Source organism: Bombus vancouverensis, chromosome 4 (assembly GCF_051014615.1).
Source record: "Bombus vancouverensis nearcticus chromosome 4, iyBomVanc1_principal, whole genome shotgun sequence".
NCBI lineage: Eukaryota > Metazoa > Arthropoda > Insecta > Hymenoptera > Apidae > Bombus > Bombus vancouverensis.
Genome location: NC_134914.1, coordinates 16,352,767 through 16,424,855, shown reverse-complemented (window position 1 = coordinate 16,424,855; position 72,089 = coordinate 16,352,767). Strand labels below are relative to the sequence as shown.

At 37.0% G+C, this 72,089-nt stretch overlaps 4 protein-coding genes across 14 annotated transcripts in view; 2 read left to right on the top strand and 2 right to left on the bottom strand.

Annotated features, from left to right (window-relative positions):
• Positions 1 to 15,355: 15,355 nt before the first annotated feature.
• On the top strand, positions 15,356 to 17,229 carry LOC117166658 (uncharacterized). Its single transcript, XM_033350825.2, has 4 exons — positions 15,356 to 15,596; positions 15,670 to 15,881; positions 16,116 to 16,219; positions 16,317 to 17,229. The coding sequence occupies exons 1-4, from the start codon at positions 15,401 to 15,403 to the stop codon at positions 16,495 to 16,497; spliced, it is 693 nt and encodes a 230-aa protein (XP_033206716.2). The 5' UTR covers positions 15,356 to 15,400; the 3' UTR covers positions 16,498 to 17,229.
• Positions 17,230 to 17,371: 142 nt separating this feature from the next.
• Positions 17,372 to 51,369, bottom strand: kkv (hyaluronan synthase-like protein kkv). Of its 8 annotated transcripts, none has more exons than XM_076617636.1 (21): positions 50,770 to 51,260; positions 37,875 to 37,988; positions 37,175 to 37,419; positions 34,550 to 34,843; positions 33,944 to 34,153; positions 33,273 to 33,617; positions 32,390 to 32,781; positions 30,632 to 30,899; positions 30,264 to 30,526; positions 29,522 to 29,732; positions 29,211 to 29,458; positions 28,862 to 29,054; positions 28,543 to 28,697; positions 27,744 to 28,049; positions 25,605 to 25,852; positions 24,738 to 25,050; positions 23,747 to 23,923; positions 19,767 to 19,934; positions 19,246 to 19,474; positions 18,330 to 18,690; positions 17,372 to 18,255 (listed from the first exon to the last, which is right to left on the bottom strand). In XM_076617636.1, the coding sequence occupies exons 2-20, from the start codon at positions 37,985 to 37,987 to the stop codon at positions 18,371 to 18,373; spliced, it is 4,698 nt and encodes a 1,565-aa protein (XP_076473751.1). In that variant the 5' UTR covers position 37,988; positions 50,770 to 51,260; the 3' UTR covers positions 17,372 to 18,255; positions 18,330 to 18,370. The 8 variants fall into 8 exon arrangements, with proteins under 8 accessions (XP_076473751.1, XP_076473749.1, XP_033206757.2 ...); XM_076617634.1 differs by having other exon boundaries at positions 17,372 to 18,690; positions 50,770 to 50,900; positions 50,978 to 51,259; XM_033350866.2 differs by lacking the exons at positions 23,747 to 23,923; positions 27,744 to 28,049 and adding exons at positions 22,956 to 23,132; positions 26,853 to 27,158 and having other exon boundaries at positions 17,372 to 18,690; positions 50,770 to 51,280.
• A 2,617-nt stretch (positions 51,370 to 53,986) lies between these two features.
• LOC117166502 (sterol O-acyltransferase 1) lies at positions 53,987 to 63,381 on the top strand. Of its 3 annotated transcripts, XM_076617644.1 has the most exons (11): positions 53,987 to 54,054; positions 54,324 to 54,446; positions 56,812 to 57,076; positions 57,274 to 57,347; positions 57,860 to 57,987; positions 59,061 to 59,231; positions 59,745 to 59,893; positions 59,974 to 60,113; positions 60,446 to 60,609; positions 61,262 to 61,535; positions 61,948 to 63,381. In XM_076617644.1, the coding sequence occupies exons 3-11, from the start codon at positions 57,004 to 57,006 to the stop codon at positions 62,365 to 62,367; spliced, it is 1,593 nt and encodes a 530-aa protein (XP_076473759.1). In that variant the 5' UTR covers positions 53,987 to 54,054; positions 54,324 to 54,446; positions 56,812 to 57,003; the 3' UTR covers positions 62,368 to 63,381. The 3 variants fall into 3 exon arrangements, with proteins under 3 accessions (XP_076473759.1, XP_076473758.1, XP_076473757.1); XM_076617643.1 differs by lacking the exons at positions 53,987 to 54,054; positions 54,324 to 54,446 and adding an exon at positions 56,172 to 56,336; XM_076617642.1 differs by lacking the exons at positions 53,987 to 54,054; positions 54,324 to 54,446 and adding an exon at positions 56,394 to 56,679.
• Positions 63,382 to 64,456: 1,075 nt separating this feature from the next.
• Positions 64,457 to 72,089, bottom strand: part of MED1 (Mediator complex subunit 1) — a 10,203-nt gene continuing 2,570 nt past the window's right edge. Inside the window, exons 8-9 of one of the 2 annotated variants that reach the window (XM_033350492.2) lie at positions 68,315 to 72,089; positions 64,457 to 68,155 (exon numbers count right to left, since the gene is read on the bottom strand). The exon at positions 68,315 to 72,089 is cut by the window's right edge and continues 419 nt beyond it. In XM_033350492.2, the coding sequence (XP_033206383.2) occupies positions 68,105 to 68,155; positions 68,315 to 72,089 (3,826 nt within the window). In that variant the 3' untranslated portion in view covers positions 64,457 to 68,104. The other variant, XM_076617641.1, reaches the window with a different exon arrangement.

The window sequence follows — 72,089 nt, the reverse complement described above, 5'->3', positions numbered from 1 at the left end:
GTAACATTTGTGACTCGGATTGTAGGCGAGGTAATTTCAACTTCAAGGGCAAATGTCGTCTCTGTTGTCTCTGTAGTGGCAGGAATTGGAATCGCTTCAGTTGTTGTCGGCACCGGTGTTTCAGTGGTAGTGGGCAGGGCTTCTGTGGTGACATTTGTGACTTCAACTGTAGGCGAGGAAATTTCAACTTCAGCAGTAAATGTTGTTTCAGTTGTCTCGGTAGTAATAGGGATTCGAGTCGTTTCAGTTGTTGTCACCACAGGTGTTTCAGTGGTAGTGGGCACGGCCTCTGTGGTGACATTTGTGACTTTTATTGTAGGCGACGTGATTTCAACTTCAACAACAAGTGTTGTTTCCGTTGTCTCGGTAGTAATAGAAATTGGAGTCGTTTCAGTTGTTGTCACCACAGGTGTTTCAGTGGTAGTGGGCACGGACTCTGTGGTAACATTTGTGACTCGGATTGTAGGCGAAGTAATTTCAACTTCAAGGGCAAATGTCGTCTCTGTTGTCTCTGTAGTGGCAGGAATTGGAATCGCTTCAGTTGTTGTCGGCACCGGTGTTTCAGTGGTAGTGGGCAGGGCTTCTGTGGTGACATTTGTGACTTCAACTGTAGGCGAGGAAATTTCAACTTCAGCAGACAATGTTGTTTCAGTTGTCTCGGTAGTAATAGGAATTCGAGTCGTTTCAGTTGTTGTCACCACAGTTGTTTCAGTGGTTGTGGGCACGGACTCTGTGGTAACATTTGTGACTCGGATTGTAGGCGAGGTAATTTCAACTTCAAGGGCAAATGTCGTCTCTGTTGTCTCTGTAGTGGCAGGAATTGGAATCGCTTCAGTTGTTGTCGGAACCGGTGTTTCAGTGGTAGTGGGCAGGGCTTCTGAGGTGACATTTGTGACTTCAACTGTAGGCGAGGAAATTTCAACTTCAGCAGACAATGTTGTTTCAATTGTCTCGGTAGTAATAGGAATTCGAGTCGTTTCAGTTGTGGTCACCATAGTTGTTTCAGTGGTAGTGGGCACGGACTCTGTGGTAACATTTGTGACTCGGATTGTAGGCGAGGTAATTTCAACTTCAAGGGCAAATGTCGTCTCTGTTGTCTCTGTAGTGGCAGGAATTGGAATCGCTTCAGTTGTTGTCGGAACCGGTGTTTCAGTGGTAGTGGGCAGGGCTTCTGAGGTGACATTTGTGACTTCAACTGTAGGCGAGGAAATTTCAACTTCAGCAGACAATGTTGTTTCAATTGTCTCGGTAGTAATAGGAATTCGAGTCGTTTCAGTTGTGGTCACCATAGTTGTTTCAGTGGTAGTGGGCACGGACTCTGTGGTAACATTTGTGACTCGGATTGTAGGCGAGGTAATTTCAACTTCAAGGGCAAATGTCGTCTCTGTTGTCTCTGTAGTGGCAGGAATTGGAATCGCTTCAGTTGTTGTCGGAACCGGTGTTTCAGTGGTAGTGGGCAGGGCTTCTGAGGTGACATTTGTGACTTCAACTATAGGCGAGGATATTTCAACTTCAGCAGACAATGTTGTTTCAATTGTCTCGGTAGTAATAGGAATTCGAGTCGTTTCAGTTGTGGTCACCATAGTTGTTTCAGTGGTAGTGGGCACGGACTCTGTGGTAACATTTGTGACTCGGATTGTAGGCGAGGTAATTTCAACTTCAAGGGCAAATGTCGTCTCTGTTGTCTCTGTAGTGGCAGGAATTGGAATCGCTTCAGTTGTTGTCGGCACCGGTGTTTCAGTGGTAGTGGGCAGGGCTTCTGAGGTGACATTTGTGACTTCAACTGTAGGCGAGGAAATTTCAACTTCAGCAGACAATGTTGTTTCAATTGTCTCGGTAGTAATAGGAATTCGAGTCGTTTCAGTTGTGGTCACCATAGTTGTTTCAGTGGTAGTGGGCACGGACTCTGTGGTAACATTTGTGACTCGGATTGTAGGCGAGGTAATTTCAACTTCAAGGGCAAATGTCGTCTCTGTTGTCTCTGTAGTGGCAGGAATTGGAATCGCTTCAGTTGTTGTCGGCACCGGTGTTTCAGTGGTAGTGGGCAGGGCTTCTGTGGTGACATTTGTGACTTTTATTGTAGGCGACGTGATTTCAACTTCAACAACAAGTGTTGTTTCCGTTGTCTCGGTAGTAATAGAAATTGGAGTCGTTTCAGTTGTTGTCACCACAGGTGTTTCAGTGGTAGTGGGCACAAACTCTGTGGTAACATTTGTGACTCGGACTGTAGGCGAAGTAATTTCAACTTGAACAAGAAATGTTGTTTCAGTTGTCTTTGTAGTTACAGTAATTGGAGTCATTTCTGTTATTGTTATCGATGGTGTTTCAGTAGAGATGAATGGTGTTTTCGTAGTAATTTTGGTAACTTCAATCGTAGGAAACGTAAATTGTATCGTAATAGACGGGGTGGTTTCCGTTATTATCTTTGTTACGGTTGGTACAGTTGTTGCTGTTACAGGAATTTCAACTGTGATAGTTTCAGCTGTGATATATTGTGTTTCCGTGGTAATATTTGTTACTTGGGTAGTAGGCAAAGTAATTGTAGTAACAGTTGATGGAGGAACGGTTATTACAGTTGTTACAACGACAGGCGTTGTCTCTACAGTTACAATAGTAGATTTCGTTGTAGTACTTTCCGTAGTAATGTATGGGGTTGTAATATTTGTAATTTTAGTAATTGGTGTTGTAATTTCAACTAAAGCATGGTATGTCGTTTCAGTTTCAGTAGTGGACGATCTTGTAATCATTTTTAGTGTTGTGATAGGTATAGTTGTTGTTTCTATTGATGTCGTGGTTACATAAATTGCGGTGATACTTTCAGTCGCTGTTGGAACTATTTCTGTAGCAATACCCTTAGTTGTAATTGGTAAAATTTCTGTAGGTGTACTCTTCGTAGTAACTGGTAAAAGTACCCTGGTAGTGGTCTCAACCGCAGTAGTAGTATTCTCGGTGATAGAGCTCTCAGTAGTGAGCCGTACACTTTCCGTAATAATAACTGTACTTTCAGTAGGAGTAATTTTAGTTGTAGGTAATTTCGTAGTTGTAACCTTTAATATCGTGGTAAGTTCTGAAGTTATCATAGTTGTTTCAGTTGTACTTGCTGTCGTAAATGCTGTTGTAATTGTTGTAATTGGTGCAGTTGTGATTTTATACCACGACAGAGAAGATGATGTTATAATTAGTAACTTCGTGGTCTCTTCGTACTCGTACCATTCCGGTTTTGCAGTTTCCTTCTCTTCTTCTTTTTCTTCTTCTTCTTTATATTCCTCTTCATATTCTAATTCATGATAAGTTTCGAACATACTAACAAGTTCAGTTACTGGCAATGTCTCTTCAGATGGTGTTGTAAGTACAAATGTCTCCATTGGCGTAGCCTACATAGATAGTTTAAAATCGTTACATAAACTAACTTTAGTACTTAGAGAACACACACAAAAAGTTTCATTACAAAAATATAAATACGATTGCCCGTCTAATGAGATCACATCGGATATTGGATGTCTTAGAAATAAAATAAAATTCATTTCCAACTTACTATTTCAGTTGTAGTGAATAATGTTATAACTTCTGATGCGGTCGGCAATGAAGGAAGTGTAAATATTGTGGTAGAAGAAAACACATAAATCTCGGAAGTCTCGGGATAAGGCTCTGTGGTAAATTCTAACAAAGTTTCCGCAGTTAGTGGTATTTCCATAACGGATGAAACACTTTCAGTAGAAAACTCTGCAGTTATTGGTATTTTTCGTTCAGTTATTGACGTCAATAATATTGGGACCGCTGAAATTAAGATCTCACTAATAAATTCCGCAGTTGCAGAAACTGAAAATTCATTTAGAATTTCAGAAGCACTCCTTTCGAAAGTCGTACAAACTTAAAAGATTTAATTACTAACATACCAGTAACTATTACAGTAGTAGATGCTCCGGGAACGAGTGTTGTAGTAACAGCAGTTTCTTCTACAGTTGTTTCGACAGTTATAGGAGGCGACGGTGCGGCTATGGCCGTGACGGCAATGGTAGTTGTTTCAGGCGTGGCTATTATAGAAACAGTAGTTTCCTTCACAGTTGATTCCACAGTTGTTGGAGGCGATGTTGTGACTGCTGTCGTGAGGGGTGTGGTAGTTGTCTCTATCCAGGGTGTTGTAGTAACCACAGTTTCCTCTATGGTTGTTTCCACAGTTGTAGGAGGCGACGGTGTGGCTATTGTCGTGACGGCAGTGGCAGTTGTTTCAGGCGTGGCTATTGTAGAAACAGTAGTTTCCTCCACAGTTGATTCCACAGTTGTAGGAGGCGATGTTGTGACTGCAGTCGTGAGGGGTGTGATAGTTGTCTCTATCCAGGGTGTTGTAGTAACCACAGTTTCCTCTATAGTTGTTTCCACAGTTGTAGGAGGCGACGGTGTGGCTATTATCGTGACGGCAGTGGTAGTTGTTTCAGGCGCGGCTATTGTAGAAACAGTAGCTTCCTCCACAGTTGATTCCACAGTTGTAGGAGGCGATGTTGTGACTGCAGTCGTGAGGGGTGTGGTAGTTGTCTCTATCCAGGGTGTTGTAGTAACCACAGTTTCCTCTATGGTTGTTTCCACAGTTGTAGGAGGCGACGGTGTGGCTATTGTTGTGACGGCAGTGGCAGTCGTTTCTGGCGTGGCTATTGTAGAAACAGTAGTTTCCTCCACAGTTGATTCCACAGTTGTAGGAGGCGATGTTGTGACTGCAGTCGTGAGGGGTCTGGTAGTTGTCTCTATCCAGGGTGTTGTAGTAACCACAGTTTCCTCTATGGTTGTTTCCACAGTTGTAGGTGGCGACGGTGTGGCTATGGCCGTGACGGCAATTGTAGTTGTTTCAGGCGTATCTATTGTAGAAACAGTAGTTTCCTTCACAGTTGATTCCACAGTTGTTGGAGGCCATGTTGTGACTGCAGTCGTGAGGGGTGTGGTAGTTGTCTCTATCCAGGGTGTTGTAGTAACCACAGTTTCCTCTATGGTTGTTTCCACAGTTGTAGGTGGTGACGGTGTGGCTATGGTCGTGACGGAAATGGTAATTGTTTCAGGCGTGGCTATTATAGAAACAGTAGTTTCCTCCACAGTTGATTCCACAGTTGTAGGAGGCGATGTTGTGACTGCAGTCGTGAGGAGTGTGGTAGTTATCTCTATCCCAGGTGTTGTAGTAACCACAGTTTCCTCTATGGTTGTTTCCACAGTTGTAGGAGGCGACGGTGTGGCTATTATCGTGACGGCAGTGGTAGTTGTTTCAGGCGCGGCTATTGTAGAAACAGTAGTTTCCTCCACAGTTGATTCCACAGTTGTAGGAGGCGATGTTGTGACTGCAGTCGTGGGGGGTGTGGTAGTTGTCTCTATCCAGGGTGTTGTAGTAACCACAGTTTCCTCTATGGTTGTTTCCACAGTTGTAGGAGGCGACGGTGTGGCTATTGTCGTGACGGCAGTGGCAGTTGTTTCAGGCGTGGCTATTGTAGAAACAGTAGTTTCCTCCACAGTTGATTCCACAGTTGTAGGAGGCGATGTTGTGACTGCAGTCGTGAGGGGTGTGATAGTTGTCTCTATCCAGGGTGTTGTAGTAACCACAGTTTCCTCTATAGTTGTTTCCACAGTTGTAGGAGGCGACGGTGTGGCTATTATCGTGACGGCAGTGGTTGTTGTTTCAGGCGCGGCTATTGTAGAAACAGTAGCTTCCTCCACAGTTGATTCCACAGTTGTAGGAGGCGATGTTGTGACTGCAGTCGTGAGGGGTGTGGTAGTTGTCCCTATCCAGGGTGTTGTAGTAACCACAGTTTCCTCTATGGTTGTTTCCACAGTTGTAGGAGGCGACGGTGTGGCTATTGTTGTGACGGCAGTGGCAGTCGTTTCTGGCGTGGCTATTGTAGAAACAGTAGTTTCCTCCACAGTTGATTCCACAGTTGTAGGAGGCGATGTTGTGACTGCAGTCGTGAGGGGTGTGGTAGTTGTCTCTATCCAGGGTGTTGTAGTAACCACAGTTTCCTCTATGGTTGTTTCCACAGTTGTAGGTGGCGACGGTGTGGCTATGGACGTGACGGAAATGGTAATTGTTTCAGGCGTGGCTATTATAGAAACAGTAGTTTCCTCCACAGTTGATTCCACAGTTGTAGGAGGCGATGTTGTGACTGCAGTCGTGAGGAGTGTGGTAGTTATCCCTATCCCGGGTGTTGTAGTAACCACAGTTTCCTCTATGGTTGTTTCCACAGTTGTAGGAGGCGACGGTGTGGCTATTATCGTGACGGCAGTGGTAGTTGTTTCAGGCGCGGCTATTGCAGAAACAGTAGTTTCCTCCACAGTTGATTCCACAGTTGTAGGAGGCGATGTTGTGACTGCAGTCGTGAGGGGTGTGGTAGTTGTCTCTATCCAGGGTGTTGTAGTAACCACAGTTTCCTCTATGGTTGTTTCCACAGTTGTAGGAGGCGACGGTGTGGCTATTGTCGTGACGGCAGTGGCAGTTGTTTGAGGCGTGGCTATTGTAGAAACAGTAGTTTCCTCCACAGTTGATTCCACAGTTGTAGGAGGCGATGTTGTGACTGCAGTCGTGAGGGGTGTGATAGTCGTCTCTATCCAGGGTGTTGTAGTAACCACAGTTTCCTCTATAGTTGTTTCCACAGTTGTAGGATTCGACGGTGTGGCTATTATCGTGACGGCAGTGGTAGTTGTTTCAGGCGCGGCTATTGTAGAAACAGTAGCTTCCTCCACAGTTGATTCCACAGTTGTAGGAGGCGATGTTGTGACTGCAGTCGTGAGGGGTGTGGTAGTTGTCTCTATCCAGGGTGTTGTAGTAACCACAGTTTCCTCTATGGTCGTTTCCACAGTTGTAGGAGGCGACGGTGTGGCTATTGTTGTGACGGCAGTGGCAGTCGTTTCTGGCGTGGCTATTGTAGAAACAGTAGTTTCCTCCACAGTTGATTCCACAGTTGTTGGAGGCGATGTTGTGACTGCAGTCGTGAGGGGTGTGGTAGTTGTCTCTATCCAGGGTGTTGTAGTAACCACAGTTTCCTCTATGGTTGTTTCCACAGTTGTAGGTGGCGACAGTGTGGCTATGGTCGTGACGGAAATGGTAATTGTTTCAGGCGTGGCTATTATAGAAACAGCAGTTTCCTCCACAGTTGATTCCACAGTTGTAGGAGGCGATGTTGTGACTGCAGTCCTAATGGGTGTGGTAGTTGTCTCTATCCAGGGCGTTGTAGTAACCACAGTTTCCTCTATGGTTGTTTCCACAGTTGTAGGAGGCGACGGTGTGGCTATTGTCGTGACGGCAGTGGCAGTTGTTTCAGGCGTGGCTATTGTAGAAACAGTAGTTTCCTCCACAGTTGATTCCACAGTTGTAGGAGGCCATGTTGTGACTGCAGTCGTGAGGGTTGTGGTAGTTGTCTCTATCCAGAGTGTTGTAGTAACCACAGTTTCCTGTATGGTTATTTCCACAGTTGTAGGAGGCGACGGTGTGGCTATTGTCGTGACGGCAGTGGCAGTCGTTTCAGGCGTGGCTATTGTAGAAACAGTAGTTTCCTCCACAGTTGATTCCACAGTTGTTGGAGGCGATGTTGTGACTGCAGTCGTGAGAGGTGTGGTAGTTGTCTCTATCCAGGGTGTTGTAGTAACCACAGTTTCCTCTATGGTTGTTTCCACAGTTGTAGGTGGCGACGGTGTAGCTATGGTCGTGACGGAAATGGTAGTTGTTTCAGGCGTGGGTATTATAGAAACAGTAGTTTCCTCCACAGTTGATTCCACAGTTGTAGGAGGCGATGTTGTGACTGCAGTCGTGAGAGGTGTGGTAGTTGTCTCTATCCAGGGTGTTGTAGTAACCACAGTTTCCTCTATGGTTGTTTCCACAGTTGTAGGAGGCGACGGTGTGGCTATTGTCGTGACGGCAGTGGCAGTCGTTTCAGGCGTGGCTATTGTAGAAACAGTAGTTTCCTCCACAGTTGATTCCACAGTTGTTGGAGGCGATGTTGTGACTGCAGTCGTGAGAGGTGTGGTAGTTGTCCCTATCCAGGTTGTTGTAGTAACCACAGTTTCCTCTATGGTTGTTTCCACAGTTGTAGGTGGCGACGGTGTAGCTATGGTCGTGACGGAAATGGTAGTTGTTTCAGGCGTGGCAATTGTAGAAACAGTAGTATCCTCCACAGTTGATTCCACAGTTGTAGGAGGCGATGTTGTGACTGCAGTCGTGAGCTGTGTGGAGGTTGTCCCTATCCAGGGTGTTGTAGTAACCACAGTTTCCTCTCTAGTAGTTTCCACAGTTGTAGGAGGCGACGGTGTGGCTATTGTTGTGACGGCAGTGGTAGTTGTTTCAGGCGTGGCTATTGTAGAAACAGTAGTTTCCTCCACAGTTGATTCCACAGTTGTAGGAGGCGATGTTGTGACTGCAGTCGTGAGAGGTGTGGTAGTTGTCTCTATCCAGGGTGTTGTAGTAACCACAGTTTCCTCTATGGTTGTTTCCACAGTTGTAGGAGGCGACGGTGTGGCTATTGTCGTGACGGCAGTGGCAGTCGTTTCAGGCGTGGCTATTGTAGAAACAGTAGTTTCCTCCACAGTTGATTCCACAGTTGTTGGAGGCGATGTTGTGACTGCAGTCGTGAGAGGTGTGGTAGTTGTCTCTATCCAGGGTGTTGTAGTAACCACAGTTTCCTCTATGGTTGTTTCCACAGTTGTAGGTGGCGACGGTGTAGCTATGGTCGTGACGGAAATGGTAGTTGTTTCAGGCGTGGCAATTGTAGAAACAGTAGTATCCTCCACAGTTGATTCCACAGTTGTAGGAGGCGATGTTGTGACTGCAGTCGTGAGCTGTGTGGTAGTTGTCCCTATCCAGGGTGTTGTAGTAACCACAGTTTCCTCTCTAGTAGTTTCCACAGTTGTAGGAGGCGACGGTGTGGCTATTGTTGTGACGGCAGTGGTAGTTGTTTCAGGCGTGGCTATTGTAGAAACAGTAGTTTCCTCCACAGTTGATTCCACAGTTGTAGGAGGCGATGTTGTGACTGCAGTCGTGAGAGGTGTGGTAGTTGTCTCTATCCAGGGTGTTGTAGTAACCACAGTTTCCTCTATGGTTGTTTCCACAGTTGTAGGAGGCGACGGTGTGGCTATTGTCGTGACGGCAGTGGCAGTCGTTTCAGGCGTGGCTATTGTAGAAACAGTAGTTTCCTCCACAGTTGATTCCACAGTTGTTGGAGGCGATGTTGTGACTGCAGTCGTGAGAGGTGTGGTAGTTGTCTCTATCCAGGGTGTTGTAGTAACCACAGTTTCCTCTATGGTTGTTTCCACAGTTGTAGGTGGCGACGGTGTAGCTATGGTCGTGACGGAAATGGTAGTTGTTTCAGGCGTGGCAATTGTAGAAACAGTAGTATCCTCCACAGTTGATTCCACAGTTGTAGGAGGCGATGTTGTGACTGCAGTCGTGAGCTGTGTGGTAGTTGTCCCTATCCAGGGTGTTGTAGTAACCACAGTTTCCTCTCTAGTAGTTTCCACAGTTGTAGGAGGCGACGGTGTGGCTATTGTTGTGACGGCAGTGGTAGTTGTTTCAGGCGTGGCTATTGTAGAAACAGTAGTTTCCTCCACAGTTGATTCCACAGTTGTAGGAGGCGATGTTGTGACTGCAGTCGTAATGGATGTGGCAGTTGTCTCTATCCAGGGCGTTGTAGTAACCACAGTTTCCTCTATGGTTGTTTCCACAGTTGCAGGAGGCGAAGGTGTGGCTATTGTCGTGACGGCAGTGGTAGTTGTTTCAGGCGTGGCTATTGTAGAAGCAGTAGTTTCCTCCACAGTTGATTCCACAGTTGTAGAAGGCGATCTTGTGACTGCAGTCGTAATGGATGTGGTAGTTGTCTCTATCCAGGGCGTTGTAGTAACCACAGTTTCCTCTATGGTTGTTTCCAGAGTTGTAGGAGGCGACGGTGTGGCTATTGTCGTGACGGCAGTGGCAGTTGTTTCAGGCGTGGCTATTGTAGAAACAGTAGTTTCCTCCACAGTTGATTCCACAGTTGTAGGAGGCCATGTTGTGACAGCAGTCGTGAGGGTTGTGATAGTTGTCTCTATCCAGGGTGTTGTAGTAACCACAGCTTCCTCTATGGTTGTTTCCACAGTTGTAGGAGGCGACGGTGTGGCTATTGTCGTGACGGCAGTGGCAGTTGTATCAGGCGTGGCTATTGTAGAAACAGTAGTTTCCTCCACAGTTGATTCCACAGTTGTAGGAGGCCATGTTGTGACTGCAGTCGTGAGGGTTGTGGTAGTTGTCTCTATCCAGAGTGTTGTAGTAACCACAGTTTCCTGTATGGTTATTTCCACAGTTGTAGGAGGCGACGGTGTGGCTATTGTCGTGAGGGCAGTGGTAGTTGCTTCAAGCGTGGCTATGGTAGAAACAGTAGTTCCCTCCACAGTTGATTCCACAGTTGTAGGAGGCGATGTTGTGACTGCAGTCGTGATGGGTGTGGTAGTTGTCTCTATCCAGGGTGTTGTAGTAACCACAGTTTCCTCCATGGTTGTTTTCACAGTTGTAGGTGGCGACGGTGTGGCTATTGTCGTGAGGACAGTGGTAGTTGCTTCAAGCCTGGCTATTGTAGAAACAGTAGTTCCCTCCACAGTTGATTCCACAGTTGTAGGAGGCGATGTTGTGACTGCAGTCGTGATGGGTGTGATAGTTGTCTCTATCCAGGGTGTTGTAGTAACCACAGTTTCCTCTATGGTTGTTTTCACAGTTGTAGGAGGCGACGGCGTGGCTATGGTCGTGACGGCAATGGTAGTTGTCTGAGGCGTGGCTATGGTAGAAACAGTAGTTTCCTCCACAGTTGATTCTTCAGTTGTAGGAGGCGATGTTGTGACTGCTGTTGTGAGGTGTGAGGTAGTTGTCTCTATCCCGGGTGGTGTAGTAACCACAGTTTCCTCTATGGTTGTTTCCACAGTTGTAGGTGGCGACGGTGTGGCTATTGTCGTGAGGATAGTGGTAGTTGCTTCAAGCGTGGCTATTGTAGAAACAGTAGTTTCCTCCACAGTTGATTCCACAGTTGTAGGATGCGATGTTGTGACTGCAGTCGTGAGGGGTGTGGTAGTTGTCCCTATCCAGGGTGTTGTAGTAACCACAGTTTCCAGTATGGTTGTTTCCACAGTAGTAGGCGGCGACGGTGTGGCTGTTGTCTTGACAGATGTGCTAGTTGTTTTAGGCCTGGCTATCGTAGTAATAGTAGTTTCCTCCGCAGTTGTGGGTTGTGACGGTGTGGCTGTAGTCGTGGCGGGAGTAGTAGCTGTCTCAATCCAGGGTGTTGTAATAATGACAGTTTCCTCTATTGTTGTTTTCAGAGTTGTAGAAGGCGACGGTATGGCTGTAGTCGTGACGGCAGTAGTAGTTGTTTCAGGCGTCGCTGTTGTAGAGACAGTAGTTTCCTCCACAGTTGATTCCACAGTTGTAGCAGGCGATGTTGTGACTGCAGTCGTGATGGGTGTGGTATTTGTCTCTATCCAGAGTGTTGTAGTAACCACAGTTTCCCCTATGGTTGTTTTCACAGTTGTAGGAGGCGACGGTGTGGCTATCGTCGTGACGGCAATGGTAGTTGTTTCAGGCGTGGCTATTGTAGAAACAGTAGTTTTCACCACAGTTGATTCCACAGTTGTAGGAGGCGATGTTGTGACTGCAGTCGTGATGGGAGTGGTAGCTGTCTCAATCCAGGGTGTTGTAGTAGCAACAGTTTCCTTTATAGTTGTTTCCACAGTTGTAGGAGACGACGGTGTGGCTGTAGTCGCGACCGAAGTGCTAATTGTTTGAGGCCTGGCTATTGTAGAAATAGTAGTTTCCTCCGCAGTTGTAGGTGGTGACGGTGTGGCTGTAGTCGTGGCGGGAGTGGTAGCTGTCTCAATCCAGGGTGTTGTAGTAACGACAGTTTGCTCTATTGTCGTTTTCAGAGTTGTAGGATGCTTCGGTGTATCTATAGTCGTGAGAGCAGTCGTAGTTGTTTTAGGTGTGGCTATTATAGAAACAGTAGTTCCTCCCACTTTTGTTTCCACAGTTGTAGAAGGCGGCGGTGCTGTTATAGTCGTAGCGTTAGTTGTAATTGTTACACTCCTGTGTGTTGTAGTGGCTGGAGTTTTCTCCGTTGTTGTTTCCTCAGTTCTTGTGGAGGTTGTAGTATTGGGTGTGATATTTGTCGTTTCAGGAACCGTTTGTGTGGTCCTTGCAGTCTCTCTCTCGGTTGTTTTTGCAGGTGTTGGTGGCGACTGTGTGGTTGTAATCGTAATGGGAGTTGTAGTTGTTGCAGTGCTGGTTGTTGTAGTAGCAGGTGTTCTTTCGGTAATTGTTTCGGCAGCTTTCAGACTCGACAATGTTGTTGTAACCGCAGCTGGAGTTGTAGTTGTTGCAATTCTGGATGTCGTAGTAGCAGGTATTTCCTGCGTAATTGTTTCTACAGTTGTTGGGGGGAACGTCGTGGTGGTGATGGTAGTGGGGGAGATAGTTGTCGTTTCAGGTGCCGGTTGTATAACCATTGTAATCTCTGTCTCGGTGGTTTCCGCAGTTGTTGGGGGCGACAGTGTGAGTGTAGTTGTTTCAATCCTAGGTTTTGTAATAACTGCAGTTACTTCAATAGTTGTTTTCACAGTCGGTGAAGGGGACATTGTAGTAATGGCTGTAATTGAGGAGATAATTGTTGCCGTAGGGGCCTGCGATGCAGTCGCAGTAGTTTCTGACTCTGTGGTTTCCACACTTGTTGGTAGCGACTGTGTAGTTGTAGTTGTATCGATCATAGTATTTATTTCGGGCCTGGTTGCTGTAGTAGTATCAGCAGATTCTTCCACAATCGTTTCCACAGATGTTAGTGGCAACATTGTAGACATGGTGGTAATAGGAAAGCTAGATGTTGTTTCAGGTACTGGTTTTGTAGTAATAGAAGTGTCTTTTACAGTGGCTTCCACAGTTGTGTAATCCGACATTGTAAACTTCGTGATGATGGGAAATATAGATGTTGATACCGTCGTAGTAATAGTTGTTTCTTCCGCAGTGGTTTTAGTCATTGTTGTTGGCAACGTTATGGCAGTGGTATATAGGGGAATGGTAGTTGTTATGTCGCGTAAGAGTGTCGTTGTAACAATTTGTTCTTTTGTAGTGGTTTCCACTGACGTTGGTAACGACATTTTAACAGTTACGTGAGTGATAGTTGTTGTTTCAAGTGACGATGTCATCGCAATTATAGTTTCTTCTGTAGCCTTTTTCGCAATTGTTGGTTGAAAGGTTGTGGTTGTCGTTGGTAATGGTATTGTAATATCAGTAATTTCATGCATAGTAGTTTCCACGGTTGCCGATGACGGCATTGTCGTTGGAGTAATGATAGACTTGGTAGGAGTTGTTTCAAACACTGGCGACGGCATCGTAGTCATGTTGGTAATGGGGATGTTTCCTATCGTATATGTCGTTGTACGTGTAGTTATTTGTGATTCGGACAGGCTGATTGTTTCTTTCGGCGTTATTGCCATTGTTCCAATATAATCATCATACCCGTGCCACGTAGAAGTCCCTTTAGTACTTTCTTTCTCATACGCACCATGCGTATCTATAATAGACACAGTTGTAGTTCCTATTTGATCTAACCAGCTCAAAGTTGTCTGTAACCTATCTATTTCGCTTTGGTGTTCAGTGTTATAAGTTAACTGAGATTCAATATCCGATTTGGTCGTATGTAGCAGCTGCATAATATCCGAATACGCATGGATTTCTTTTTCATAAATATCCGTTGTTTTCTCACCTATGTCTTTTCTATTCCTAACATTCCTTTTTCTCCTTTTCTTAACGAAAGCTGTAGTTTTCTTAGGGATCAAATGTAATCTCAATATTTGATATAGATTTAAATTTTGACTTGTGGTGGGTGAGCCGGATGTCGTTTCATTGATAATTCGTTGCGCCTGCGATGCTTCTACCAATCTCGGCAATAAATGCGTTTTATTCCATTGATCTTCTAACTTAAAATATTCGTCGATCGAAGAACTCTGATTCAGTTTTTTCCGCTTGCCACGAAAGAACGAGTTCAACCATCTTCTTGCCCTTTTTGTTCTTTCACGATCGTCTCTTAAATTCGATTCATGATTGACCGGAATTGATTTCAGATTCCTGACAAGCCGATGGTGTGGCTTTCTATAAGTACTTATAGGTGAAAAATCGGCGCAAAATCGGGGATGAATATAATCTGTGAAAGGATAAGGATAACTGACTTCGTGATCCTTCATAGGAACAGACTTCGATTTGTACCGTGTCTCTTCGATATTTACTAAATCTAAATCGTTCTTAGGTGATATCCGAATGAAATTTTTTTCTACTGTACTGCTATTGTTCCGTAAATTAATATTTCTCCGCCATTGTTCGAGGATCGCTGATAAATCGGTACACTCAGCATGATACGAGGTCACTCGTTCGTTATTTACTATAATATCTTCTTGCAATATTTTTACTGTTTCCGTAGCATAAAAATTAACGTTCTATAATCAACATTCTATAATTAATATTCTTAGTGACAGTAGCGATTCGATCGTGACAGTAATCTTTAACAGCGGTTGCCAATTGGTTATGATCGTGAAGTATTAAGTATTCTCGAAATTACCAAATAAAAAATTATAACGTTTTATTTTGTTAAATATTAATGGCAACGCTTTTGAATTGTTCGACGAAACTTTTTGCATGTACTTACAGTATTATCTTCCATTATAATAGCTCTATTGTTACTGTTACTGTAAACCGGATGGTTATCAATATTTCCAGTGATGTCGACAGTTGCACGTACTTTCTCTGCTGCTATTGTCATGTACATCGCAATCAACTTACAAATCACAATGAGAAATATATTTTGCATAGCGTCATATCACGCACGTTCATTGATATTCTCGCACTTTTCTAACGCATGCTTATCAATCCTGTCGCGTATCATCGTGTCAAACGAACTGTCACGCGAACGTAGTATTGTAAGTAATTTCGTCATGGTACAGTTCGATCGCGTGTGCCATCGATTATTTTCGATTCCTGAATAAATTAGTTTCGTTGCATGTATCGATACTCTTTTAAAAATAATACACAGTCCATGATACGATATGTAGTAGCGATTTTCAACGAACGATAAAAAATTGAATGGTATGTGAGATAATAGGGAATACTTTTTTATTGCTGTTTAAATTATTCTCATTCGAGTAATGAGCAATTAAGGTTAATAACAGAGAGCTTATGTAATAAAAAACAAAAGTGACATTTACCTTTAATCGTGTTTCGATGTCAATACGAATATCATCGGTTAATGACAATTATTTGTGCTACTTTTCATCGTTCAATATGTTTGAACTTTTTTAAATATTTAACCGTACCATATATTAGTATATGTACAGATGTATCAATTAATCCTTGCTTCTATTTAATGCAAGCTATGCTATGATATTGGAGTCCATTTTTTCGTGCACGAATCTAACGCTAACATGCGGTTCGTCAATTTACATCTTGATAAGACACTCTTACGCTCAGTATTCGAAATTATTAACACACGTTGCGTGTGCCTGTGCCAGTATCGCTATGATTGGTTCTCGATCATTGATCGTTCTTGTGTACAAACTTTTCTTTAAGGATTATAGTAAGTAGCTTAACAATTTCGTGTATTGTTTTACAGTCAATTAATCGAAAATCAATAAATTTGTATCTTTCAGCGTTTGATCCGTTTATGATGCAGCTGGAGGAAGAAAAGAACAAAGAACGATTCAACGTTATAGACGAGATCTTTCGAACCTTGAGCATGGCCGGCTTAATTTATTCTTTGTACTCCTGTCATGGATATTACGCGCTCGGCGCCTGTGTTGTAACCAGCTTATCAATTTTAGACTTGTTCAAACTGTACAGAATAAAGAAGAAACAGACAGAGGTAGTTTCGTAAAATATTACACGAAATTTCTTCGGCAATTTAAAGGTTCGCGTTAACTCGTCGTTTGAAAGATCCCGTGGATCCCGTCGATCCACGATGGATTATTTGAATGTGTTAATTTTTTATTTCGACAAATTTCGTTTAACTTAAAGACACTTTTTTTAAATAAAAGATTGCAGGTTATATATAAAGTATATTTCAAGATTGAACCGTGTGTTGGAATTTTAATTCCAGGAAATGGAAATGTCGCGTTTCTACGATAATTCAAGTGAAACAAAAGCAACCTACGAATCAAGGCTTAACATATTCAATTGGATAATTCTTGGTGGGAGTTTCGCGTAAGTGCAGAGGTTTCTTTAGTTGCAAATTATATTATTACACTGTTCAGTGTATATAAATAGACGATTAATTCATAGTTCTCGACATGATATTCAGGTATACGGTAGGTAATAATTACGCTGTAGTAGCAAATTATCCTCTGCTCCTGGCGAATTGGGCGCTATCTCCGGAAGGATTTTATCAAGGATGGACCATGCGACGTACCATTAACGATTACTTGATGGCAACTTACGTCATGTGCATGACGGAAGCTTTACGACAAGCTGGCACGTCATAAAAACGTTTCTCTCTCTCTCCCTCTCTGTTCCTATCTGCTTAATTTACATATACATTTATTGCAACGTATACATTTCTTGTAATTATTTAAAATGTTGCTACGTTGTATATGAAATTAATAATTCCTCTTTCTTTCTGCTTAATAATTTTTTCAAAGTTATGTAGAGACAATACGAAGCTAACCCGCGAGATTTATCCGCGAGACTGCTGTCTTGCGTCATGAATAAAATACGCTAGGCGAGCAAGCGAGGGGAAGTTTTCGACAAAGTTGTTCAGTATGCGTCCAAACCAAGTGAGATAGAATCTGTGAGCATCTTTAATCTTGCCAAAAAAACCGACAAATCGGGCTCGCCCCGAGGCGACACCAAACTCGTCCCAAATTTGTCTCGTACTATCCGTATATGCCTTTGAAATTGAGTATTTTTTTTTAAACACACAATAGTATTTTTTCAATGAAATTCAAAATAGACAATTTTTATTCATATTTTCAACATAATCGTTAATCATTGTAAAGTATTCTCTACGAACTTTGTGTATGTTTTAAATTGTTATCTGACTTGAATACAAAATTCTAACCGACTAATCGTTTCTCGTGTTTTATAAGAAATCACTGTTAAACCGTTGGAGAATAACTTTAGAAATGTATAAACGCTAACAAACTGTATAAGGTAAATCTATTTTATTATAAGAAATAAAATTTGTCATGTGGTCAATAATTTTGAATACTTTTATGATTTCATTTATCCCATAATCCATCTTCTACTTTTAAATCACCAACCAAAGATACATGTATATGTAGCATGTAATTTATTCAAGTACAGGAAAGAATGTAGAATTATGCTATGGAAGAACGATTGGATGAAATGAATTCGAAGTTGAGTGCTGATTGTTCGAATTTTATTTCGTTTATGTTTATACCAACACGATTTTTCTACAGGCTTAACGTTACACGTACGCACGCGATATGTACAAAAAGAATTGTATATCTATTAAATACAATAAGTATATTTATATAAACGGCGGTATATCACGTTTACAAGAACGAAAGAAGTGTAAGCGTTGTCGTCGTTGTGATTACTGTCACACTCGTTTGATACGACATCAGCTAACAAGGCTATTACGTTCAATTAACACCTAAACAGAGAATTATTCTCTAAAACCGTTTAATCATCGTACGGCAGTAGCTGTACTAACAAATATCGTTATTCACCGGTCAGTTCGTTTATCTTAAATATCTAAGCGCGAATAAAAAAAAGAGAAATAAAATAAAAAGAATAAAAATGAAGACAAAAAACGTTTTCTTCCTCAGGACTGTCTTTAACTCGTTCAAGTTTAACAAATATTTATATCTAATTCTATTAAAGTTCCTAACTTATTATATTTAAATTTCTAGTTTCTATTCTTATGTAATCTTTTTTTTCTTTTGTTCTTCGTTGTTCTTTATCGTTCAGAGAAGAAGGGAACTTTGTTCACTTTTTTCTTCGAATAAATAAATAAAGAGTTTAAAGACGGCCCTGTTCCATTTCACTTCATCATAAATTAGTCTACTCGAAGGCAGTCTTTTCGTACTTTTCTATTCGCTCTTACGTCATATAGAGTCAGATAATTAACAGACAATTGCTAGACGAAGCGCTTAAATGCGTGATGATATTATAATTTAAATGGGAATCGATTTTATTGCTTGTAATGTTTAGCAAAGGAGGCGTAGCCATTTCTCGTTTCTCGGGAAACGTATGTGATGGTTATCGTCGTTGATCATCTAACAAATATTTTTATATAAGGATATAAAGTAAAAAAATTCGTCAGTTTTAATATTTTCCAACAATTACGTACGTCCGTGAAGAATTTGTTCGAATTACGTTCATTCGTTTCAATTAAATATTGGTATTCGCATCTCTCCACGTGCTCTGACCTAGATTATGAAGTCTGAGGCTACTTCCGGTATTTTCGTCAGGTTCATAGGCTGAATTCGTGTGACCAGCGTGTCCTTCGAACACGTCTTTTACAGAAATCTGACTGCTTCTCGAGGGACGACCTTGTATCCCTAAAGGATTGCCCGCCACACCGTAAATGTTATTGGCTCCCAACGTTTGCATCTGCGACTTCCTCCTCATCGCCATTATGCTGTTCCTGCGCCCTTCAAATGCCTTAAAAGCCTTTGCAGATCTTCTAGTCGACATGTTCCTCGGCAGACCTAAATTGAAACATTAATCAACGAATATTCTCATCCTAAAATCGAGACATTACCAGCACAATTTCCTTAATATATTACATGGCATATTTTAAAGTTGCTGAAGAGACGGAAACATGTGGAAATATTAAGATATATATATAACATTAGATATACAAATATTAAAATATTTGTATATATAAAAGTATGTAAATAAAAGTATACGCATAATCGAAAAATATTCATGCACCTATTATAAACTGAGACATTGTTCCATTTAAGACCAGAGTTGGATACGTTTTACTCGAAATAAGAAACAAAAAAAAAAAAAAAATAAGAAAACTAAAATAATTATATTACAATTTCATTTTTCTTCATTTCTTTTTCTAATTTAAATTTGGCCTTGGACTCATAAAACGAGGTTTCAGATCACAAACGAGTATTAAGTACTTAGTTTACTATTTCATTTCTTGCATCTTTGTATCTATAAGAAGGTCGTAAAGTATTTCGCGATTTAAATTTCCAATCCATCAGTTTCTTATGATAAATGCAAAAATTTCGCACAAACATCTTACACACCATTGCCCTCTGACATACTGAAGAATCGCTGTCTAAAAGCGACATCGAGCGTATTGATTGCCTGCGTTTTTCTTCGGCTTTTTTCAAGATTTCTTATGGTTTTCCTTCTGCCGGGGCCGCTGCCACTGCCTTCCTCGTAATCACCCTCCATGCCATCTAATCTTTGTAAATCCCTGACTATTTCTACCGCGTGTTTTGATAATAACGCTTCTTCCGATAGATCCTTGGTCTGGTGAATTAAACAGAAAAGATTTAAAAACGATTATACTACGATTACAAACACAGATTGTATTAAAGGTTGTATTAAAGACTATAATTATTCTATAACTATAACAAATCGCTATTTAACTGTAACATTATGAAAATGAGAATAAAAAGAAAAGATAAAATGGAAAATTGTATAGGAGCTATTACTAATTACTAATAGAAAAGAATGACGTGAATAATGTGAACAATGAAAATCTTTGATAATAACTAATTGTAGTAAAATTTTATCACCAACAATTGTAGATAACACTCACCTTCTTGCAACAGTACCAATCTAAGCTGGTGCTGGCTAGAATATGAGCGAACGTGCCAAATCGATGGAACAGCATCGCGGTGAATTGAATAACTAATATCAATGCAAAGAAGAACACGAACACCAAACCGATAGGCTCGAGTTGTAGATACTCCTTCGTAATGTGTACCTACGAAATACGTTCATTGTTAGAGAAGACATTAATAAATTAGTCGTAATACAAGCCAAAATATAAATAAAATCGCATACAGAGAACACATAAAACGATTCACAATTGTTACAATTTTCATTAACGTGTATTTCGTTGTTACCTCATTACGAATATATGTATAGCGAACTAAAAATCATAGTGATGTATGTGAAGATTTTGGAAATTTGGATTTAATCACATATTCCTGATTTTTAAGGATATCATCCATTTAGGTTCTTAATAATTAAGTTACATTTAAATTGAGGATTTTTATGCATCTACGGGTAATTTAAATAAATAATAATGTACAGAATAGATATAATATTCAAGAATACACGAAGTATCCAAATAAGGCTATTTATAATATCATAAGTGTGTTTATAATATTGAAAGGACGAAAGAAATTTCTATTTAATTTCTATTTTTTTAACGACGTTAATTTAAACGTGCACGAACATTCACAATCTAATTATAATTTTATTCTTTGCTGCGATAAGTTTTCATGACTCGACGAAGCATAATGAGTCTTTTCTAACAATAAACACAGAACACTATTTTAATGCAAAATAGCGGAATTAACGTATAATTCTATGATTCTCAGGCCTTCATATACTTTTCAGTCACTTATACGGTAAAATACAAAATGTAATTACGACTGGCAATTCGTAATGAAATAACAATTATTAATTTCCTGAACGTACATAGCGATAGCTGTTAAGAAGCAAGTGTTAATGAAAACTCTGTCACGCTTTCCAATTTTTTAATCTTAATTTCGACGAATATTTCTATTAAATAGCGTTGAAAAATATTTATTGGAAAATTTGTGAAGGTACTAATTGGAAAATTTCTACCGTTCCATTTTTCAATCATTTTTATGTCAGCTATTCGTTCGTACGATCAGGATCACCGCGGGAAATACAGTTTAAAAATCACTTTTCGAGACACGTATGTATACACATATAAGCCACCGTTTAGTTACATTGACGGTAACTCGTTAGTGGTGCTCCTCTGCTGCCATACCTAGCAGTGCGTTATCAAAATTAGACACATAAAAAACGTGAAAATCTGCTTAACAATTTCTCCCTCGTTCGTATTCAACCAGGTGAGCGGAAAAAAATGAGACATGTTCAAAGGTGCTTTTTCGACTCTTTCGTGACCCACAAATCGTGCACGTGCTACTGTTCATTGAAAGACAGGAAAGAAAACTTCTAACTCGAGCCTTGGGAAAGTAGACAATCACGAAAGAGCCAAAAGGTGTACAGAAGCTAAGAGAACATTGAAAAAATAATTAGGAAAATTATAGGCATTTTATTTAACTGAATAAAAGATAATATTCGAATGTTACTTAAATTCAAAAATATTGTTTCTATTCAACACGTTACTTATTAGAATTCTTTTCAATTTAATTTTCCAATCTATTAATATTCTATCCAGTAATCTATTAATATTCAAAATAAAAGTAACGTGTGATTTTACATTTGTTCTCTAGACTTCGATAACGTTAATCAAGAAGTATATCGATGTTAGTCAAGGTGGAAACTTGATGGTGCGAGTGATCTGAGTGATCACGCTCGATGGCCACCATATCGTTTTACTTTTTACGGATACTAAAAGAAAGTAGACGTACACATAACGAGGAAGGATAATGGGATTTGAAATAACAAGGCATCGATGTTATTTGTGACTTAGCTAACTAGTTTCGAGTCAGTTGATTGATAGTGCCCCCAGCTTTTCCATACGCTTCGGGAGTACCTGTGCAAACATGTTAATGGTAATTCGCCACGTGCTCATGATCCACGTTATTGACAAAACACAGACATGTCCCAGCAAGTGCAACATTATCACCGGGTATACCATTTCCAGCGTGCTCCGATGCTCACTATTGAACTACGATCCCTTTCTCTGTATACTAGTTGTGTCGTTCTTTTTCATGATTTTTAGCAATTTCTTTATTCCTCTTCGAGAAAAAATGAAAATTCATTCGAAGTTTGTTTCTATGTTTCTTGAACGCAGAATTTATTCAGGCAATTCCACCGCTTGAATTTCGATTAGACTGAGTTGAATTCAGATGAAGGAAAATTGTAATTTTTAAAAAGAAACCAAATATAAGAATTTTTAGACCGGAATTGAATTTAATTATAGATACTGAATGCAAATATTTTGTTTTATTCAAATTTTTCATTAAATAAGTGTTTAATTTTAGGGCAATGAAAAATATGAAATCGATCACATGTGAATAATAAAACCAGAAATTGCTAAATATCTAAATTGACAAAAGAAGCAGTTCACGAAGTAAATACTGTATGCCTGAAATCTAAACTAGAAAAGGCAAAGGAGAAAATATTAAAAGTATCGCAACCGCAGGCTCGATTCTATTAGAACTAAATAGAAGCTCTAAACTTTCATTCTAAACGTATCTAAAATTACACTAAAAAAAAAAGAGATCTCTGAAATGAGAATGAAACAATCATTTGAAAAAACGAAGGATCCACGCTCGAATTTCAATCTGGCGATTCAATCGACCCTTACTCTTCTTCCTCTACGTGACTCCGTCCTCGCGCAAAATTGTTCGATTCTGACTCATTGCCGCTATCAAATCGACAAATAACGACGAATGTAGATTGAAGATTTTGAACATGTATCAAAGTCACACGTGTAATTAATATATTCGTGTTTTAATTCGCATAATTTTTAATATACGCGTACGTGTATACTAAAACCTACACAGATTAAAACAGGAAAATATTAATTGTATGGGTACGTGCGTATTAAAAACTACGTGGATTGGAAATAATTTAATTGTAATAATTTAAAATAGTGGCCCCTAATTTAAACGTCATTGTCAGAAAAGTGAAGACGTAGGAATAAAACGAGAAGAAAGAAAATTGAGAGAAAACAGAAAAGATATAAATACGAGCAACGGAGCACACGGATGTGTTAGTCTCCCGAGGCATCAGTGAGACAGCATCTCTGTTTTTCGTTTAGAACACTACCAGATACCTCCGAGGTCTCTTCGATGAAGGTGATATTCGTCTTGACGCCGAGTGGCCAGACAACGTGCAGCTGATCTTTGTTCAGCTGGAGCAAGAATACGATCAGAACGAACAACGCATTGAACATAAAAAACGCGAACACGCTCTTGTTCCGCAGCTCAATTAGGTCGGCGGCAATGCGAGTCTGTCGTGGACCAGGGAAGAAACAAAAGAAAAAGCACAGATTAGCAAAGATATGAAAAAAAATACGCTCCGTCCGGTCGAATCGTTGATCCATCGGCTCCTTTCGAGGGAGGATCCTCTCCGTGATCATTTAGGTCTTCAAGCAAACTCACATCCTCTAAAAAGCTTCTTAACAAGCGATAAGGAAAAATATAAAAATCGCTACTACGAGTATTTGCTGCAAAACAATTTGAATGCTTAACTTGAATCATCGTGTATAAATTTTGTATACTTCTAAATTACCTTCCTTTTTTACTTTTTCCTGTGGTTTTACGAAAATATTTTCTTCCATTATGATATTTATTATTATATATGACACTCCTTTCATTTGTGTTTTTGACTGATATATCATTAATTGCTTGAATCTAGTATTTTGGGTAAAGTATACGCTTTTAGCATTTGAAATGTTTTGCTACAACAAGCTAAACAAAGAATTAATAAGACGGCTATATGGCTCGTGGGATAGATCCTACTAATTATCTATATTATCTTTTTTTTTTTTTGTTTGCTGTTTTAGGGGAAAGGGGATATGATTTAAGAAGCAGGACAACACGACGTGGACGGAGCGGTCTTTACCTCCTGGGAGTGATCATCATAGGTGATGTTGGTCTTGATACCAAAGGGCCACTTCACGTGCAACAAATCTTTGTTTAATTGCAGCAGAAAGACGATCAGGACGAAGAGGGCGTTCATCATGAAAAACGCGAAAACGCTCTGGTCACGTAGGTCCTTTAGATCTTTGGCGATTCGTGCCTGACGTAAGTAGCATGGATCGATTATTTATATTCTTCGATTATTGACAAATTTAAACAACCGTTATTTCGTACATACAATTATTAATCGTTTACTCTTTCAGTTCTTTCCAGTAAGATTTCTTTAGATTCTTTAGATTTTATTGCAAACTATTTTTCATTTTTTTTATCTTAATCTAGCAAAGTTCCAAAATGTTTGAAAATCTTAACGTTATTATATAAGCTATGTGAAATAACAATTAAAAATACTGTAAAAATAATCGATTAAGAAATTTAAAAAAATGTTGAAACAGTTATTTTCATTCTGTTATTCGCGAAGTTATTTGATTCAAATATTTTACGGAATTTTTTAGTTTCATACTTCGCAATTTCTAAATAATATCTATCTTTTTTAATCTATTTCGAATTCGTTGAATTTTACACGAGAGATACTGAAATAAATAAAATAGAATTAATAGTTCTACAATCGAGCAACATCCTCGACGCTAGTTATACATATTCAATTAAATAGTACTAAAAACTTGACTGATAACGATATATATACACAAATGATAAAATAACAAATTTTATAAATAATCTGTAAATTCTACGCACAATAAGTACTTCGGAAACCTTATTTTTTATCCAAAACAATTACTCTAAACATAGAACAAAATTTTAGAATAAAAAGTTTTTCAAAATTACGAAAAATATAAATTTAACTCAAGTATAGAAGAAAGAAAAGATAGACAAAAATTCTTCTCAAATTTTAAGAAATTTTAAGAAATAAAAAAAGAAAAATTACGAATGACTACAGCTTGATTAAAACTTCTTACCTTTTCTGCCTTGTCTTCGTCTATAGGATACAGATACTTCTCCAGGAGATCCTTCCAAAATAGTTCCTCCTGCAGCGACAGGACATCGATTTCACCTTTTTTAAGTCCTTCGTCGCTCAACCAGTAAGGTCTGCTTAGGAAGTTGTTAGCTTCGCGATTCCCTTCCGTATTCTGACTAGTCACCGTTTCAGCTTCACTATGACAATCCTGATCCTCTGCTGGATCTTCGCCAATGGCCCCTAAATGATCGGCTGTTCGAGAACCCACGGAGGATGCACGACGTCGACTTGTCACCCCATGAGGATCCACGGCTCTGATAAATGGATTTATATTAAATTCAAGTTGAATATAATCGTCGGTATTACTTCAAAGATCTCATTATTTAGAATTAGAGAAGCTTTGCTTTGTTAAAAGATACTTCCGGTTTGAGCTCTGAAATTTTCGATGCAGAAAACACAAAAAGAAATGCATTTGCGTCTAATTCAGCATCATGCTAGTGATATTATATTTAGTTTAGTATAATAGATTATATTTAACCGGTATAACCAGATGACAAGGATTATGTAAAATAAATCATAATAAGCCATAATCATAGATCATTCGAGAGGTCTCATTTGAAATTTCATTAAAAATTCATTTCAACTCGTCGTATAAATTGAAATTGATTGTTTAGTTTTGCATGTTAATAGATATGATGGAAATTTAATTACTACTGTTATGGTTATAGCAAGGCAATCAATAAAAAATAAACGAATATTAACAGATTTGCAGAGCCTTGTGTTGAAATAATCGACCAAGTCAATAAACATTTGAATTTATAAAGCGCAGAGTAAAAGATATTTTTAGAATAATATAAAATCAAAAAACCTTTCGATAACTTCCAGGCGTTTGCTAACTTGCTCCAAAGATTCAGCAATAGCGACCAACTGCTGTTTCTCATTCGAGGTCTGTCCATGAGTGCAGAACATGCACTTGAACAATCCCGACAAAGAAATTTCTATCGATCCTTCTTCATCGTCGTTCGAGCCTACGCCACTTTGAAGAAACCCTAACAGAGATTTCTGTTTCGCTTTCCGTTTTGCTTCCTCGGCTTCCTTTTTCTCTTGTTCAAGTTCCTACCGATTCAGCGAGAAATATGTAACATATTTTAATTTTGATCATATACATAAAAGGTAAGTACATAAATGCTATTATAGTAAATACTGTTTCTAAAGAAATATATGAGACAGTAGCAAACGTATTAAAAAATTATTAATTGCGTGTTATTAATTTATTAGTTGTGATTATCGTTATATCTACAAACGTAATATCAAATACTAAAAAGCATTACACCTTGAAACAAATTTTTCAGTCGAACGTTCATTGGAAATTCAAGTACTTTTCACTCATGTTGCTTCTCACTCCTGAATTATTAATATATGAATGGAAAGATTATTGAGAGAGACAGAGAGCTTGATGTAAGTTCTGAAGAAGACAATGATTTATAGTATTATACGTCCGCGCAAATTAAAAAACATATGCTTCAAATAAATCTTTTTAAAATTAAAAATTATTTTATTTTTCTAAGTAAAGGAAAGAAGCATTCACGTCATCCATTTGAAAAATCGAAGTCGATAAAATGTTTCGAACGTTGTACAAATTAAATTGTTTCCTCGCTGTTTCTATATAACTTCTTAAATAGTTTCTCGATAGGAACTGTTCTTGCAGAATCTAATTTTGTAATCCCACCTGAGCAATACTGAGCATCCATCCAATGTAGTGCATTTACATAGTTTAGTCGAATTAAGTGGATTTACTCGCTCAGTTTACTCTATTGCCGTATATATCTACGTAAAATACATAGGTCGAATAGTGAGATTTAGCCGTAATATAGATGTCAATCATACTGACATAGTGGCGGATTTGAATTTAATAATTTAATTCTTGTGATAGGAATCACTATTATGAGCCAATAATTTTCAAATGGATTGTGCTAAAGCTTGATAAGTTAGATGACTCCAACTGCTGTTTGCTTCAAGGTGCATAATTATTAATGATACTTGATAAAATAACAGAAAAGAAGAACATGATTAAAATTAGAGTCGATTATTCAATTAAGATTGAGCTGATAGTTACCGCAGCAGTTTTCTTAGTCGCCACCTCTCTCGTACCCCATGTGATGTTGTTCAGATTACAGATCGAATAAAAAATAAGCAACACGTACATCGATGGGACGGTGATGAAGTATATGATGCTGTATAGTAAGCAATACATTTCTTCGGGGTGCAATAGTGCGGTTATTATCATCTGAGATATTACTAAAAATAGGAACATCGCGGATGGCGACATTATCCCGTCCTGAACGATGTTAATCGCAGTCCCAACGATCACGGCGATCATCACCATGCCGTACAGAGTACTTATTATCGCCGCCACGAAAACCTGGCACACCGTTGTTATTATTAGCAGTTATCGATGCTCAGGCGTGTAAACCAATTTTTGTTTGGTCTTGTATAAAATAGTGGTAATACGTTGAGGATACTGGATTAACCTTTCTGAATCTAATTCATACTAATCTTAGGCATGATAATTTTTTTACGCTATACGTTTGTACGTATACTATCTTTTTTCGTTTATTATATACTGCTACTAATAATTGATAAACGAATCTTTTTCCAACTGGCCAAGAAACATTCAGTTTTAGAAGTGTTAAATATCGAATTATTGAATTAAAATTCTCGTATCCTCAGCATAATGTCACTCTCAGTATCTGCGTCATTATAAACAAGTTAAAACGTACACATGCAGACAAAAAAAGCTTGCAGCTCGCGTGAAATTGTCCAAAAGCACTTGCCATCTTGATTTACCACCACCATATGTTTCCTACGATGGTTTTACAGAATAATGGTAAATGTACAATCCCTCAAAATTGACAAACATGATCCAACCAAATACTGTCCAGTTAGTTGAACAAGGGGAAAAAAGAAAAAAGAAAGAGTCGGGTAAAGCCAATACAAAGGAACGAACCTTTTTGGTTTTTTTCACTTGGACCTCACGAGTTCCCCACGAGACGACGTTCAAGTTTATAATCGAGTAGAGGATCAAAAGAAGGTACATCGAGGGGATTGAAAGGAGGTATATTATACCAGGAACAATACACCAAAACTCTTGAGGATGTAAACAGGCGGCTATGAAAAAGGAGCTGGATAATGATATTAAGAATATCGCGGAAGGTGAACCGATACCATCCTCCCCAAGTTGGAGGGCCGTACCTACGATCACAGCCATCATTATCATCGCATATCCTGTCGACAATATCTGCGCGCACAGAAGCTGAAAGACAACAACACGAAAAAAAAAGAATTGCAAGAACAATCAAAGCGACAAGTATTTGAAGAGCAGGTAAAAGGAACATGACAGATCACTTTATCACTGATCTCTTAATCTCACCAAGATCACCAATAAAAGATATTTACACGCGTCCTCATTTTTCAATGAAGTACTTGTTTATCCGATTCTATATATATTGTTTTCTTTTTGTAGTCTTCATGTTTAGTTTGTCTCCACCGATCGTTCGCAGTCATATGAAAGTATTACTAAATGATACGAAATTTGATATACTTGGACGTAATTAACTAGCATGCAAATGCTATAATAAATACCAAGGTGTACAAATGACATTTACAGCCATTGTACGTGATCTCATAACGAATTAAAGAGACAATTTTGGTAACGTTGAATTTTCAAATTGTTTATCATGTCCTTTTCCTGTGTTCTTCGTTTACGATAAGCACGTATAACAAGTATTAATTATAAGTGGATGTACCTGAATGCTCGCTTTACAAGTGAAACATACAAGCATGAAGAACAGAATAGGAATAATATTATAGTAGAAGCTGGTCCAATTATCGATCTTAAAGGCTGCGACGAAAGCACCGACCAACATGAGGAAAATCGTGCCTGGTCCTAAAATGGTTCCACCTGTAAGAAGGATTTAGACGATTTTTTAATTCATAATTGATAAATCTCAAAGCACGAAGAATGAAATTAATATAATGGGATTGTAGAAACTACATGAAAGTTTCAGTGCCGAGAAAGGCAATTAATTAATAGAAAAATAAAAGTAGAACGAGAGTTTGACTGACCCATGAGTAAGATTTGATAAGAGATGTAAGGAAGAGAAATGTTATCGTTGATTTTAATCGTTCGTTTTGCGTCCATCAGAAGATCCATGATATTGGCAATGGTAGATGGTACCCATCGACGCCGCTGATTGTAAAACTCGTTAAAACCTTCGGGTGCATGAGTGTAAGCATCGCTGGCTGCTGAATATTCTACCTGTAAGATTAAACGGTGAAGAATGTGAATAAGTGACATCATAAAATATTTCATCAAATATTGAATTTGAATAAAGACTTCGATCACTGTCCTCCTGTATAAATTTAGTATCTAGATCAAGTAATAATAATTTTGGAAACTTTTCTGGATACTTACCCTGTACCCACGTTGCAAAAGAAGCGTACAAAGCCATCGATCCTCTCCTTGATCGTATTGAACGTAATGTCTAGCCTCATCAGATCTCGTTGTATACTTCTTCATCACGTTATCGTCCATCAAAGCTTTTCCTCTGAACAACGAGAAGCAACCAGGGCTACAAAGTACACAGCCGATCATATGCTCGGTTGCTTTTTGCAGCCAATGTCCGATAGCGTACTCGAACATTTGATACCAAACCATAGGACCTAATATCATAAAAAAAGTTGTACATAAAACTTTATTATTGAAAGTTGTTTGACGAAGATTACCTGAACCGACTGGATGAATACGGCCACAGGCTGCGCCAAGATTTTTGTTCTTCTTCATCAAATCCACGAGCAGTTTCACAGCGGCTGGTTGAAAATCGATATCACCGTCAAGAGTTAATAAGTAAGTATTTTCTGCAATCACTTCCTTGCGATCTACGCTAATTGGCAATTCCATTAATCGATGTCCCAATAAATAATACATGTACATAACCTGGAACGCAAGTTTCGAAGTAATATTATTCAATGTTGTGAAAAATTTAAAAATATAAATGTATTTTGAACTACTACGAGTAATAAGTACGAACTACTATGGCTATGAGTATTCTGAATTACTATTGAGTACTGTGTATATTTTTAACCCTTTAAATTTGCAAATGCTGAAAAAATACTGATTCTTTTACATTTATCTCAATGCGTCAAATTGACACAAGAGTCGGATTAAGGGTTGAAAATATTAACAAATCGTAAGATGCCAGATTGCTTTGTAATTATTAAAACTATCACTCGCTTCCTACTCCTTCTCAATGCTATACGTTTCTAGAAATATTAATAGATTGTAAAATATCAGAATTACTGGAATTTCGCTCATTTTAAAAGCTATGCATATTTGATATTATTAATGGATCTTCTACTATACAATTTTTTAGTCATAAATTCTTGAAAAATATTAAATCTTTAAAGTTGTATGGGAATCTCAAAGCAAAGAGGTTCGTTTACAACTTCGTTCGACTTTAATTCCTACCTGGCTCCAACGTTTTCGGTGACGAATCTTGCTCTTGTCCTTCAAATGTGCGATCATCTTCGTTTTTCCAGGAAGAGTCCAGACTAATCGGCCACCGTAAGGCGTCGGATACTTCTTCGGTGCTCTGACGTGCATCCGTGTTTGATGAACGTCCGACGCTGCCTCATCTAGAGTGCCCACCAACAATTTTACGAATCTATTCACTTGCTGTTCGTTCTCATCGTGATCCGATAACTCGAACGCATCATCGAAAAAGATGTGAGCTGAAAGAATAAACAACGTCTCTCAACGTGCTTGAATGATCGAGATCTTGCAGACTACAATGCTAATCCACCAGACTACACCAGAAAGCGCATATGGATACCTACTTTCGAATTCATAGTAGTCCGGATCGACAACCTTCAAGTACTTTTGGGCTACACGTCTAGCACACTGATCTTCGTCCAAACGTAAGATACTTTTCAAAAATTCCATCATTTCCTCCTTGTTTTCATGCCACATAGTCGCGCAGGCGTATATTCTTGTTACGTGATCGCTGCTCTTTACAGCCGACGGAGGTGTAGTCGTGCCATCCGTCTGTTCGTATATGGTCTCATAATCTCCATCTCCCTTTTCTTTCTCTATCTCTGCCAGATCCTACCCGAAAATACAATTCTTATATTTTTATATAAACGACCGTGCCTTCGATAACAATCGAGCCTATAGAAAACTTTGTCTTGCTATGCGTGAAAAAGATATATATATATTTTTTTTAAATACAAGACTTACACTAGAAACTTTTAGCGAATTAATTTAATTCTGCACATTTCGTAACAGAAGCATCTCCTCATAATATTTCAGCGAACAACACAACACAAAATGTTGTTCAAAGCAGCATTATGATTCAAAACAACGAATAAAGTGAAATTGTCTATGTTAAGAGCGTCTGTGGAAATTTTCCTTTCTAAATAAAGTCGTACCGTGCAGCTTTATGTCGTTTGTACATGTAGCCCATAAGACAGAAAGTAAATTTCAAGACTGGAATCTTGTTTTAGCACTTAACATATTTTCAAGAAAGAGATTTGGTGAATACGAAACTATCATTATGACTAATACTGTTATTACGATTAATATTTTTATTATGTGTGAATTTATTTGAATTCTATTTTTTGTACGAATTTTATTTTTATTAAATAGATTTTCCTTATCAAATCTTTTTACGTCAATGTATCCTTCTATCTTTCTTGGTATTTTTTTAATTAAGAAACACTCGCGATAAAACTTGACAGCCGACCGATGAATAATAAGAAGACAGATCTCGTTTAGCGCGTTCTCTATTTTAAGGTGCCGAATATATCGAATATTTATGCTTCCTCTCATTTTACAATTATAAAAATTGTTAAATTGTATTTATACCAGGATACTTTTACTCCGTTGACTTCGTTCTTATTTTTAACGAGACTAAAATGAAGCATACGGTTTTAATTTTAAAAGGGTTGAACATTCTTTTAAGGATTATGACGGATAAAAAACTGTTCCAGATAAAGACAAGGTAAGGAGATAAAAGTATACTAGTTACTTAGTGGCTCTCTCTGTGAATGAAGAGACATTAAGCGTTGAGACAAGGGATTTCCGTTAAGAAATTAAACCCAATCAAGTATAGAATCTAATGGTGATGGAAACTCGCGAAAAGCACTGGAAATACTGTACACAAGATTTTTATGGTTTTCTATACACTCATTGCAAGTGCCAAAAAATCTTTTCATCCTTAATTATAAACAAGGGATTATATAAGATTTAAAATTAATTTTTTCAAAGAAAAATGCAGCTTTATAGTTAGTATTACCAGAGAAAGAATAATAGGAATAAGGAAATAATTACCGAGTTTTTCATTGAAAAAAAGTGTATAAGATAGAATGGCGGCGAGTAAAATTACGTTGGAAGTTTTAATTATGACCTTTTAATACTTTAAAGAACTCTGTTTTCTTAAATCTGCATAAAAATTTCATAATCGCCTAACTGGGAACTACATTTAGTATCTGCTCAGGGCATACCTTTGTAAAAAATTAATATAAAGCTTTGCTTAAAGAAGACAAGTAAAAATTTTGCCATGACACTAGGCTTGAAATTGTTTTATAGTAAATTACCTCGACTTTCACTTCCGGTTGGTCGTCCCTCTTTCTGTTTAGACCCATCGATTGATCGATTAACAGAGAATTGTACATAGGAACGACGAACAGTTTCTCTGTGGCGGCGAGACGCTCGCATTTCGGTGTCCAAACGTGCAATGTAATCCAAGTTTGTGACAGCAACCACAACAACCATACCCAAGCATATTGCTTTGACACGAAATCATTGATGAAATGGGTTGGAGGTGACTCGTAGAACAGATAATCCGGAATCGTTCCTTGAAATATGCAAGGATCGGTGTTCCTCAGGCCACAAGCAGCAATTAATAAAGAGATTGACACTGGAATTGTTAGATTTACCGGGAAAGCATAACTGAATCCTTGTATCAGAATTTTGCACGCGAATTTACCTGAAACAAGCGAAATACCATTCATTTTCTGTTCTCTTCTGATACTTTTTTTGCAACATGTGACTAGGGAAAAACGTAATAAATTGTATTTTTCGTTTTTCCTTTTTTCAGGCGACCAATGTTTAAAAATCCAATAAGTGGATGTGTCAATTAAATCAAATTGGCAAAATTTATATCGGACTCTTTGTCCCATTTGTAAATTAAATATGTATTTTAACCACACAATGTTGAAGAATGTTTGGGAAATATTGACTGTCATAATGTCATGTCCCATGTCATGATTTTGCTATAAAATTTTCTAATTTAAACAACTTGTCTTTAATAACAATTTTTTTTAACAACATTAAACTTTGCCTTTGCCAACGTTGCCTTTGCCAAACTGTAAGTTTTATGAAGATCCATAGTCTAGATACATACCCTAGTTTGGTATTTAAAAAATTACTTAATCTAATTGAAGGTATAAATATAATAAAGGAAATACAAATACTTACCAAATATGTATGTGAAGTAAGCACCAAATATTTGCAGCAGTAGAACGTATATAGGGGTATCTACGCTTCCTGGTACAGGCACTGTGTCGCCAATATCCAGGATATCAGCGACATCGGTGATTTTATCAGTGGCTTCAGCCCGTTGCGTCCATGCCATAATGTCATGGCTTCCGAAAGCGTCACTCAGCATCGTGAACAAATGGCCAACTGTTTCGCCTTTGACGTGGAGTATCAGCAAGGTGCTAATAAAAAATGCCACGATCTTCCAAACCGAGATGAACATATAAGTGAAGTATCTCGTCAACCGCATTTCTTTCTTCACCCTCCCCAGAGCTCGAACAAATCCTACCGAGGAAGATTACAATTATCCTGAATATCGGAATATTTTCTTTTTATTATTGTAATATATAATTTATAATAATAAAGTATAATAATATTAAAAGTAAATATATTATTTGTAGTAATATTTGGATAGAATTAAGCAGGAAGAGTTGATTCAGATCAATGACTCGATATCGATTATAAAAAAAAATCGACAGTAAAAAAGAAGCTTCTTCCGAAAATTTCAATTTCATATTGAATACCTGAATAAATTGAATAAATTCTGCTTTTCTTTTACGCCCGATAACAGTTTCTTCTTAATGGTGTCTCATCGATATCGTAATACTTACCGATCGGACTCTGTATCGAAACATAATTTTCCCACCAGCCGCACGAAACCAGGAATAAAGATGGTGGTATGAGCCATAACGAGGGTCGAGAACTATCCAGCAAAGGCCAGAGGAAGAAACTTGTTCCTTGAGCAGCGAGCGCGGCAATATCTATCAGCACCAAAACAAATCTCTTCGACTCGTCTTTGTTCTTATTGCGAGAGAGCAGTCCTTGAACAATCGAAAGAAATCTTCGTCTTAATCCAGTACAAGTTCCCTCGTTATCGATAAATCGAACTTCGTGATGTCTTCTTTTAACGAAGAACTCTCGAAACTCTAGTAGGTTAGCCTCTTAAAATCCCAAGGGCTCATAAATAATTCTTAAAGCTCCGTAATACTATCAAATCGCCCAAAAATGTTGTAAAATAAAATTTCTATGTAAAATCACGATTATTTCTAGTATTAATCCAAATACATAATTCACCTTTCTCTTGCATCTTTCAGTCAAATCGACCTCGTTCCGCTAATTACGTAACAAACATGCTGTTTTACCAGTTTCGACGTAAATAAGAGAAACGCGTTAAAAATTGAAGTTCAAAACATGTTGTGAAACATGGCGTATCTTACCTAGTAAACCAGGTACGAAGCACACGCAGTTCGTCAGCATCGCACCTTTAACCACGTCCAATTCAGGAAGTACTGCCATAAACATCAGAGCCAGACCGGTCACGTGGAATGTCTCCATGAGAAAGACAAGCAGGAAGTGAGAAGCCGGTGGTTTCTTCCACGATTTGAAAATACATATCCTAGTGCTGCGGATTAACGTGCCGAATTCTGGCACCGCGAACGCGATTATGATGCACCAGATCCACGCTATTCTCTCCTCTTCTGGTAACGTTACTGTCCATTGCCTGTCCCGGCCTGTAACAGAGAGAAAGAAATACGTCTTCTGAAATTGGATTCACGAAACAACAAATATGTTTTCAAAGCTTATCTGAAAAGAGAACAGGAAGAAGAAAGCCCACTTTTTCATATTACAGAAATTATCGGTATAACTGTTATCAGCATGCCTACAATTAGTTTTCTATCTAATAATAAGATTTAAAATAACATGAAAATCGTATCCTCTTTAGGTATTTTTTAATAAAAATGACATACTTTGACAGACATTGTTTCACAATTACATACTAATCATGCACTCGTTTCGATTCAAAAGAAAAATCGATATTCAATTTGTAAAGCAGGTTTACGCCAATGAAATATTAGCGAAAAGTGCAAAATGTCGCAACATAAAGAAGTACTTGTTATCGATAAATTAAAATTATTTTCTGTACTTTGAAGATTTAATACAAAAATATATCGAAAGCCTAGAAAAATCTGCACGTAATGATTGGGAAAGCGACAAATAACTACAAATAATGAAAATTGGAACAGTGATTAAGATTAATACAGTCCTTCTTTTTCGTTAAATATAATTTTCTAATACCGCCCAAAAATGCTTATTTGGAAAAGCAAGTTTACAGCAGAGAGCCATTCTTTATCATCGAACAGTAAACGCGTTTGATCGGGAGCCAGCCAGAAAAGTACACCTGTATTCGACAGATTTTCAAACTTGATTTTCACCAAAATAAAGCTTCGAAAAGAATAATTGTATTCTTTCTTTAATGGCTTATTTTTGCTTATATAATTACTTATAGAAAATAGTTTAGGTTCTTTCGTGTCGTTCATTCCAGAATAATTCCTCGAATACCATGCTACGACAGCGAAATTTGCGTCAAAAGAAACCATCAACCACCGTATAGAAAAGCGACCAGGCCACTGGGTTCACAAGATTTTTTTAATTAACTTTTATTATATAGAATCGAACGATTTTGTAGAAGGTAGCCTCGCGTATGTAATGCTTCAACCTGGTTTCACGTACTTTCTCTCCTTTGCTCGCACCGCGGTTATACATAGCGAAAAAATTCCGTTGTAACTATGTTGCGAGCACGATCCACTTTTTACGTTACTCCGCGACGGTTTCCATGAATGTTTTACCGTTCTGAAACTCGAGAAGTGCGATTTGGATTTTGCATCAGTGACGCGTTTTATATATTTTTTCGTATTATGTACATTTTGTGTATTTTCGTATCTTCAAATTTTGCCATAAATACGTAAAAATCTGATTACCTATTCAAACGTTGCTAATATTGAAAAATTATAATTAAAATTTCTAACGCGATTTCATCGATTCGTTATTTTACCTTACGAACCTTTTTCCAGCAAGCTTTTCGATTATCTCCCAAGTCATTCATTTTAAATTCTTCGTCGTTTTATTACACTGTCAAACGGTTAAAATAAACGTGTTACATTTTACATAAAAAGAACAAATAAGAATTAAGCTCATAAACGTCTCCAAGGTATATCCTGCAGGCACTTAATTTCACGTTGTGCCCCACTATAGTATCCTTACAGACCCACAAAGTGGATTAGCGTATAATCCTATAAAGCGGTCATTTCGCAAACGTTAATTGGCTTATCAAATATAAGAAAGGAAAATCGCGTAATAATGAACCGCAGATAACGTATTGTTATTGTACTACGAATCTGGATTACATGCATCGAACGGATTACGTGTTGCATCAAGCACCGAATTCAACATAGGCGTAATTTGTAGAAAATTCACTACACAAACGCACTATAGTTTGCAAAGCGGTCATCGAGCGTTCGATTTGCATGGAAATACGAATGAGAATTTGAACGTATGAACGGTACATTTTATAGTACTATTATTTTAATTCCATTTATTGCACGAATAAATATATAGAAATACGAAAAAAAGAGCTTCGATGCTTGCTTTGATTTTAAAACTATAATCTGTACCATTCATAGTGTAGATTTTAGTTTTATTAGTTTTGTGTTGGGTTAATGGCTTTATATATTAAATTACTTTATTGCGTTATTTTCATTGGACCGATATTACTGGACAGAGGACATGCTAGATAGTTCTGTGACCAAAGTAAAAATGAAAGTGAAATCAAGAAAATAATAAAACGACAGTGAATATCGATTTTACTAGAAAGAATATTTAAGCAATAATTTATGTCATTAGTCTAACGTAACAATGTAAAGGTTTTAAGAATAGAATAAAGTCAATCAAGATACGAATAGTATTGAATTGCCCAGAGCTACAAGAGGCGTCAAAAGTCCTAGGATTAATTAATAATATCCGATGATAGCGATGATATGTACGGGAGTTTGACTATCACTCACCTAATTTCTTGTTGCAGTAAGCGATCGTTCGATTAGCTCTTAACTGCGACGTCATAAATAGAATTGTTCCTTTGGCTACTACGCCGCTTCCTAATACTATCACAAATACTAGTAGGTAGACGATCACCTTCGTGATCTGTACCGTCATCTCGAGGCATCTTTGATTCGCCATCGAACCGGAATCGATCTTTGGCGGTGGATTCCGAAACACGTCCCATCCTTTCGTTTCCACGACAGTTCTTTGACTAGAAAACGAAACAAACAGACGTAATTAAATTATACAGCTACACTCGAGTTCTTAATTAAAACAGATGGAGCCGATACGTTAATTCTGACTGTCTTCTCAATAAAATTTTCGTACGCAGTTTCGTATTGTTATTAACATAACTAACTTTTCACCTTCAAATTTCCCATAAACGCATAAAAATTCGTGATTTAGTTATTCCAATTATACGTGACAGTTTTAAACTTTAATTAAAAAAGTCGGCTGGATTAACTTCTAAATTTCATATAAATATCCATTAAAAGAAAATTAAATCGAGGCAATAACTGCGATTTTTCTCGAAAAACGAGATGGCTCGACTGACGCAAAGAACAAAAGCAAATCTCGTTTGCTTTTTTCCCCTCTCCGTTTAAAAATAAAACGAGCGACGTTTGCGAATACCATAGCTGCTTGGTTAAGGACACATTTGCCACATACCTGTCGCCATAGTCCTGAGTCAATGGAGTACTCTCACCATCCGAAAAATCGTCAGTGTCAGCGACCGGTCCTCCGCCTCCTATCATTCCATTCTGTTGCTGACTTTTTGACATTCTGTAAAAAAACATTTCTTTTACCAAAATGTTTTTTAAAAGAAACGAAGAATGGCGATATAACTTTGCTTAAGTAGCAGCTGTAACTTTGCAAGTTAAATAATTATGATCAACGAATTTTAAGTTTTAGAATGTCGACATCTTATAAATAGATTCTCAACTATTTCGTAAATGCCAAACCACTGAAATTACAATTCAAAAATTTCAATACCACCAACTAAAAATATATTTTATTTCTTATATACAAATAACAATTCAAGATGGAAATTTAGCGGAACGTAATACACAAATTATCCATCATTGTAGAGCAAAATTATAAAACCAAAGATATACGATTTGAGGTATACGTAATTGAAAGCTATCGATTTTAATTGTCGCGTTACAAGACGCTATGAAGCAAAAACTTTGTCCTAACGAAGATATTAAATATATGATTTCATAACATGTTTTTATTTTAAAAAGAAAAGATAGATTTGAAGCATTATTTAATCTGTCATCCAGTGTTATTTGTCGTTTAGAGAAAGTAGAGATATAATTTATGATTATTCGTCTGGTCAGTTGAAGTTCTAAGCTAACGTAACTTCGGTATCTTGAACGTCTCCGCCTCTATGAATAATTTCACATGAAGCGTGAACCGCTGAATTGTTTCGAATAATAACAAGTGAACCAGGAAGCGCGAACTGTACATCAAAAATTGGTTTCTGCATGTTAGAAAGCTTAACCATTTCAGAACAAATGTTTACCGATTATATCGAACAGCTGAACAAACTGTTACATTCTACTTTTTGAACCGCATGGCTTAATATTTTGATCGTAAGAAAATATTCGGGATATTATTCATCGCACGATATTACTACTAATTAAAAAACAAGCGAATACACCGACGGCCCTATTTCCTAGATTTCGCAACGATCGTCTTGCTTCATTCTTTAGACTGTAGTAGAAACTCGGTAAAATTATCAAAGACAAAATATAACACCTTTTATAAATATATTATACGTATTGTACGAGATTACATTATATTGATAGAGTTTGAAGTAATTCTGAAAATATATATCGAAAAAAAGCTTATAAAGAAGAGGAAAGATAAAGAAAGCTAGCATGTAGAACACGCGTATTAAAGAAGAAAGTTGGTCGATGAAAAGGAACCTCGCCGCTGTAAGCACCACATAATGATTGGAAAATGGAAAAAGTAGGAATTGTCGGTGAAACGAGACGAATTGTCGCAGTATTCTGTAGTTTATCGACGTATAAATTCACCGATCAAATATCAAATATTATTGAAATAAAAATGGGCGAAGAAATAAACGGTGTGTAACAGATCAGTAGGTAACCGACTTTCTTTACTTCCCGTCATGTTTTATAAGTTTTATTCTATATACCGATTCTACTATAACTGCGTTTTTTGCGAGAAAAATCGCTCTGTATGAACTGTATGCACGAGCACGCTCGCGAAAGGGTCTCCTCGTTGAACTAATTAGTGATTCATCGAAAGCGGAATAAGAAGTTGCTGGTTTCTGCAACTATCCGCTTTATTACTTCGATGGAATGTGTATCACTCATACGTTGTCTGCTAGTTATTAAGTAGTTACGTATACCATAAAAAGACAGGCGATTGAACTCTTGCAAAGATGTACTAATTTCGATCTTCCTGGTCTTATAACGTATATTTCTATCGAAAGGACCGATTTAAAACGATGAATTTTTGGATTAAATATATGGGTCAAGGTTGGCTTTCCTTCTCGCGTTCTCTTCGATACAAGCGTTATTGGTCGCTAGTTCTAGCGTTCAATGAACGAATGAAAAGACTTTTATTAACAGAAACGAAAGTATTTTTCACAGGATTCCTAGAGATTCAGATTGACGTAAGGAAAATCTAATACAGTACGTAACAGTTAAGAGTTAACATAATATTTCTTATAACATCTTTCCTGCTGGTTAATGACAATCTCCTATATCTTCTTCAAAGTTGAAACGAAATCTCTCAACGAACGACAAAATACGATTTTATCGAACACGACCCAAGTGGGTACGATCGTCGTAGGATTATAAACGTTGGCCGATCAACAAAGATCATATTCACACTCGATTCATTGCACCAAACAGAAACACTATTCTTTCTGCATTCTGAGTTCCGCCGTCATCGAGATATCGCCTGACATATGTTACGAAACTCTCGAAGAATCATGGAAAATCGGTGGTCCTGTCACACGTCGTTTGCCAAGTGTACCTTACCTGGTACCGTTTCCTCGAGATCTAATTATCGGTTTTGCCAAAAGAGGCAACTGCTATTAAGTGGCGAAATAGGGCAGAATAAAGAAAAGAAGGTAGGTAGAACGTCGGAGGCGGAGTAGAACGAGATCTGGCTCGTGCTCCTCGCGATCGTTCGTGGCGCGTTTCAATCTCACACGGACAACGCGAAGGCGGAGGCGTATCTTTGTTCGTGGAGGTCTGGGCTTTCTGGTTCCTGGACACTGAAAGTGAAAGGGAACGAACCGTGAAAGATAACATAGCAAGGACGTCCACTGCAACTCGCCGTGTCGGTTGCTGCCCTCGAGGCACGTCACGGATTCGTTCGTTCCTCGGTTTCACCCCCTCGACGCCGCTCACCAGGCTCCACGTATCTTCTGTTCACCGACTCGACGTTCTTTTCTACCTCACCCTCCTTTGTTCCCTGGCTTGTTTCTCGCGGTTCTTGATTCAGGGATGTCGATCGATGTTCGATCAACAACTCGATCGGTTGTTATTTAAGTTCGAAGGAAAGTTACATGTGTTAAAGGAGATTCGTCTTGTTCTGATCAGACAAGGATTTGAAATTATAATGGCAATACGATATGATCGGGTTTTCAAAGTTTTTTGTAAGTTGCTACGGTGCTTTCGTCAGTCTTCGACATTACCTGAGCTGCTTTTTATGCTGGTTTTATTCTATTCTGGCTCTCGTGGAAGGTCATTTTTGTGGCTTCGACGAGGCCTCTACTCGCTATGGAATTTTGAATATTTCGTGCTCTATTCGGAATAATTAAACGATTCAGGTTTTATATTGTTCGCGATAGAGAATGAAATGTTAAAGTTCAAAAAGTGTCATTAAAAATGTGATTTCTTTCTTTTTTTTTCTTTCTTTGTTAATGCTATCATACTCTATAATTCTACAGTGGTGAGAGTAAAGTAGCCAATAACAAAGTATTAAAGAAGAAAATATTAAATACGAAATTTAATATACTTGAATCTAATTGATTAGTATATAACTGCCATCATAAATACAACCGTGTGCTAAATCTTTTTGTAGTCACTAAATTACAGTAGAACGATTGTAATCTTAGAAACATTTATCAAACATAGAAACAATAAATAATTAGTCACGCAAATTCCCTTTTGCTACTAGAAATCTCAAATTTCCTATTTAGCTAACACCGATGATCAATCATGCTTATTACTAACAACGTAATCATGTAATATATAAATAATAGGGACTCGTTGCGTCCAATCCCGAAGAATCGCTTCTAATTTATCATTTGACTAACAATCCACCGTTTAACCGATGCTCGTCTTTCTAACCGTCTTCTTCTACTTTCTTGCCTAAGTAATCTCAGCAGTAACCGCTGATCGTTGATTAATCTTCATCGCGAATGAAACAATTACGCCTCGGTTAATACTGAATTCGCGTGCTTGAATAACTGAATCGTTACACAACGAATAAAATAGAACGATTCTACGTCCTCTATAGAAAATAGAAATTACTTTACAGAAAATAGAGCTTCAGTCTGAAGATTTCCACCGAAGCTTCATCCACCAGCAGTTCAATATCGAAGGCAAGAGTTCCTCGAGTATATCAGATATTTTTCTATTACTATACTGTATACTAAAATTACATCTTTTAATAACTTGACATTCTCAAACATTCTCAAAAAAAATTCTATTTCGTAGGTATATTTAATTTTAAAAATTATTATAGAATTTTTAAATAGGAAGAATCTTCGTTCGGCAATAAAACAAGATACAGAAGATTTTCTATAACATCGATATCACGTTGTCGTTCTATCTTCTAACTGCTATAATACGTCATCGTTCGAGAAGCCTGAAAATTTGACACGGATCATCTTTGTTACGTACAGATCCCTCAATTTTGAGCGCAACAATTTTACGAGACAAAGAATCTATCAAAAATACGAAGCAAGTCGGACGTTAAAAATAAAAACTTCGAAATACCCAATCGAAGTTAACAGTTTCCTTATGTTCGCAAAATGTGTCTTCGATTCGATATCGAAGAAATCGTGTTTGAACCAACGAGATGTTGGTCTCGCGGGAAACATGAAAAAATACGATGGAATGTCTACGCGAAGCTTATCAGGCTTCGTATATAGTCTATTCTTCTTGTATTTTATTCCGATCATAAGTTATGCTCGCATGCATAAACGTCAAGCGAGCACGACCATAGAAACATCGTGAGGTTATGCACGGTTATAGCGCGTGTCTCTACTCCCTAGACTACCACTTTTCGTCGTCTTAAGGCCGTTGTCCTATGAGTCATTGTCCACCATGGAATTGTTCTCCTTCCCCTCGATGCTTTAACCCTTGTCGCGGTCCAGCCAACCTCGCTTGGCTCTCGCGACCACTTGTCCCTGCATTTAACGTGGAATTCAACAAACGTGTATACCGTATACCTACGATTACTTTTATATGCGCGAACTTTCCGTTTTCTCGACTGTTAACTTCGAATGCTATCCGGTCACGGTATTTCCTTTTTTGGATCGTACATGTGTGTGCGTTGCGTAGAAGGGAACGTTATGGAAGCGTACAAGCAGTACGGATATGATTGCGGTAGTAGTGGTAAATGGAAGTTGAGTTAATATGATCTTATCGGGTACTAGAATTACCATCAAAATTAGCGATTTGTGATTTTTGTTTAATTTATTTTACCACTTAGTTTGTCTATTTTTTAGTTTTAAGTCATATTTAGTTTTATTTCGTAGAAGTTTCACAGATTTATAAGACTGTATTGTTAGAGATTTAAATATTTTGGTACAAAATGTCTGATCAAAAAATTGTTCGTCTCCTTGTAGATATTAAGGACGAGTAAGCGTTTTTGAAGTTTAAATTTTTAATGAACACATCGAAACTTTGTAGAAATATGCAATTTGCGATCTCCCTTGGAAATGAAAAAAGTACAAAATCAAACGTACCACTTTCTACCGATTACATACCGCGTCGATGAAAAAATTCTAAATGTCGGACGCTACTATTTTCAGCGATTTCTCCAAAAACGTTCACTTAACTGTTTCGTTTTGCTGTTAACACGAACGTCCTAGTTTCCATTCTCATCCCATACCAACGTCGATATAACAACTTAATATTATACATTTTACTTCTCTGCTCTAATTCTTCTTTTGCTAGAACATCTAATAATTTCTCTAATAGTTTCTCTTTCATAATCGACTAGACGTGATCGTTTGTAAATAAAAGCTTGATTAAGTGGAAAACTTTCTTCACTGGACGTCGTACATTTTCAGTCGATTGAATCGCGCATACTAACACGAGTCACTCGATTATTCGACAGAAGGAGATAACGGTAACGCTTCCTTGTAGCCGTGACACCGATGACAGAGATTCAAATGTCGCGCTACATCTACCGATCGAATCGACTGCGTGGAACGTGGTTCCATACGCGTGACAGACTACAGGATGTTTCATAAAATTGAACAAAGCCATTTGAGTTACTGTTATAAAAAATATGGAAATATACATAATACGAATACGTATTTTTTGAATAATTTAGATTTAAATAATAAATCAATAAAAAATCTGTGAGTTAAATCCGGTGATCATGGTGGCTAACATATTAATCCTCGAGTTGCAACCGAATGACAAAAGTAAATTTCAATGGCTTATACCGAAGAAGTTATTGATTCAACAGAAATTTTATTGCTACCATAAAACACATTTCGATCACCATTCCCGTTCTAGCGATTAGACCTGATAACAATGATTCGACTACTCTTTTCGTTTAATTAATACCTGCAGAAGAAACACTATTTCCCAAAGATGTTGATAATTTCGACAAAAATTTGATAAAGCTATCGTTATATTTTAAAATAATTTATAAAATAAATATATATATATTCATTTTTAATAAATTTCCCATATGTTCCTCCATACTATTTTACAACTTCTACGCTATAATCGCGCTTCATTTTCAACTACAACTCCTATCTAGATGCCACCATATGGTGCAAGAGAAACAACATATCTTAAACAATGAACACTTAAAAACTGACCTCCATAGATTAACTTACATATAACAACAATTACATTAAAAACTAAGATTTCCTTAATAAACTGTCTCTTAATGACTATCTCTGAAACAGGATAACCCTAAAACAAATCACTCTAAAATTCATCTTGTCTAAAGATAAGCCAAAAGAACTGACACACGGATTCATTTTTCAGCAAACAAGCGGATCCCGCAATCTTGCCCCTTTCGTTTCGCAGAATGACGAAAAGGAGACGAAGGGAAACGATCGATGATTCCAATCGAGAAGGAATTTACGAAAACGGTATCGCGTGCGAATGAATCACGGGATTAAGAAAAGGGAGACACTTTCGCAGAAGAACGCGAGCCTAGGGAGAAAGGAATGACCTTGCAATGGAGGATATTTCGAATCGATTACACGGATAGTACACGTACAAAGACGCGAGCGACGATTAACCAGTTCCCCTCGCTTTGAATTCTTTGTGAATCAACAGTTTTCCCGCGTATCCGGTAACCCGCTTCCTCTTTTATATCCTAGTGTCGCCGATGGGTTACTGTGTCTCTAGGCGCAACGCGTGATTCCCACGCGACGCGTGTGATTCACTTGACTTTGTCATCTTCGATCGCTTTCTTAATGCCACACGCGAGTTCTTCGAAAGTTTGCCGCAGGAAAAACTCAACGCGGGAGAAATATTACATCGTGTCTGAGTGAATCTGCCGAGGTCGTGGCGTGTTCTTCATGGATGGTGTGGAATTTGGACGATTGGATTACGGAGAAACGTAGAAAGTATAAATACGTAGGCAAATTGGAATTTTTTTAAAGATTGTTAAGGCAACGGACCTTAAGCGAAGATTTGTTTCACTCAGTAAAAATTATAATGATTACTACGCTGTGGATATTGCACGTTTCTGATGAATGGTGGGATTTACAATCGCGGGAAAATGAAAAATGCGCCACTTAGTAGCCACTTTGATGCCCGGGAAGTAGAGAGAAAGGTGATGATTAAACTGCGGATGTTTGTGCGTAAAAATACAAATTTTTATCAACGTTAATAAGGAAATAGAGCTTGAACGAAAGTTTGTTTCGTTCGCTAAATGTTAGAACGATTATTTTAACGACGAACCACGATATATTGTATGTATAAATTATACGAGCACAACTAGAGAAATGAATCCTAAATAGGGATTTGTCTCACTGAATATTCTAAGAGTAATCGTATACCTTTCGTACCGTTAAATTCTTTCATACGTTAGGCTGAACGTAAATTGAAAGTTGCACATTGTTGTAACTTTATTGTTTCTTTGCTTTTTAACTACATATCGTTTCGTTTGTGAATTACATCAATTTCATACTAAGATAATAGAAGGGATATCCGTTTAAATAGTAGGTATATATGCATATAATTGATTAATTAAATTAATATTTGAATATTGAAATAATGATAGATTAATATATGTCGGATGGAATTCTACCATAATATTCATAATGTAATATCTCTTGGATGGGCATCATTTTCTAAACTTGTAAATCGTTATATAATTAGACAAAATTTCAACATTTTGAAAATAATAATTTAAGCATTTTACGTTCGTCTGTCTTTGACATTAACAGCGTCGCAACAATTTCGAAACTCGCTATGAGAAGATAGTCAGATGAGTGAATACTAATTCGATGCAACACCAGTAACAGCGTAATCTATTATTGGATTGCACGTCAAATACTATGTATGTACTTAGTTGTTTAATCGTGAGAAAGGATCTTCTCTTCACCTATATGTATCGTATCTATATAAATGCATTTCTTTATATGTACTATTAAAATATATTTTAAAGACAAATCGTACGGTAATGTAACGTTAAGTAAATAAAAGTGTAAGATTTGGAATTGCTTTCTTATGATCAAATAACGTGTAAAATTGTGTTATAAATTATTGTAAGATAACGGAATAAATATATTTTATCAATGCACTTTTGTACTAATACACTTGTCAATGTATATTACGATCGAATATTTGATATTTATCTAAATTGGATTTCTCTGTTCAATTACCACGGATTATTTCTACTTATTCGAGCTAGTTTATTTTCTTGGAATAACGAAAAAGAAAAATAAAATTCTTGAACGAGTGACAGAAAGATAATAATGTCCCCTGATATATGATATTGCAGTGAACGTTCTTCAAAAGATATTCAGTGAACGCAACTTTCAAAGTTACATCGTATCGATCGATATGGCGTGAATATTGAAATCTTTTTGAAAAATATTATCGATACGCACGTGTAAAAGAATCGTATTTCGTTCGAATGATTCGATGTAATTCGACATAATTTGAAGAAAATAATTACCTTGATAGCTCAGGAACTAATAAACCTCAATGACGAGAGACAATGCGATTCTAAGATATAAGTCACACTGAAATCTACTATGTATGAGTTTAACAATAATTTCTTAATCTCGATAACGTTGCATCATTATCATTTTCTTTGTCGTATTTTATCTTCCGTTGCTACGACATTCAAGGAATTGTAACGTAAACTTTGTGACAGGAATTAAAAATTAAAATATGCTGGGCTATCGATAATATTAACTAGTATTTGTACGTGTATTTATTCAATTACTTCCTGTCATTAATTTATTTCTATCATACCTGTAATATCATATCTTTTCAAATCTATTAATTACAACAGATTTTAACTAGAACGATAAAAATTGAAATAGATTCTACAATTGCACTTAATTGCAAACTGCATTATCTTTATCGTTCTTTCAATCTTTAATCCGGTCTGTTTGCGCAATTTCAGTTGCCACATGTAGTGGACATGTAAGAGATAATAAAACCGATAACGATCATCATAATGCTATTTACACATATATGGGTCAATGTCTATGTTGATCGACCTTAGAAAAGTATTAAAAGGAAAATCATTTTTATTAGAAGTAAAAATTAAACCCGTCTATCGCGAACATATCGATAGCAATCGCATGATTTTTTTCTCCTTGACGGATCCCATTTTTAATCGATGACTGTAGCAAAAAACAGTTGCGTACCGATTTACAATTTAGAAGCTTCAAAGTTCAGAACATCGTGGCTTATTGTTCCTCGATGATTCAAGAGAGATAATAGCGAATTTTATTACAAAGGGAAGATTTTCATCGGAAGATAAGACATTTTTCTAAATTCAAGGAACTGAATCATTTTTCATCACGCGGTTCAGAAATGTTATTACTTGGAATATCTAGTAAGTCTACAGGTGCTGGAATAATTTTTCTTTAACTTCTTAAAAACACGTAATGGGTGAAAATTGTACAAGGATGATATTAAAACGCTATAGTTGAGATAGTAAGAATTCAGTTTATTAAACAGATTCATTAAACAGTATCTGTTTAAATATTGTTTGGCTATAAGAGGAAAAGGTTATAGTTGACCATAGTTTCTCGCTTCAGTCAGAAATCTACGGATTGACAGACCTTACAAATGAATCGTTCAGTAGCAGTACAATGGTATATTGATAAAGTACAACCATTGAGTAATAAACAAAAAAAAAATAAAACTTTCAAGGTATGGATATAGAGATATGTCATTTCTAAATTCTACAGTATTATAGAAAGCAAATGTAATTTTTTGTAAGTAAAAAATAACTTACGGGCGGATTAAAATTAACTTGTGGCACGAATTTATGGATTAACTTGATACTTTCGTTGATTTACTTCTCATATCATTTTTTGTTGTTTCAATCTATCTTTAAAATACATATTTACAATCAAAGATTCACCTGTTCAAACGACACATTACAACTCGTTAATTGAACACTGTACAAGCGTGTAAAGAGTACTCTCAGGTTCTCGATGTAAAAATTTAGATATTACATGGATATTAAGTTGACAAAGACACCTATGACGACGATGTATCATTACAGGATATGTCATCCATTATTTGATCGACCATTTTATAGAACATCCTGAGATACAAAGAGGCGTATCAAGATAAAGTAGCCTCTCAAATTATTTAATAATTACTCGAATCTTGATTAATGTCGATTATAATATCGCCTTATCCAATATCAACGTATTATCAGACTTCGTTGATATTCATCTTATACATTTGACACTTAATCGATATGCGAATTTAGCACAGAAAATCCTACGTAACGAAACTTTGGAGACACCTTACTTTGTAAATAAATTAAAAATAAGTTGAAACGAATTGGAAACAGAAAAAAATCGGAAAGAAATTAGTAAATTAGAAACTGTTGTTTGATACAAATAATTTGCATAGAAGTATGTATTCCTATTTAAACCATTCTATCAACGGAAACTCAAAGGGAACCACTTTCTTGCCAATTATGCAACATGCAATCGAAAACATATAACATCGATCACGCAACGCACCGCGATTAAAGAGTCGAACAAGAAGCGCACCATACTTTCTAGACGATCGCTTCGATCCTCGACAAATTAGTATCTCGAAATGAGGAAAAAAAGGAGAATAATCAACGAAAGTGAGAACAGTAGGAAAGAGAGAGAGAGAGAGAGAGAAAGAGAGAGAAAGAGAGAAAGAGAGCAAGAGACGGCATCGGCAACACGTCAGACCGTCCTATAAATATCTAATTTCCACCTCACGCCCTCGTCGCTCTTTTGCAATACCGTTATACGTTAGCGTGTTGTCTTGCAAAATGATCAATGAAATCTCAATCACTAGTACTGATATGGAAATCATGCATTCTCATAATTAGACAGCGGTACCGTACGCGACGGCTGACACGAATAACTTGTTCCTTTATTTTCCTACATTTAGTAATTATTAACATTACTATTAAATTATATTTATCAATTTAGAAACTTGTACATTAAATTGTTTATTACATTGCACATTAAATTGTATAAATACATTAAATTTATAGAAATAGTACAATACAAATTGCTGCTTAGTTATAAATAGATTATGAATATTTATACAAATTAATACTTTGCTAAGTACAATCGAGAAAATGGAATTTAAACAAAGATTTTTCCCAATTACCCAATACTGTACATATAACATTCTATGTTATGTATATTTGCATATCTTATGTATTTTGTGTACTATGACACTTTTAAATTTCCCATAAGTGGTAAAAAATTCGCGTACTTAATAAAATTATAATATTTCGCAGAATATTTTTCGTTCTGTCTCGATGATCAGAAACTTTGCCGCGTTTTCTAATGCGATGACAAACGAGACGCGCGACACTTGTCACATTTATTACAATTTCGTGACAAGTGACTAGGAACTGGTATTAGGTACAATGACAAGATCGATCGTCTGCTAAAATTTAAGTCTCATTTCTCTGCTGAAATTGAAATTCGACTCGATTCGATTGAAACTCGAACTTCCGACAAGCCGCAAACTTGCAAATCAGGTGTTACATGCTAAATGGTTAGTGGAGAAACCACATATTTCCTAAGAAGGAATTTTTGTTACCCAGAAATAAACTCTCCTATCATTTTTCTATGAAATTCTAGGCTACAAAAATTTGAAAATTTTTAAGTGACATTTGCATATTTAAAGTTTAAACTCATACGTAATGAAAAATATAATTTAATCTGACAAAATTTAACGGCAGGGGTAAATATCGACAGAGGTTCGTAACAAATATTCTACGAATAATCATAACACAATAATTAACAAACAAACAGAATTACAAATCTGTTACCACGAAGCTAACGTTAAACGTTAAATACAACTGATATGATAATAAATAAATTCATAATTCATATTATGGATATTTTATAGAAAATCATCATTCTGCGTCTCTTTAGTAAAGGCAACGATTAATTAATGCCATCGAACCAGTGGATTGATGGAAGAAGCGAAAGAGTTATAAAACTATGTAAAACTATAAATAGATAGTATTATAGAAATGGAAGAAAAGATGAAAGAGAATTTAGATGTATATTCATAGATGAACCATACGTCTTCCATGAAGAGAATTTAAACAAACGAAACGTAATTTGATGTAACCCGACGAAATCGATGTAAGTCGACACTGCAGATGACAAGCATTTCCATAATTTATCCGGTTCGTCAGGGTTCATCGCCTTCTACCAACGAGCAAAAAGCGTCAAACGCATTGCCAAGTGGTTCAGTAATCCCGTGATTCCAAGTAAAACAGCTGTCATCGGTTGGCAAGACGGTCGGAAGCGATCGGATCATTCACGAAATTACGAAACCTCATGGCTTCGATGTACAATAGAAAGTCAACAGTCGCGCCAGAGAAACGTTCCCCAGAAAGAAAGAAACGGGTCACGTACTCTGGCCACGGGACCACGATTTCGAACCGATTGGAATTCGCCTGGTCCCGCGCGTTCGATGGAAGCAAAACTCAACCGCATAAGCGATACAACAAAACGAAATACGACGATAAAAATAAAAATAATGATATTCGCGCATCGAAGATCACGTTGTACCGCGCGATTCGTCTCGAGAACACGGCGATACCGCACTTTCTCCGCGTCGCATCGTCGATGAAAACACAAGCACAGAACACCACGTACCTGCTAGACGAAAGTGAAATCTCCTCTTACAGTCGAAACAGAAACCGATCAGACCGATTCGTCCAACGGGATCAGCGGAGCAAAGCCGTCAGCCGATCGTCAACGATGCTTTTGACAGGCTCTTTAACTTCCTGGCGAACAACAAAATCCCTCGTTTCCTCTTGATCGTATAAAGACACTATTTCTACCAAGTAAATACACCATTCACCATCCAGAAGACATGTCGACTGTTGGGTCGATCACCGATCACCGGCCACGGAACCACGGGATTTTCGTGTGCATCCGCGCAGATTGAGAGAACGGTTGTCCGTTGAACACGATCGTTCGAAGGCGGTCGACGACCAAGGATCTTCGTAATCGCCCAGGTGAAAGCCGTTTAGGTGAGCGGCGAGCGAGCGACTGGCTTAGCCACGATCTACCAGAGGTACCAGAAGCGATTCAGAATCCCCCCTTGCTTGCCTCTCTTCGCTATAACTTTCACGGCATACACGAGGCTAGAGAGCGAGTCTCTCTTTCTCTCTTTCCTTCCTCTCACGATTTTTCAAAGCCTCCTCTCCGTCGCCCCTTCTTCGTCTCGCAAATCCCAGACCCGCTGCCCCTTCGACGATTTTTTATGTCAAACCCGGTTGACCGATGCTTGGGGACACGTGCAACAACGGGCAATCTATCGCTTGGAATTCAGGCTCATTGCGAAATTTTACGATACCAAGAAATATATCGAAGATACCGAAGAACCGGAAGAGAATCCTCGAGAATGAGGATTTCTTTCCGAGTACGAAGCTTCCCTACGGTAGGTAACTTCTTGCTGATTACAATATTTTTAAATTTTTGCTAAGTACGATCGGAAGTTATGACGCTTGGTGATTCGATCCAGGATTTGATAGTTTATCAGGACGGTACTTTTGCTTCTCACCTTGGCTCGGTTGTTCTATAAAGAGTTAGAAACACATGGTGTCGAGGTTCGTGTCATGAGAACGTTCTTGCGAAATTGCGACTATGACGTTCGAGAAACGCGTTCATATAGAATATCGAAATGACTGAAACGATTCGAATAGCCGATCCGATTGCTCTATCAACGTCCTTGGGCTTACGTCACTCACTATCATCGCCTGAAGATGTTATCGTTATCAGATATTTGATCGATCTCTGATATCTTTATCCGTTCTAGTATGCTCGAATTGATTAATTTAGTTCCAATTAACGATAGAAAATTTCTAATTTATGTTAACAAAGAAAGATAGAAATTTGAAAATGTGGCTGCTCCGAAGAATTATTTGATAAGGAAATGCCCTGTAAACCGATTGAGATACGTCGCTTTTACGATGAATTTTTCTTTAACGATTCCATCGAACGTTTAGCAATAATCTCGATGAATTTGCATATTGCGATATCAGTTACGGCCGCGTAATTAATTGTGCGTGCAACGAACGCGTCCGCTTAAATTGCACTCGACCCGAACTAAACACCTTCGCTGTTTCCGAGCGTTGCATTTATCCAGAAGGTCGTATTTGGACATCTTGCGAAGATTCGCGGATATCCGTTCTGTCTGGATAGATGGCTTGATCGAAGATATTTAAGAAAACGATATAATATAGTCAGCGAATAGTCTTTCCTGACTTGGAACTTTTAATTTTCAATATTAATTATGTATATTGCCTGTTTGTTTGTTTCCTTTAAATTATACGAAGATGTCATAAGTATAGTGTCGAGCACGAGATTGATTACAATGATGAGAACCGAGGATACTGTTTATTGTGGAAAGGCGCGCTTCATTCACTCGCAGCTCTCATTAACGACTTTTTAATAACTCTTCGTGTTTATTTATCGTAGACGTAAAATTATTTCCCTTTCAGTTGGCGTAAATTCAACGAACTTTACAGATACTAAAAGAATGGAAAGATGAATATACAGGAAAATGCCTCTTCGTATTTACATTTCTAATTGTTACACACATTTTAAACGATTAATCGCAAGATAGAAGGGATAATTTAAACGTGTACTGAATACATCCGTGGCGTGACGCACGTTCTACGAGGCATCGATGTCTCCAACATTTTGAAAAAGATCACAGTATGCGATTGAGATGAACGTTAAATTCTAAATTTCATCGCCAAAAATAATCTTTCTACAAATTCTACATAATTCTACAAATATAATAACGTTTTTAATTTTACCAAACACTGCCAAATTCAAATACATAAATTCGTACCGAATAAATTATCGAAAGATAGTTTGAATTTAATATGAAACGATATGTGCGTAAATATAAATACCTAATAGAGAAAAAATATGATAATTAACATAGATTTATGAAATTTCAATAATAAAGCTAAAATTTCCTACTTAAATAAAGAAATAAACAGATTATTAGTTGATTTAGAAAGTACATGTACAATGTTAAAACAATATTGTAAATTATCGCAGCAAAGATCACAAAAATCAAAGTTCTCCAACATGGAGTTGCGATGATATCCTCTGTGCAACTGCAGCTTTATTATGTCAACATCTACCAACAGATGGCAGAACATTATCGATATGACGGTAGTTCAGTAAGTAAACAGTGAGTAAGTAAGTACACATAAATGTTTTGTTTCGTTATCTATCACTGCCTCATACTTCCATTCTTTTTAAAGTAGCTATTCAATTCACAATTTCAGAATTCGTATGTCATATCTTTTTATTTAATATCATTACGTCATCCTATTTTCTCGGTATCTATCATAGCCACTTTCGAATTTTGAGCATTTCTTCTATTTCAATTGAATTAATTTCAATTTACTTTTTCTAGTATTGAAAGTTACTATTGATAATCGTCTGTTAGTATCTTTGGTCAATGTAAAATATTATTCATTCAGTTTCGTTGTATCAACGTATCTTCGATATTCCGTGTCTCGTCGATTCAATTTTTCCCAGAATGAAGATTTTCGAATCACGTTGGAAATTTGAAAAATAAAATTGCCGACGATATGGATCAAAATTTTAAAGGAACGTTTAATCATCCGAATCAACAAATTTTCTAATTTCGTACGTATATATTTACTCTGCATATGTTATTTCGATATTTAATAATAAAATACTTGTTTCACAATGCTCGATAAAGCATGAAACGATGTAAAAATAAAAAGAAACAAAAATATGTTTCGATTACTAAAAGTTCTAATGAAAAATATATATTTGGGTTTATAACAGCCAGTAATTTTTCCTGTCCTCTATCTCAAAATGAAACTCTCAACGTTTTATTTGTGATGACTAAGAAGGAAGGAAATGAAACGAAAGGAAACCCAGGTACCTACAGTAAACTATACAAATATTATAATATCAGTAAATTGTAAACGAAAGTATCTTAGAGAAGATACGAGAAAATCGAAGGGGTGATAAAGAGAACGGAAAATACGATGCGATAACTTGGGCATTGGCTTCAGCTATTTCTTTCATGAATCGATGATGATTTATTCTTAAAATAACATGAAAACATCGAAAACTTATACACGAATTTGCTTGATACTTATTCCTAAGGATACGATAACTGCAACCACCGTGTGCTTTTATTACAGGGAAAACAGATATAAAGGCCATTATTCCCATTGTTGGCCTGTTATCTTTTCTATGCGAGTCGAGTAGGAGAGGCGACCAAAGAGCAAAATGGACTAACGTCTTCATGATGTGATACATTACGAGTACGAAAAATTTCTAATTTCTAATATAAAATATAATATAATATTAAAGGAAGAAAAATAAATATTCTTTCTCTTTTTATAATTAAACTGAGAATATTCATGTATTTGTGAGAAATGTAGAGTAAATTTTAAGGAAATTTGGTATATCTTTATACGATCGACGTCAATATCAGTTTTTGTTATGGTGGTTAGGTTAGGTTTAGGTTGGGGTTAGGTAATCGGTTTCGAGATAAAACTGGTTAGGAAATGTAATCGCTAAGGGATTCGTTCGATCTACGAGGTTCTTGACACCCTAACATTGAATAAACTGTGTAATTTGTATAAATAATCGTTCCTATACGATGCGAATAACAAATATCATTTTACGTATCAGTAGAATAATAATAATTGGTCCAACGATACGTATAATTCTTTTGTTTTTCGAGTAAATCTTTTGTAGCTATTAATAAGTCAAATTATCGATAGGAGCAATTTCGCAAATCACCGTGATTTGCGTGCTTTTTTGCTTTTATCGTTTAATATAAATATTCGCCGTCCTGCATATAAATGCAAAGAGAGTTTCGTTACGAACTTCCAAGTTTCATGGCTACGTATAGTAAAGTGGTTTAATTATTGGAAGCATAAGAGTTTCTGTATCAAATCTTAAGTTAATTAATGCTTGCAAATTAAAGATTTTTTGTTACGTGTATTAAATTCCGTAAATAATAATAAAATGAGACTGACACTGTAAGTGAAATTATATAATTTGACCTTATTTTCATATTTTAAAATTAAAATACGTAGATACACGTCAAAACATAACATTCAATATGATAAAAGTGACCCTAACGCGAAATTGTATATGATATTTATAAACACTCACAGGCTTATCGTATGATCTTTAGCCTAACCCAAAACTGTGCTAAATCTATTAATCAATCTTATCAAAAATTCTACCAAATACAATTCGTTCTGGATAATTAAAAAATGAAATTTGCTTACAGTCGTAATTAATAATTGACGTTATTCGTCAATAATTCTGCAATTATACAATCTGTTTGTTGGCTAGCTTAAATCGCGTAAATAAGTTGTTGCAATTATATCGAATTACTAATAACACGGAGTTAAATACTTTATTTTAGACAATTTTCATTCTTCTTAGAAAATCAGTTTAAAGATTTCTCTTTATGGTAACAAGAATATTTTATTTGATATCTTACTAACGTTTCTCGAGTTTCGCGGAAGAACAACTTTCCCCTCGTAAAATATAAACGGGAAACAGTAAGACGAATTTATTCTTCGGTATAAAGTCAAAGCAACGATTACTTCGAATTAGATTAACTTTAACATTTAACATTTACAATAAAAAAACGTAGATTATAGAATCTAGGATAAAAATACAAACTGTAGAGTACAGGATATAAGATCTAGAAAAGATAATTAACGAACAAATTTTCTTCTAAAACAACGAATAAAGAATTGAAATAAAAATCGAAAAAGATCTTATTGTAGCAAGAACGCACCTAATTCCTATTATTTCGTTCCTAGAAACAGACTTGCGAAAACAAGCACCGAGTCGTGAAACTATCCTAAGAAGCAATAAAATTTCTCGGGTATGCATAACGTGCAACGAGTTCCGAATATTTTTCAGCCTGTAATTTACACTGCGTATTGTCCGTATCTCTTGGTTCGGCGTTGTTTCGCGCTGTGAACGCGACAGATTCAGTAAACGTCCAGGCAAGCCGCAAACCGCTATTGCAATTACTTAATCAGAAGAGACGAGGACATAGAAACGAGTGACGAGTGCGCGTGTACTCGACGAAGAATGAAAGGACGATATCGACGCCTAGATGAAAGAAACGCGGGTGATTCTACTGCCACGCGATCAGCTGAAAAATTCGATAATCGTTGGTACGGTCGCCTGTATTCTTGTACGTTCTGTATGCTTGTGCTCTTCCCGATCCGGCCGATGAATCAGTAGCGGTTTGCGCCTCGTATAGTGTAAACGCTTCCCTAACTTCTAACGTCGTTCAGTCGATTCGTTTTCGAACCTTTTCAGTCGTGAAAATCGGCTAAGTCGGTTATCGGTTAAAATTGAATGGATTCGAATTATCACAGTGCTCGAACTGATTTTAAATCGTCGACGTTTCCGAAACGATTTCTTTTTCTATCATCGACATCTCGAAATCGATCTGTTTTTTAAACATCATTGCCGTTGAAGTGGCCATTAGGCATATTAGCTGTTCGAATCGTCGTATGTGTTTTTAAATCAACTCGTCTTCGAAGCTCTACGAACAATAAATTAATTCATAACATCAAGCGAAATACTATTTCCTTCGGATCTAGTGCCTACGATTTCAGTAATATTCACTTGGTTGGTCCACAGGTTTGTCACGATTTAGCGATATCTGTACAGATCTCGGGATACTTGGCGCAGATTATTCCAATATTTCCGGGGTGAATTGCCAACCGTATGGCATTTTTGTGAAACCTGACCGGTATCGAGGTCCTCCGAGGTTCATTGAATATAAAATAATGAATCGTTGAATCGCAGATAAGGGAAAACGAATAACGAACTATGATGGAACACGTTACCAGTAAGAATATCAGTGAGAATACCAGTGAGACGCAGGAGGATCCGAAGACACAAAGTACGTGCTGAATTGATTTTATAGCGATATTGACATTATTACCTTTAAAGAGGAGATTGTACTCGATACAGATACGTACTTTTCGAAAATTTCTTTAAAACGACAGGCAAATAATTGCAATTGACAGATGAGAGTACGATTAAAGCGAAGTTTTGAATATCTTGCAAGCATTGTATGTTTTTATTACTTTATTGCAGACATGGAGTCCATCAAATTCAAGCAACGTGCAGTGCGTGATATAATTATCAATGAAGTGCAAGGACAAATGCAGGTGTGAAAAATCAAACTGTAATTTATAATAATTCGCGTATAGTATAATCGATTTATATTAATTCATCTGAATGTTGTCTTCTTAATAGAATCCAATAAAATTCGAGAACAGATGGTAACGCCAGATGTTCGTATCTTGCTAATTCACAAACTCGTTTAATTTTAATAGAGGAATCTAATAAATATAATTAATTCTTTGTTTAAGTAATTGATCAAACACATACACGATCGATCTAATTAATTTTTGGAACTATTGTAAAATACAGGAAACTGTAAATTTGCGTATGTTCATTACCACTGATTCGTTTGATTCGATTAAGTGAAATTAATTAATAATGAAAGCGTACAATTACACGATGATTGTAAAAGCACTAAAGGATAAATTGGAAACGTTATTATACGGGCGCATTGATCGATTACTGGACGCTATGGGCTTGTTAAAAGTTAAAATTGACTTTATAAAATAAACTTGTTAAAGGCGGTAATAAAATATAATTATCTTTTTTTCTACAGGAAATTAGGCAAGACATTTTGGAGATCATTAACAGCCAAATGAACGATATGATATCGGAAATAATGAGCAGATTCAATTCAACGGAGTTGAAAGATCTAACGGAGTCCGAGAAATACTCTAACAGAACGTAATTGCATAATCGCACTTAAACCTTGATATTACACTCTTCTATGCTCACATTACTTTCGACTTACACTATTGCATTCGCTGCTGATTTTATACATATATGCGACTTTTCCTTATGCTTCACTTCCATCCTTCAGGAGCAACTATTCGATATCAATTATTTTTTAAATTGACAAATTATTTTGCTCCTGTGCATTATCGCAAGTTAATTAAATCGATTGCTTCGCTGTATTTAATCAAAATTAAGAAAAGATCAAATATTTTTTCGAAAAAGAATTCTTGAACGTAGAAAAAAGGAATTTAACCCCTTGAAGTCAAAAGATTCATTTCATATCCGTTTCTTTAGATTCGGAACGAAAATTTCAATTTTATATTTCGTTTAAATTGCATCCAAAATTATTTATTTGTCCATGGTTCATACGAGTACAACACTATGGTAGCCAACTGACAATGGCAAAGAAAGGAGAACAATTTTTCTCTTGGAAGATATAGGTGGCAATTTTCGAGTAAATAATTCACGCCAACGTTTAACTGTGAAACTAAGATTTGACCACGCGTTTGACTGCTTTGACCTGATTCGACAAACTTTAGTGTATTCTATTGTTTGTACACAACATATGTATATGTACAACGTTCAAAAACTAATAACAATAGTAAAATTATAAAGAATAATATTGCGGTCAGAAAGCTAAAAACGAAGCTACATTATATTAGAGAGAAGAAAGAAAAGAATTGTACACTGTGTTTGTAAAGATTAATAAGCAAAGGAACCAATACATGAACGATAAAATGACATTCTTTCGTGCTATCATAATTTTGTATACGTGCTATAAAAACATGATAAAAGTATAAAGCAAGATACATTGAACTTAAGTACATACATATCCAAAGCTGTTTTCGCGAATTAGATAATTTCGCAATTTCTGTCCATTTCTTTTCTTTTTTTTTCATGATCCACGTTAAAAAAGAAAATTTAATTTATCAATTGATATCAATTGATATTTTTGTCGCAAGTAATTGAATGTTAAATCTAATTTGTTAAATACTGATCATTTCATTGTCATTTTACTATAGGAAACCAACAAAGGAGAACATGTTACCTACCAAACAATTTCTTCAAAGAAATTCTCTATTGACCGACCTGTACGAGATTAAACATATTCGTACCCTTTATAATGCCATCGTAGCAATGTTGATAATTCTCTTAATACACACCGCTGCGTACGATATCCGTCACATAGGCTCGTAAGTACACGCGTACTCCTTGCACTCATTTATCTTAATATTTCTTTACCGAAAAGAATCAACACTCGAGAAAATATTTACTCGAATCGATCGTTATGTAAAATCGAGCTCGATGTAAACAGTAAAAAACGTCGTATTGGAAGTAATAGAAAGAGAAATCTTCAAATTGAAATTAATTGATACCATTAGAGTCTTTGAATTTTTGTGTCTCAATTTCACTTTTCTTTCGATGAGGCAAAAAATACTTTGACGTTTTAGATAAAACTTTGCCATAAGATTGAAATAAGAAGTGAGACGTATCGAATTATCTATCGTGTTTTCCACAACTTTAAGCAATTTCTTAGCAACGATAGAAAAATACGATTAGATGATAAGTGACCCAAGAAACATAACAGAGTTACGACGAAGTATCTTAATAAAATAAAATGTATTTGAGAATAATAAGATAGAAAAGTACTATGGAATATAATACATGCAAAAATCTTCAATCGTCCACATAATTTATTCTTTCAGACCTAATCTCGGCATCGACACAGTGCGAGCTGGTTTTGCCAAATTTCCAATAGTATTGCTCATTTGGACCCTTATGAAGTTATCGGTTCTAGGAGTATACCCTACTTTCTGTTGTTGGGCCACTCGTCGCCTCAAATACGAGCCAAATTGTAAGTTAATTTCGATTCAGTTATCTTCAGATTTTAATCAACTTCGAGCTACTGATGCTTACAAATTTTTTTTTTTGCAGCTTTCGCCAAAAAAGTTTGGGATTACGTATGGCTAGCAAGCATCATCCTATATCTGACTTTCTTATTTATATTTCCTACCAAAGCTTTACTTGACAACGATTTGCCCTTTGCATCTAGTATGATCATTCTCATGGAGCAAGTAAGTATATTTTATAGCAATTGTCATTGACTAATCAAATCATGCGAGGTTAAATCGTTTTCCCGAAATCTTATTTAATTACGAATGAATAATTTCTATCGATAGTGGAAAGAAAATATCATGCAATTATTTACTAACATTTGCCTAATTTATTTTTTTGTAAAATTTATGTAAGGAATATATTCCTATACTTATAATTTCCGGAGAAAAATCTTTTTACAATTGAGAATTGAGAATAGGTATTTGTAATGTAAATTAGTGATAAATTAATACTCGTTAAATTACATCGTAAAATTGCAAGATAAAAATATACCTTCTTATGCATTTCATAGGTCCGGTTAGTCATGAAGATTCATGCATTCATAAGAAGTGTCGCACCAAAATTTTTGTCCTTTAAACCTCATTCAGATACACCAACACCACAGCCACCTGATTTTTCCAAGTATCTCTATTTCTTGTTCGCGCCAACTCTCATTTACCAAGACAGATATCCTAGGTAAGTCGAAAACTTAGGATTATACTTAAATTCAATGATTATCATTATACGTTGTTATACGTGAGCTGAAATTTAACGTTCTCCAAAATATCTAGAATATTTTCTTCTCTTTCTATAACAATAAAATTTACGTATATTGAATCAAAGTATTCCTTAAATCTATCATCCTGCCGTGTCAAAATCGAAATTCAAGAAACGACACGAGCAAATATTACGCCTTAAGATATGAGAAAGCTTTTCAAAATGTATTATTATGTCTTTAAAAATGACTACCTGCGTCGCTGAATGATCTTTTCCAGTTTCAATGGAGATTTCGAGCACTTGATAATTATTCTATCAAAAGAACAATCGGTGTTTTGATTCTTCTTATCCCTCTACAAGAGATAAAAATTGCAAATATCGAAAGATACGATCAAAAATTTGGATACGCTTGAAAATAAACTTTTCTATAAATATATTTCAATCTTAGATTTTGTACTTTGTTAAGAAATGGAAGAATCGTGCGAGAAACAAATTTTGAATATCAAAAATACACACTCCAATCTTAAATTTCAGTCTCATGTATAAATAAGACAAGTACGTATAGAAGAAGATCGACATATTATTTGAAATAAACATTTACATGTAACATATGAAATATTCCACTGTTTAGGTTGAAGCGCATTCGATGGAACATCGTTCTGTCCAATTTCGTCGAAGTAATAACGATCATCATTTTCGTTGCGCTTCTCTACGAGCGATTGTTGTATCCAAACTATCGGGATTTTGGGAAACATCCAGTCGAGGTGGGAAAAGTGATGCTGAATATTCTCAGCTCGATGCTGCCTGGCATTTTAATGTTCGTTTGCGGTTTTTATCTTCTCCTGCATTGTTGGATGAATGCTACCGCTGAACTGTTACGATTCGCAGACAAGATGTTTTATAAAGTAAGTTTCTAAACATCTTCGACGTCACGCTCAATGAAAGATTATCTCAGCGCATGACACATACATCCTGGAAACCAATGAACAGTCAGCAAAAAAAAAAAAAAAAAAAAGAAAAATATCATCACAGCCTCCAAATTCCATTCACGAAACCACACAATATACTCTAAATGCTTCTGGCATCTCGAATTTCCTAACAGCCTACCTGAGTCATCGAGATCGTTGCATCAAATCTATCGTGTTCATGTGGATGCTTCGTCATCGTTCTTTCCAATCTATCTACTCCTTCCGATCTATCGCAACTTTCTTATGGGACGTTCATCGATTCATGGATTCTCCCTTTATAGATTATTTATACACGCATAACACAATGACAAAATACCAGTAAATTTATATTATACCATTTCAATTGCAGGATTGGTGGAACTCGATCTGCTTCAGCACTTATTATCGAACCTGGAACATCGTGGTACACGATTGGTTATACACTTACATTTACAAGGACATGTACGAGATCCTGACTCCAAGAAACAGGACTATATCTACTTGTGCGGTCTTCGCTATCTCGGCGATCATTCACGAATACATCCTTAGCTTCACCACCCATTTCTTTTATCCAGTTATGTTGATTCTTTTCGGTGTTATTGGCCTTACGGTCGTGTTTGTATTGAAGACTGCTGGAAACGTCTTCCTATGGTTCAGCTTGAGCGTAGGTAATGGAGTAATGGTTAGCTTATACTGCATGGAGTATTTCGCCAGGATCAATTGTCCTCCGGTTCGAGACGATTTCTGGGACGTTTTCATCCCCAGAAGTTGGACGTGTATTTTTAAGTGAGCAAATGTTTTAAGTTTTATTCGAATAGACACTCTGAATATGTTGTGAAAGTGAAGAGACTTGAATTCTTGACTTGAAGAACGGTATAACAGAAGCAGTATAAATTAGTATAGATAAATCGTGAATTATCTGAAGCAGAAGAAATTAAACACAAAGCATTGCGTAAAGCTATATTAATAGATATATATATACATATATACATCTAAGATGTTGTATCTTATGAATATAAAAATGAATATAAAAATATGAAAATACCATCTCTTCAATTTTAGAGAGATGACCCAGGAATAAAAGCCAGGGAATTGAAACTAAGAAAGCAATCATAATCTTTTAATTAGAAAAATAAAAATAATAATGTTTGAATGGTAATGTTTGTATGCTAGGTATCAATGTGTAGATGTATGATGTAATGCTCCCATCCATAAGCTTTCGAGCATTTACACATTTGCGGATTTCGCATAGATTTCTATTTCTTTTACAGATTTATTGCATTATCCTAAAATCTTGATGTTATTTCTAGGCGATATTGAATAATATTTATTAACATATAGTATCGATAAAATTATTATAAACATAGCTAAAAGAAGACATACATACACGGTTAACGTGAAATTATCGAAATGATAAAAGAAAGTTTCACACAAGTTTCTCTTCCGTCTGTTTCTTCACGATGCGATCTATTTGATATGTTTATTTCTTGTGAAATTCGGTATTTCTATATCTTCAGATATCTTTAGATGGTATCAACCATTTTATATTAATTTATCAATTAATTTTTAATAGAATTTAGTTGTTAACAGATACTATTTATACTATCTAAGAATAATATCATAATTACAGTAACATGATTATAGTAACATGATAGATTCGTTAAATTGTCCTTTGTAAAATTTTCATGCGAAATCTGCAAACACGTAATACTTATGAATTTTATTATAAGTCCAAATAGTTATGGACAGAGGTGTATACGTATATGCATAAAGCAATGAAATAAACGACTTATTTGTTTTCTCATGTTATATTTACTCTTTTCTCCTTCCCCTTTCCTCTTTTTTTTTTTTTTCTTTAGCAACTTCTGATAGAACCAAAGTTGAAGAAACGCGCGAATTTCCAAAAAAGACATAGTCTTTATTATCAAGGCTTACATACGTGTCCCGAGAATTCAGCGTGTATTCGAAGACACTCGTCGATAAAGATAATTATATATATATATATATATATATATATATATATATATATACTTTATAATTATATGTATATATCTTCTTTTTCTCTATACAGGTCGATGCTTAAATGTACATACACGCGCTAATACAATTATATTTATACAGAGGCTCCTTCACAGATTTGTATTTCCGTTTTCTTCTCTTTCAACAATTCAACTAAACTTAAACTCCTTAATGAAAACTCTTTACAAAAACCAGTTATTCATATTCACAACAACGATTACTATCAATACCAGAACATAAGTACATGTATCCATAATCCGATCAATCAAATTCGAAACATTCACAGTTTCTCGCTTAAAGGTACACGTCCTTCTGGAAATAGGACGATCCAGAAATCGTCTGAAACCACAGGACTATTGATCCTGACGAAATATTCCATACAGCATAAACTAACCGGCACTGCATTACCGATACTCATTCTGAACCAGAGGAACATATTTCACGCACGTGTATCATAGAGAAATAAACATATTCCATATGTACATTCCATAAAATTCTTCCAAGTTTCACGCGACGTTTTCACGGTACGTTAAATTACATCTGAAATTTTACAGTCGTAACATCTTCAATTTTCTAACAGAAAATTCGTTCGCTTTCAAGGAAAGCGAAAACGTTGCAGTTCTTAAACCGAAAGAACTTTAATAACAAGTGTTGCGAAATGAAATTAGGTTTAACACTTTGGTGGAAGATTGAAGAAACAGGTGATAAAAGATTTCAAACTTTCAAAATTGAACTTATATCGCTTGCATTCTTACTCCTCTTTTTTCTTCTTCACAGCTGATGCACAATTTGGTAAGTTTTGCCAGGATATATTTCATTCGGAATATCTCGGAGAAGAGGGATAAATAATAAAAACAAAATTGCATTATTTGTACCTGTGTTCAAATAAATAATTATAGAAATAATCAAATGGTCGCTAACTGAGCATCTTTCACATTCTCATATCTTTCTTCCTTTCGTTCACGTTGAATTAATTAAATTCAATATTTATCAGTTATCGTATTTGTATATTTTTTATTTTATTACAGCACCGTTTACGCGGCGCAAACGCCTTCTAGGTCTATGTACACCATCGTGAGTATTGAAAAAATAAACCATATTTTTCCCTCGGGAGCACCGGACAATTTCCTCTTCAAGAATTTCTTTATTCCTCTCATCTTATCTTCTTCTTTTTTTTTTCTTTTATCCATCGGAGCAAAGTATTGTCTACGGTACGGTACTCCCGCTCGAAAATACAATTTTCATCAAATTTACACATGGAAAATGATCTGTACGTCGTTATTTTAATTCACTTCTAATCTTCTCTCTTTTACTCTCGCTTTTTCTCTAATATTTCTTAATTATCCGCAACAGACATATAACTCGCTTACTTTATTCATATAACTTCTGTGTCTGTTCTCTTGTTTTAATCTTTGGTTCAAACATCGAATAAATGCAACACAGATTGATACATCTGACGTTTATTCAATCTTTAAACCGAAACATTTTTGCCTAATTTGTACAAAGACAACGTCATTTTCTTAAGATCAGAATTTCAATCCTTTGAAAAACACAATATCCTGAAAAATAATATTAATTATTAGCCAAATTTAAGTGAAACAAATCTGACGATTTGGAAATTAAATAAAAATTAGTTTATTTAGAAACATTAATTTCGTGAGATAATCAATTCCATATTGAAACGAAGATAGTAGGAAGCATCAAAGCACAAAGGATTAAAACTCCATCCTCAAAAATTGTCGTTCTTCCTTTCTTCTTTTTTACCTCTACTTGGCACTTGGTACCTACTATCTCTTCCCTTCCGTTTATTTCTTCGATTCACAATTTTCCACCACGCAGCTGAAACACTGAGGACACTTGAAAAATATTCCAATCAAAACGTATTGATTCCAATAAGATTCCGTAAAAATTTTGTGAACTCGTTTACAGAAAATTGTTTACAAGCTCAATTTTCATCATCGCGACGTGTCCTTCGATGCTTCGTGACTTTCTTTCGTCAGAAACCCATTCGTTCTGAAATATCTTTATTTTTTTTGTGAAAACGAAACATCGTGTTAAACGAAACTATGCGATTAATTCTCACTGTCGATACAAAGTTTTATCGTTAATACGTGACAAAGATCATTTTTCGTTAACAAACGTTGATTTATTTTTCTTTCCTTTTCTGTCTCTTTTTTCTTCTTCATAAATATTCATACAATTTGTCAAACGAGAATTGCTTGAACTGTGGAAACAACTTTTGCAATATCGAAGCACTGACTTTTCTTCGTTGTAAACTGCCGAAGGACACCGTTACGAGGAAGGACAATTGAAGCAAGTACAAGAACAGGAAGGTAAAGATAAAGGACTCGATAAATTGGCTATATAATCTACCTTTCTCACGGCTCCTCGTCGAACAAAATTTCTCCGTATCCATGATATTTTCAAAATAGTGTATTCCATATAACTTGAGAAATTTCTGATGAAAAACGGGCAAAATTTATGTTCATAACAACATAGTATTTGATATAATCAATCATTCTTCCGTTTCTTCAAATATCTCCATAATTTCAAATATAAATAAATTTTCCGTAAAATTATTATTATCTTTGAAACGTTTATATTTTGTGACTAGTAAAAATTCCAGATATATGAAATACGCCAATCGAGAAATATCCTGTCAATATATTTAATACCATATGCCCATTCTACGGTGCCCTTATAAATATTGTCCAACATGGATTTCTATCGAAAATAACTCGTTATGTCCTTGTCTATATTATTCCTCGTATGTCGCAATCATTTAGTACAGCGTTCACTCTTTTTCACACACGCTATCTTTCTCTCTCTTAGAAATCTATAAACAATTGTTTTATTGCTAGCCTAGAGTCAATCACGGCATATGAATTTTATTTATAATAATAAATCACTTTGATATACACGCTGGTTAAATCTTCGTTTCTATATCTGTAAAGTATCTTTACAAAGGGACCGCTTGTTTTTCTCTTTCTCCCAATTTCTCTTTTTCATTTCTCCTTCTTCTTTTTTTCTGTATGCTTTCTTTTATATAGTTATATTATATATATATTTATATATATATATGTACATATGGATAAGAAAATTGAACTTGCTCGAGATTCGCATACGGGGACGTAAACTATATTTATATTCGGCAGGACATTTCAGGAGAAGTGAAAATTCTCTGCTATATACAGGGTGTCCCCTTCTGACATTTATCAATTACTTAACCTTTGAGAAACATAAGTAATGCGCTCGTCTGAGAATTCTTAACGCATAACTCGTAGGAAGATATATTTTCGAACATACAAATTCTTCTAACATTCGTAAAATCTGAGATAATATTTCCATAATTTACAAAACGTACATAATTTGAGCGAAAATGTTTGTGTAAATGAATATTAATTTACAAAGATATTTGTCTAGTTAAAGAAAACAAAATATGGTAAAAAAAGATATTTCCTTTTACACGTACTCAATTCTGGAATTGATAACAGGCTCGATCAAATCAAATTGTTCTTCAATCTCTCGTAGCCTACAGATTAGATAAAATTAATTATTTAAAAGATTTAAATAATCTAAGATCCGAACGATCTGCTTTGTTCACATCTGATTCTTAAAACAGCATGTTTTCTTTATTGTGATTAGCCAGTTTCATAAATTTATTTGGATATCATCAGGAAAGTGTAAGAACCGTAACTGTAGATTGGGCAGGATCGATCAATACTAATAATTAATACGAAACGATGTTGAATACTAAATTTGGATACAACAATCTTTCATATCTTTGTAAATAACATGCAGTAATAAATACTCAAATACAAACGCATACATTTTCGCTTAAAATCGTGAAAGATAAGATTGAACAAAAACTACCAAACATATAAAAGAATTATATTTCCATGGCATTTGAAGACTACACAAAAAAGATATGACTTTACTTTTATTGATTTCCTCATTTTTTTATCAGTCGATAACTAAAAAGAAATTTTTTGATATGGACGAACTAAAAAAGGGCGTAATCTGATAGATTTGAAGAGATATAAACTCTATGTTAATTTAATTTAATTAATAATAGTCTATACTAACTAACTAACTAACGTTATTAATACTTTTATACACTCAAGATGGTGAGAAATCCATATACTTAATCTCAAAGTCAAATGCACAAAGATAGCTTTGATGTAGAATTAGATGTCAAGAAATTGAATTTCAAAATTGCTCCTCTATAAAAAAAAACGAGAAATATCTTACCATATTTTTCGCCTGTGAGCTTCATTCTTTATCTCTACTTTCTACTGATCAAGCAACCAAAAAGAAATTAAAAGGTAGATACAACAAAGATACCAAATTGTTAAAGATCATCTCATAAAGACATTCCTTCACCCAATGTTTCAAAAACTCGAGGAGCGCCAATTAACTCGACGACAATTCCAGGCTGTGCACCACGATATCATATTTGAGAAAGAACGGTCGAAAACGTGGAGCACAGCGGAGCAGGACCGACTAATTCAACAGCAGCCAGTCAGCCAGCCTTTCAGGACACCCTGTACCAGTCGCGGCTAAAATTAAATCTACAGTTTCAGTAACCTTCATTTGCCCATTCCCACCAGCGCCTCGTCCATCAACTCGTCATCGGTGATGCACGGCGAAGCGGAGTGAGGCGAGGGCGGGATGACCCTCGGCGAGGGTGCAGGACTTTTCACGATGTGCACACTCACGGAAGGACTCGCTGGAAAGGCAGGCGGTGGAGGTGGTGGCGTATTCCTGCGAACCGAAGCTGCCTGGGTCATGGCCCGCTCGGGGATACTGGTGAAGTTCAGGCTCTTAGCTACCTCCTTCGGCGTAGAAAAGTCCAGAAGCATTTCAGCAGCTTCTTGAGACGTCGTTGTGGGTATCTCGGTGCCAGGAGGCTTCATCGTACTCGAGGAACCCTCCGAAGACACCGTTGTTCCCAATGAAGACGAAGAGGAAGATCCTCCGGAAGACGGAACTTGCGGTGTTTGTATTTGTTGCTGCTGAGACTGTTGTGATTGTGACGTTTGTTGTTGAGATTGTTGCTGTTGCGGCGGAGGTGGCTGAGGCTGTTGCTGCTGCTGAGACTGCTGCGATGGTTGTTGCTTCTTCTCGTCAGATTTGTACTTTGTCATCGTAACGTCCACTGGCTTGATACTTAGATTCAAGCTTTCTGAGGTTCCGCTACCGGAACTCGTTGTAGCTGTACCGTTGCCGCTAGTTATCGTGCCTGTCGTCATCATCGTGGGGTAGACGGATTTACTATTAGGCTGTGAATCAGATGCTTTGGATAGAACGGCCATTACCGGACCACTAGTATCGTCTTTACCAACAACAGTGGAATTTAAACTGCTACTCAGAAATTGCGTGCTAGTCCTACTCATCGGTGGCTCCTTGTCGCGGGATTCGTTCTCGGTTGACTGCATCGAGAGATTCGTAGGAACGTCCAAATCGTGCGAGCTTCCACTAGATAAACTAGGAAGTAGAAGGTTACTGGTGCTGTCCGTACCGAGATTTATTACCGAGGCAGCGCTTGTCATGGAAAGATTGTCAGGTTTCGTTTGTACATGGTCTCTTCTACCCTGGCTCGATTGATCCTCTGAAGCTGTCTTAGAAGCGGTGCTCGACGTGTTCGATAAAGTTTGTAGTTTCCCCTGTTCCGACGTCTGTTTTGTGGCAAGATTGTCCAACGTTTTCCCACTATCGGGAAGCATGGATAGTTTCTCTGATTTCTTGTCGCTAGAGTCTGCGTTAGCTCTAGCGGACAATTTGGGTATTTGAAATTTAGTATCCAGCTGTTTCATGAGACCTTCGACGACTAACTGCGGCGGTAAATTGGGTAAATTCGATAAATTCGACATGGAAGCGTGAGCAGCCAGCAGCTTGAACGCTCTTTCGCTCTCGCTCTCCTCTCGTAATCCCGACGGACTTGATTTTCTAGTATCCCCGATTCCTTTTGAGGGAAATATACTTTTGTCGCTAGACTTTGATAATCGGGATTTATCACGATTTCGACTGAGATCCGTCACACCGGAACTTGCTGTTTTCGGAGAACTCGAAGAAGATTTAGATGACATCACATTTTTAGAAAGTAATCCACTACTACCGCTACTCCCAACACTGATTCCTCCAGCTCCGTTACCGCTTCCAGAATTCGACCCAGAAATAGACTTCAAGGCAGACAACATCTTTTGTCCTATGAGATTTGCTTTGTTTCCACTACTACCGCCAGAACCGGAAGAGGAGGATCCAGATAGCTTTGGGGATGTTTGAGACGGTGGTTTCTTTGATGCAGGACCGGAACTTACCCCTGGCTTCAAACCAGTGTGCGTTTTCGGAGAACCATTACCTGATATGGCTGTCGACGATGTGGACGAACTCGAAGACGTTCCAGTAGCGACAGACGTCGAGGAAGAAGACAATTTAAGATTCGTACCAGACTTGGAATCTTTCGTGCGAGTTTTATTAATTGTTATCTTCATTCCATCGGAACTATGCTTTACCATATACTCTGCAGGATTTTTCGTATCCATAGATGAATTTTTACTAATACACTTTCCTTCTACGGTCTTATTCGAGGAGCTTCCAACATTTCTTTCTTTCTGACCGCCTGAATTACCACTTCCACTAGTTGCTGACTTCGTCCCACCGTTGCCACCATCATCCGTACAATGCTGAGCGTTCTTCAGCTTATCGATAACGGCACTCAACGAGCCCTTTCTATTTCTCGCTTGTTGAGCGATGGCTGACTTTCCAAGTTCAGAATTGCCCGATGGTGGTGTACTGCCTCCACTGCTAGGCAAAGTAGATTGCGTTTCCCCGCTAGGAATTAATTCCAGTTGTTTTAACTTACCACTGGAAGACTTCGTCTTCGGACTCTGATGACCACTCGATCCACCGAAGGCTAAAGACGATGTTTTTCTCTCCTTCTCTCGATTGGAGTCTTTGCTCGACGACGACGAAGATTTTATTTTTGATTGTCCAGAATCAGTGGTTTTACTGGATGGTGAATTCGCCGCAGATTTCAGCGCAGACATACTCGGTTTACCAGTGCTCGCTGAACTGCCGTGCTTTGGTGACGAAGTGCCGTGTTTCGGACTCACACTCGCAGGTACTGGCGTATGTTTGGGACTACTGCTGTAGACCGGAGAGTGCTTTGGACTTTGCACTGGCTTGTTTGTTGACTGTTTCAATGTAGGACTGGACTTACCTACGAGAGCAAGTGGACTGGTGTGCGTCGGAGACGGACTAAATTTTCGCAATGTCGCGGCAGGTGATGACGGTCGTGAACTCAAATTTGGCGGCGATTCAGTCGGTTTTATGCTCACTGAAACTGGTTTCGACAAAGGATCTTGTTTAGATGGTATTTTATCCGGCGGCGGTCCCATAGGGCTGTCCTCCCTCTTACGCTTACGTCTTTTTTCCAACTTCCCCTTATCCTCTGTCGACTTGCCCTTGGAACTTTTTCGTTCTCTACGTTCATCCGTCAAACTTTTCGACTGTGTCGGCCCAGCTATTGGGGTTATAGTAATAGAGCTCGGTAAAGTGGTTTGCGGTGACGATGCTATTGGTATTATTTCAATGCCTGGCCTCCTTTCCAAACCCATCCCCGTAAGTACAGAGTTATAGTTCGTAGTCTGACCCAAACTACTGCTTGAAATTGGCGTTATACTTACGGATGGCGGCACCAGACTTTTGTTCTCTTCAAAAATAATAGGACTCTTTTTCTCCTCTCTCTTCCTCGATTTGCGATCGCGTTTGATCAATTCTTCCACATCTTGTAAATCGTGAACTTCCGTTATCTCGCTCTCGTTGTCAATATCATAATCGGAGCTCTTATCCGTTCCTAAAATATCCGTTGGATCCAAATTAGAAAAATCCAAACCACTGGTTAAGCTCGTAGCTGATGTTGGCGTAGACGTTCTTGTCTCGTTTAAATTTTCTCTACCACCGGTTGGTGTACCTAGGGGCGTAGAATCTGAACTAGAACTTTCCAATAATATTTCAGCACTCTCGTCTCCCTTTCTTTTGGGACTTCGCCAAATACCATCCGCGGTTTTTCTTTTACGTGTTTTTTTTGTACGTTCATTCATTGGATTGGTCATAGAGTTTTTTGCCTGTCCAAGTAACGCTCCCAATTGTAATGGATTTAACATAGCAGTAGTCGCGGTATCGGATTGGCCGGAATACGACGGAAACCCGATACTATTCTCCGTTCCGGCATCTAAAAAAGACTGCTGTTGTTGCTGTTGCTGTTGTTGCTGCTGCTGTTGCGACAACTGTTGCCTGCCCATTGTTCCATTTCCATTATTCAACCCAGGTTCCTGTTTGATTTTTGTTTCTCCATTAGTGAAGTCGGGCATCCCGGAACCATTCTGACTGTTTTGATCTTTTCCGGAACCGAGATTTACATTATAGCTTCCATTTCCGCTATTCAGATTGTTCATCGTACTTAAAGAGTCACGACTCTCCCACGACTTC

Bases quoted from the DNA above. Each gene is read 5' to 3' on its own strand.
- LOC117166658 (XM_033350825.2), top strand. From the start codon at position 15,401: ATGATATTGGAGTCCATTTTTTCGTGCACGAATCTAACGCTAACATGC. The intron at 15,882-16,115 runs GTAGTTTCGTAA...TTTTAATTCCAG, and splicing joins TAAAGAAGAAACAGACAGAG to GAAATGGAAATGTCGCGTTT. The intron at 16,220-16,316 runs GTAAGTGCAGAG...CATGATATTCAG, and splicing joins ATTCTTGGTGGGAGTTTCGC to GTATACGGTAGGTAATAATT.
- kkv (XM_033350866.2), bottom strand. From the start codon at position 37,987: ATGTCAAAAAGTCAGCAACAGAATGGAATGATAGGAGGCGGAGGACCG. The intron at 30,900-32,389 runs GTAATTTACTAT...ATTTTCGGGTAG, and splicing joins AACCGGAAGTGAAAGTCGAG to GATCTGGCAGAGATAGAGAA. The intron at 28,698-28,861 runs GTCAGTCAAACT...TCCTTCTTACAG, and splicing joins TTATCAAATCTTACTCATGG to GTGGAACCATTTTAGGACCA.
- LOC117166502 (XM_076617644.1), top strand. From the start codon at position 57,004: ATGATGGAACACGTTACCAGTAAGAATATCAGTGAGAATACCAGTGAG. The intron at 59,232-59,744 runs GTAAGTACACGC...TTATTCTTTCAG, and splicing joins GATATCCGTCACATAGGCTC to ACCTAATCTCGGCATCGACA. The intron at 60,114-60,445 runs GTAAGTATATTT...TGCATTTCATAG, and splicing joins TGATCATTCTCATGGAGCAA to GTCCGGTTAGTCATGAAGAT.